Genomic DNA, 72,089 nt, shown 5'->3' with positions numbered 1-72,089 from the left:
ATAACCTCCCAGTCTCACTGGAACGTACCATTGCAGAACACCACACAAATATGCCCTGAACGTCTACCCGCTCATAAGCTCCTTGTCTCACTGGAACGTACCAACGCAGAACTCCAAACAAATATGCCCTGAACCTGTACCCTCCATAACCTCCCTGTCTCATTGGATCGTCCCACTGCAGAACTCCACACAAATATGCCATGGACCGGTACCCTCCATAACCTCCCTGTCTCACTGGAAAGTACCAAGGCCGAACTCCACTCAAATATGCCCTGATCCTGTACCGTGCATAACCTCCCTGTCTCACTGGAACGTACCATTGCAGAACACCACACAAATATGCCCTGAACCTGTACCCCTCCATAACCTCCCTGTCTCACTGGAACGTACCAATGCAGAACTCCACACAAATATGCCCTGAACCTGTACCCGTCCATAAACTCCCTGTCTCATTGGATCGTCCCACTGCAGAACTCCACACAAGAAAGCCATGGACCGGTACCCTCCATAACCTCCCTGTCTCACTGGAAAGTACCAATGCAGAACTCCACACAAATATGCCCTGAACCTGTACCCGACCATAACCTCCTTGTCTCAATGGAACGTACCACTGCAGAACTCCACACAAATATGCCCTGAACCTGTACCCTCCATAACCTCCCTGTCTCACTGGAACGTACCAATGCAGAACTCCACTCAAATATGCCCTGATCCTGTACCGTGCATAACCTCCCTGTCTCACTTGAAATTACCAATGCAGAATTCCACAGAAATATGCCCTGAACGTGTACCCGCCCATAACCTCCTTGTCTCACTGGAACGCACCAATGCAGAACTCCACACAAATATGCCCTAAACCTGTACCCTCCATAACCTCCCTGTCTCACTGGAACGTACCAATGCAGAACTCCACACAAATATGCCCTGAACCTGTACCCGTCCATAAACTCCCAGTCTCATTGGATCGTCCCACTGCAGAACTCCACACAAATATGCCATGGACCGGTACCCTCCATAACCTCCCTGTCTCACTGGAAAGTACCAATGCAGAACTCCACACAAATATGCCCTGAACCTGTACCCTCCATAACCTCCCTGTCTCACTGGAACGTACCAATGCAGAACTACACACAAATATGCCCTGAACCTGTAGCCCTCCATAACCTCCCTGTCTCACTGGAACGTACCAATGCAGAACTCCTCACAAATATGCACTGAACCTGTACCCCTCCATAACTTCCCTGACTCACTGGAACGCACCAATGCCGAATTCCACTCAAATATGCCCTGATCCTGTACCCCTCCATAACCTTCTGTCTCACTGGAAAATACCATTGCAGAACACCACACAAATATGCCCTGAAAGTGTAACCGCCCATAACCTCCTTGTCTCACTGGAACGCACCAATGCAGAACTCCACACAAATTTGCCCTGAACCTGTACCACTCCATAACCTCCCTGTCTCACTGGAACGTACCAATGCAGAACTCCACACAAATATGCCCTGAACCTGTACCCGCCCATAACCTCCTTGTCTCACTGGAACGTACCAACGCAGAACTCCACACAAATTTGCCCTGAAGCTGTAACCCTCCATAACCTCCCTGTCTCACTGGAACGTACCAATGCAGAACTACAAACAAATATGCCCTGAACCTGTACCCGCCCATAACCTCCCTGTCTCACTGGAACGTACCACTGCAGAAATCCACACAAATATTCCCTGAACCTGTAACCTCCATAACCTCCCTGTCTCACTGGAACGTACCAATGCAGAACTACAAACAAATATGCCCTGAACCTGTACCCCTCCATAACTTCCCAGTCTCACTGGAACGCAGCAATGCCGAACTCCACTCAAATATGCCCTGAACCTGTACCCGTCCATAACCTTCTGTCTCACTGGAAAGTACCATTGCAGAACACCACACAAATATGCCCTGAAAGTGTACCCGCCCATAAACTCCTTGTCTCACTGGAACGCACCAATGCAGAACTCCACACAAATTTGCCCTGAACCTGTACCCCTCCATAAACTCCCTGTCTCACTGGAACGTACCAATGCAGAACTCCACACAAATATGCCCTGAACCTGCACCCTCCATAATCTCCCTGACTCACTGGAACGTACAAATGCAGAAATACACTCAAATATGCCCTGAACCTTTACCCCTCCATAACCTCCCAGTCTCACTGGAACGTACCATTGCAGAACACCACACAAATATGCCCTGAACGTCTACCCGCTCATAAGCTCCTTGTCTCACTGGAACGTACCAACGCAGAACTCCAAACAAATATGCCCTGAACCTGTACCCTCCATAACCTCCCTGTCTCACTGGAACGTACCAATGCAGAACTACACACAAATATGCCCTGAACCTGTACCCCTCCATAACCTCCCTGTCTCACTGGAACGCACCAATGCCGAACTCCACTCAAATATGCCCTGATCCTTTACCGTGCATAACCTCCCTGTCTCACTGGAACGTACCACTGCAGAACACCACACAAATATGCCCTGAACCTGTACCCCTCCATAACCTCCCTGTCTCACTGGAACGCACCAATGCCGAACTCCACTCAAATATGCCCTGATCCTTTACCGTGCATAACCTCCCTGTCTCACTGGAACGTACCACTGCAGAACACCACACAAATATGCCCTGAACCTGTACCCCTCCATAACCTCCCTGTCTCACTGGAAGGTACCAATGCAGAACTCCACACAAATATGCCCTGAACCTGCACCCGTCCATAAACACCCTGTCTCATTGGATCGTCCCACTGCAGAACTCCACACAAATATGCCATGGACCGGTACCCTCCATAACCTCCCTGTCTCACTGGAAAGTACCAATGCAGAACTCCACACAAATATGCCCTGAACCTGTACCCGACCATAACCTCCTTGTCTCACTGGAACTTACCATTGCAGAACTCCACACAAATTTGCCCTGAACCTGTACCCCTCCATAACCTCCCTGTCTCACTGGAACGCACCAATGCCGAACTCCACTCAAATATGCCCTGATCCTGTACCGTGCATAACCTCCCTGTCTCACTGGAACGTACCATTGCAGAACACCACACAAATATGCCCTGAACGTCTACCCGCTCATAAGCTCCTTGTCTCACTGGAACGTACCAACGCAGAACTCCAAACAAATATGCCCTGAACCTGTACCCTCCATAACCTCCCTGTCTCACTGGAAAGTACCAATGCAGAACTAGACACAAATATGCCCTGAACCTGAACCCCTCCATAACCTCCCTGTCTCACTGGAACGTACCAATGCAGAACTCCACACAAATATGCCCTGATCCTGTACCCGTCCATAAACTCCCTGTCTCATTGGATCGTCCCACTGCAGAACTCCACACAAGAAAGCCATGGACCGGTACCCTCCATAACCTCCCTGTCTCACTGGAAAGTACCAATGCAGAACTCCACACAAATATGCCCTGAACCTGTACCCGACCATAACCTCCTTGTCTCAATGGAACGTACCACTGCAGAACTCCACACAAATATGCCCTGAACCTGTACCCTCCATAACCTCCCTGTCTCACTGGAACGTACCAATGCAGAACTCCACTCAAATATGCCCTGATCCTGTACCGTGCATAACCTCCCTGTCTCACTTGAAATTACCAATGCAGAATTCCACAGAAATATGCCCTGAACGTGTACCCGCCCATAACCTCCTTGTCTCACTGGAACGCACCAATGCAGAACTCCACACAAATATGCCCTAAACCTGTACCCTCCATAACCTCCCTGTCTCACTGGAACGTACCAATGCAGAACTCCACACAAATATGCCCTGAACCTGTACCCGTCCATAAACTCCCAGTCTCATTGGATCGTCCCACTGCAGAACTCCACACAAATATGCCATGGACCGGTACCCTCCATAACCTCCCTGTCTCACTGGAAAGTACCAATGCAGAACTCCACACAAATATGCCCTGAACCTGTACCCTCCATAACCTCCCTGTCTCACTGGAACGTACCAATGCAGAACTACACACAAATATGCCCTGAACCTGTAGCCCTCCATAACCTCCCTGTCTCACTGGAACGTACCAATGCAGAACTCCTCACAAATATGCACTGAACCTGTACCCCTCCATAACTTCCCTGACTCACTGGAACGCACCAATGCCGAATTCCACTCAAATATGCCCTGATCCTGTACCCCTCCATAACCTTCTGTCTCACTGGAAAATACCATTGCAGAACACCACACAAATATGCCCTGAAAGTGTAACCGCCCATAACCTCCTTGTCTCACTGGAACGCACCAATGCAGAACTCCACACAAATTTGCCCTGAACCTGTACCACTCCATAACCTCCCTGTCTCACTGGAACGTACCAATGCAGAACTCCACACAAATATGCCCTGAACCTGTACCCGCCCATAACCTCCTTGTCTCACTGGAACGTACCAACGCAGAACTCCACACAAATTTGCCCTGAAGCTGTAACCCTCCATAACCTCCCTGTCTCACTGGAACGTACCAATGCAGAACTACAAACAAATATGCCCTGAACCTGTACCCGCCCATAACCTCCCTGTCTCACTGGAACGTACCACTGCAGAAATCCACACAAATATTCCCTGAACCTGTAACCTCCATAACCTCCCTGTCTCACTGGAACGTACCAATGCAGAACTACAAACAAATATGCCCTGAACCTGTACCCCTCCATAACTTCCCAGTCTCACTGGAACGCAGCAATGCCGAACTCCACTCAAATATGCCCTGAACCTGTACCCGTCCATAACCTTCTGTCTCACTGGAAAGTACCATTGCAGAACACCACACAAATATGCCCTGAAAGTGTACCCGCCCATAAACTCCTTGTCTCACTGGAACGCACCAATGCAGAACTCCACACAAATTTGCCCTGAACCTGTACCCCTCCATAAACTCCCTGTCTCACTGGAACGTACCAATGCAGAACTCCACACAAATATGCCCTGAACCTGCACCCTCCATAATCTCCCTGACTCACTGGAACGTACAAATGCAGAAATACACTCAAATATGCCCTGAACCTGTACCCCTCCATAACCTCCCTGTCTCACTGGAACGCACCAATGCCGAACTCCACTCAAATATGCCCTGATCCTTTACCGTGCATAACCTCCCTGTCTCACTGGAACGTACCATTGCAGAACACCACACAAATATGCCCTGAACCTGTACCCCTCCATAACCTCCCTGTCTCACTGGAAGGTACCAATGCAGAACTCCACACAAATATGCCCTGAACCTGCACCCGTCCATAAACACCCTGTCTCATTGGATCGTCCCACTGCAGAACTCCACACAAATATGCCATGGACCGGTACCCTCCATAACCTCCCTGTCTCACTGGAAAGTACCAATGCAGAACTCCACACAAATATGCCCTGAACCTGTACCCGACCATAACCTCCTTGTCTCACTGGAACTTACCATTGCAGAACACCACACAAATATGCCCTGAAAGGGTACCCGCCCATAACCTCCTTGTCTCACTGCAACGCACCAATGCAGAACTCCACACAAATTTGCCCTGAACCTGTACCCCTCCATAACCTCCCTGTCTCACTGGAACGTACCATTGCAGAACACCACACAAATATGCCCTGAAAGTGTACCCGCCCATAAACTCCTTGTCTCACTGGAACGCACCAATGCAGAACTCCACACAAATTTGCCCTGAACCTGTACCCCTCCATAACCTCCCTGTCTCACTGGAACGCACCAATGCCGAACTCCACTCAAATATGCCCTGATCCTGTACCGTGCATAACCTCCCTGTCTCACTGGAACGTACCATTGCAGAACACCACACAAATATGCCCTGAACGTCTACCCGCTCATAAGCTCCTTGTCTCACTGGAACGTACCAACGCAGAACTCCAAACAAATATGCCCTGAACCTGTACCCTCCATAACCTCCCTGTCTCACTGGAAAGTACCAATGCAGAACTAGACACAAATATGCCCTGAACCTGAACCCCTCCATAACCTCCCTGTCTCACTGGAACGCACCAAGGCCGAACTCCACTCAAATATGCCCTGATCCTGTACCGTGCATAACCTCCCTGTCTCACTGGAAGGTACCATTGCAGAACACCACACAAATATGCCCTGAACCTGTACCCCTCCATAACCTCCCTGTCTCACTGGAACGTACCAATGCAGAACTCCACACAAATATGCCCTGAACCTGTACCCGTCCATAAACTCCCTGTCTCATTGGATCGTCCCACTGCAGAACTCCACACAAGAAAGCCATGGACCGGTACCCTCCATAACCTCCCTGTCTCACTGGAAAGTACCAATGCAGAACTCCACACAAATATGCCCTGAACCTGTACCCTCCATAACCTCCCTGTCTCACTGGAACGTACCAATGCTGAACTCCACTCAAATATGCCCTGATCCTGTACCGTGCATAACCTCCCTGTCTCACTTGAAATTACCAATGCAGAATTCCACAGAAATATGCCCTGAACGTGTACCCGCCCATAACCTCCTTGTCTCACTGGAACGCACCAATGCAGAACTCCACAGAAATATGCCCTAAACCTGTACCCTCCATAACCTCCCTGTCTCACTGGAACGTACCAATGCAGAACTCCACACAAATATGCCCTGAACCTGTACCCGTCCATAAACTCACAGTCTCATTGGATCGTCCCACTGCAGAACTCCACACAAATATGCCATGGACCGGTACCCTCCATAACCTCCCTGTCTCACTGGAAAGTACCAATGCAGAACTCCACACAAATATGCCCTGAACCTGTACCCTCCATAACCTCCCTGTCTCACTGGTACGTACCAATGCAGAACTACACACAAATATGCCCTAAACCTGTAGCCCTCCATAACCTCCCTGTCTCACTGGAACGTACCAATGCAGAACTCCACACAAATATGCCCTGAACCTGCACCCGTCCATAAACACCCTGTCTCATTGGATCGTCCCACTGCAGAACTCAACACAAATATGCCATGGACCGGTACCCTCCATAACCTCCCTGTCTCACTGGAAAGTACCAATGCAGAACTCCACTCAAATATGCCCTGAACCTGTACCCGACCATAACCTCCTTGTCTCACTGGAACTTACCATTGCAGAACACCACACAAATATGCCCTGAAAGGGTACCCGCCCATAACCTCCTTGTCTCACTGCAACGCACCAATGCAGAACTCCACACAAATTTGCCCTGAACCTGTACCCCTCCATAACCTCCCTGTCTCACTGGAACGTACCATTGCAGAACACCACACAAATATGCCCTGAAAGTGTACCCGCCCATAAACTCCTTGTCTCACTGGAACGCACCAATGCAGAACTCCACACAAATTTGCCCTGAACCTGTAGCCCTCCATAACCTCCCTGTCTCACTGGAACGCACCAATGCCGAACTCCACTCAAATATGCCCTGATCCTGTACCGTGCATAACCTCCCTGTCTCACTGGAACGTACCATTGCAGAACACCACACAAATATGCCCTGAACGTCTACCCGCTCATAAGCTCCTTGTCTCACTGGAACGTACCAACGCAGAACTCCAAACAAATATGCCCTGAACCTGTACCCTCCATAACCTCCCTGTCTCACTGGAACGTACCAATGCAGAACTAGACACAAATATGCCCTGAACCTGAACCCCTCCATAACCTCCCTGTCTCACTGGAACGCACCAAGGCCGAACTCCACTCAAATATGCCCTGATCCTGTGCCGTGCATAACCTCCCTGTCTCACTGGAAGGTACCATTGCAGAACACCACACAAATATGCCCTGAACCTGTACCCCTCCATAACCTCCCTGTCTCACTGGAACGTACCAATGCAGAACTCCACACAAATATGCCCTGAACCTGTACCCGTCCATAAACTCCCTGTCTCATTGGATCGTCCCACTGCAGAACTCCACACAAGAAAGCCATGGACCGGTACCCTCCATAACCTCCCTGTCTCACTGGAAAGTACCAATGCAGAACTCCACACAAATATGCCCTGAACCTGTACCCTCCATAACCTCCCTGTCTCACTGGAACGTACCAATGCAGAACTCCACTCAAATATGCCCTGATCCTGTACCGTGCATAACCTCCCTGTCTCACTTGAAATTACCAATGCAGAATTCCACAGAAATATGCCCTGAACGTGTACCCGCCCATAACCTCCTTGTCTCACTGGAACGCACCAATGCAGAACTCCACAGAAATATGCCCTAAACCTGTACCCTCCATAACCTCCCTGTCTCACTGGAAAGTACCAATGCAGAACTCCACACAAATATGCCCTGAACCTGTACCCGTCCATAAACTCACAGTCTCATTGGATCGTCCCACTGCAGAACTCCACACAAATATGCCATGGACCGGTACCCTCCATAACCTCCCTGTCTCACTGGAAAGTACCAATGCAGAACTCCACACAAATATGCCCTGAACCTGTACCCTCCATAACCTCCCTGTCTCACTGGTACGTACCAATGCAGAACTACACACAAATATGCCCTAAACCTGTAGCCCTCCATAACCTCCCTGTCTCACTGGAACGTACCAATGCAGAACTCCTCACAAATATGCACTGAACCTGTACCCCTCCATAACTTCCCTGACTCACTGGAACGCACCAATGCCGAATTCCACTCAAATATGCCCTGACCCTGTACCCCTCCATAACCTTCTGTCTCACTGGAAAATACCATTGCAGAACACCACACAAATATGCCCTGAAAGTGTAACCGCCCATAACCTCCTTGTCTGACTAGAACGCACCAATGCAGAACTCCACACAAATTTGCCCTGAACCTGTACCACTCCATAACCTCCCTATCTCACTGGAACGTACCAATGCAGAACTCCACACAAATATGCCCTGAACCTGTACCCGCCCATAACCTCCTTGTCTCACTGGAACGTACCAACGCAGAACTCCACACAAATTTGCCCTGAACCTGTAACCCTCCATAACCTCCCTGTCTCACTGGAACGTACCAATGCAGAACTACAAACAAATATGCCCTGAACCTGTACCCGCCCATAACCTCCCTGTCTCACTGGAACGTACCACTGCAGAAATCCACACAAATATTCCCTGAACCTGTAACCTCCATAACCTCCCTGTCTCACTGGAACGTACCAATGCAGAACTACAAACAAATATGCCCTGAACCTGTACCCCTCCATAACTTCCCAGTCTCACTGGAACGCAGCAATGCCGAACTCCACTCAAATATGCCCTGAACCTGTACCCGTCCATAACCTTCTGTCTCACTGGAAAGTACCATTGCAGAACACCACGCAAATATGCCCTGAAAGTGTACCCGCCCATAAACTCCTTGTCTCACTGGAACGCACCAATGCAGAACTCCACACAAATTTGCCCTGAACCTGTATCCCTCCATAAACTCCCTGTCTCACTGGAACGTACCAATGCAGAACTCCACACAAATATGCCCTGAACCTGCACCCTCCATAACCTCCCTGACTCACTGGAACGTACAAATGCAGAAATACACTCAAATATGCCCTGAACCTTTACCCCTCCATAACCTCCCAGTCTCACTGGAACGTACCATTGCAGAACACCACACAAATATGCCCTGAACGTCTACCCGCTCATATGCTCCTTGTCTCACTGGAACGTACCAACGCAGAACTCCAAACAAATATGCCCTGAACCTGTACCCTCCATAACCTCCCTGTCTCACTGGAACGTACCAATGCAGAACTACACACAAATATGCCCTGAACCTGTACCCCTCCATAACCTCCCTGTCTCACTGGAACGCACCAATGCCGAACTCCACTCAAATATGCCCTGATCCTGTACCGTGCATAACCTCCCTGTCTCACTGGAACGTACCATTGAAGAACACCACACAAATATGCCCTGAACCTGTACCCCTCCATAACCTCCCTGTCTCACTGGAAAGTACCAATGCAGAACTCCACACAAATATGCCCTGAACCTGTACCCGACCATAACCTCCTTGTCTCAATGGAACGTACCACTGCAGAACTCCACACAAATATGCCCTGAACCTGTACCCTCCATAACCTCCCTGTCTCACTGGAACGTACGAATGCAGAACTCCACTCAAATATGCCCTGATCCTGTACCGTGCATAACCTCCCTGTCTCACTTGAAATTACCAATGCAGAATTCCACAGAAATATGCCCTGAACGTGTACCCGCCCATAACCTCCTTGTCTCACTGGAACGCACCAATGCAGAACTCCACGCAAATATGCCCTAAACCTGTAACCTCCATAACCTCCCTGTCTCACTGGAACGTACCAATGCAGAACTACACACTCATATGCCATGAACCTGTACCCCTCCATAACCTCCCTGTCTCACTGGAACGTACCAACGCAGAACTACAAACAAATATGCCCTGAACCTGTACCACTCCATAACCTCCCGGACTCACTGGAACGTACCAATGCAGAAATCCACACAAATATGCCCTGAACCTGCACCCCTCCATAACTTCCCTGTCTCACTGGAACGCACCAATGCCGAACTCCACTCAAATATGCCCTGAACCTGTACCCCTCCATAACCTTCTGTCTCACTGGAACGCACCAATGCAGAACTCCACACAAATTTGCCCTGAACCTATACCCCTCCATAACCTCCCTGTCTCACTGGAACGTACCAATGCAGAACTCCAAACAAATATGCCCTGGACCTGCACCCTCCATAACCTCCCTGACTCACTGGAACGTACAAATGCAGAAATACACTCAAATATGCCCTTAACCTTTACCCCTCCATAACCTCCCAGTCTCACTGGAACGTACCATTGCAGAACACCACACAAATATGCCCTGAACGTCTACCCGCTCATAAGCTCCTTGTCTCACTGGAACGTACCAACGCAGAACTCCAAACAAATATGCCCTGAACCTGTACCCTCCATAACCTCCCTGTCTCACTGGAACGTACCAATGCAGAACTAGACACAAATATGCCCTGAACCTGAACCCCTCCATAACCTCCCAGTCTCACTGGAACGCACCAAGGCCGAACTCCACTCAAATATGCCCTGATCCTGTACCGTGCATAACCTCCCTGTCTCACTGGAACGTACCATTGCAGAACACCACACAAATATGCCCTGAACCTGTACCCCTCCATAACCTCCCTGTCTCACTGGAACGTACCAATGCAGAACTCCACACAAATATGCCCTGAACCTGTACCCGTCCATAAACTCCCTGTCTCATTGGATCGTCCCACTGCAGAACTCCACACAAGAAAGCCATGGACCGGTACCCTCCATAACCTCCCTGTCTCACTGGAAAGTACCAATGCAGAACTCCACACAAATATGCCCTGAACCTGTACCCGACCATAACCTCCTTGTCTCAATGGAACGTACCACTGCAGAACTCCACACAAATATGCCCTGAACCTGTACCCTCCATAACCTCCCTGTCTCACTGGAACGTACCAATGCAGAACTCCACTCAAATATGCCCTGATCCTGTACCGTGCATAACCTCCCTGTCTCACTTGAAATTACCAATGCAGAATTCCACAGAAATATGCCCTGAACGTGTACCCGCCCATAACCTGCTTGTCTCACTGGAACGCACCAATGCAGAACTCCACACAAATATGCCCTAAACCTGTACCCTCCATAACCTCCCTGTCTCACTGGAACGTACCAATGCAGAACTACACACACATATGCCCTGATCCTGTACCCCTCCATAACCTTCTGTCTCACTGGAAAGTACCATTGCAGAACACCACACAAATATGCCCTGAAACTGTACCCGACCATAACCTCCTTGTCTCAATGGAACGTACCACTGCAGAACTCCACACAAATATGCCCTGAACCTGTACCCTCCATAACCTCCCTGTCTCACTGGAACGTACCAATGCAGAACTCCACTCAAATATGCCCTGATCCTGTACCGTGCATAACCTCCCTGTCTCACTTGAAATTACCAATGCAGAATTCCACAGAAATATGCCCTGAACGTGTACCCGCCCATAACCTCCTTGTCTCACTGGAACGCACCAATGCAGAACTCCACGCAAATATGCCCTAAACCTGTACCCTCCATAACCTCCCTGTCTCACTGGAACGTACCAATGCAGAACTACACACTCATATGCCATGAACCTGTACCCCTCCATAACCTCCCTGTCTCACTGGAACGTACCAACGCAGAACTACAAACAAATATGCCCTGAACCTGTACCACTCCATAACCTCCCGGACTCACTGGAACGTACCAATGCAGAAATCCACACAAATATGCCCTGAACCTGCACCCCTCCATAACTTCCCTGTCTCACTGGAACGCACCAATGCCGAACTCCACACAAATATGCCCTGAAAGTGTACCCGCCCATAAACTCCTTTTCTCACTGGAACGCACCAATGCAGAACTCCACACAAATTTGCCCTGAACCTGTACCCCTCCATAACCTCCCTGTCTCACTGGAACGTACGAATGCAGAACTCCACACAAATATGCCCTGGACCTGCACCCTCCATAACCTCCCTGACTCACTGGAATGTACAAATGCAGAAATACACTCAAATATGCCCTGAACCTTTACCCCTCCATAACCTCCCAGTCTCACTGGAACGTACCATTGCTGAACACCACACAAATATGCCCTGAACGTCTACCCGCTCATAAGCTCCTTGTCTCACTGGAACGTACCAACGCAGAACTCCAAACAAATATGCCCTGAACCTGTACCCTCCATAACCTCCCTGTCTCACTGGAACGTACCAATGCAGAACTAGACACAAATATGCCCTGAACCTGAACCCCTCCATAACCTCCCTGTCTCACTGGAACGCACCAAGGCCGAACTCCACTCAAATATGCCCTGATCCTGTACCGTGCATAACCTCCCTGTCTCACTGGAACGTACCATTGCAGAACACCACACAAATATGCCCTGAACCTGTACCCCTCCATAACCTCCCTGTCTCACTGGAACGTACCAATGCAGAACCCAACACAAATATGCCCTGAACCTGTACCCGTCCATAAACTCCCTGTCTCATTGGATCGTCCCACTGCAGAACTCCACACAAGAAAGCCATGGACCGGTACCCTCCATAACCTCCCTGTCTCACTGGAAAGTACCAATGCAGAACTCCACACAAATATGCCCTGAACCTGTACCCGACCATAACCTCCTTGTCTCAATGGAACGTACCACTGCAGAACTCTACACAAATATGCCCTGAACCTGTACCCTCCATAACCTCCCTGTCTCACTGGAACGTACCAATGCAGAACTCCACTCAAATATGCCCTGATCCTGTACCGTGCATAACCTCCCTGTCTCACTTGAAATTACCAATGCAGAATTCCACAGAAATATGCCCTGAACGTGTACCCGCCCATAACCTCCTTGTCTCACTGGAACGCACCAATGCAGAACTCCACACAAATATGCCCTAAACCTGTACCCTCCATAACCTCCCTGTCTCACTGGAACGTACCAATGCAGAACTACACACACATATGCCCTGTACCTGTACCCCTCCATAACCTCCCTGTCTCACTGGAACGTACCAACGCAGAACTACAAACAAATATGCCCTGAACCTGTACCACTCCGTAACCTCCCGGACTCACTGGAACGTACCATTGCAGAAATCCACACAAATATGCCCTGAACCTGCACCCCTCCATAACTTCCCTGTCTCACTGGAACGCACCAATGCCGAACTCCACTCAAATATGCCCTGAACCTGTATCCCTCCATAACCTTCTGTCTCACTGGAACTTACCATTGCAGAACACCACACAAATATGCCCTGAAAGTGTACCCGCCCATAACCTCCTTGTCTCACTGCAACGCACCAATGCCGAACTCCACTCAAATATGCCCTGATCCAGTACCGAGCATAACCTCCCTGTCTCACTGGAACGTACCATTGCAGAACACCACACAAATATGCCCTGAACCTGTACCCCTCCATAACCTCCCTGTCTCACTGGAACGTACCAATGCAGAACTCCACACAAATATGCCCTGAACCTGTACCCGTCCATAACCTCCCTGTCGCATTGGATCGGCCCACTGCAGAACTCCACACAAATATGCCATTAACCGGTATCCTCCATAACCTCCCTGTCTCACTGGAAAGTACCAATGCAGAACACCACACAAATATGCCCTGAAAGTATAACCGCCCATAACCTCCTTGTCTCACTGGAACGCACCAATGCAGAACTCCACACAAATTTGCTCTGAACCTGTACCCCTCCATAACCTCCCTGTCTCACTGGAACGTACCAATGCAGAACTCCACACAAATATGCCCTAAACCTGTACCCTCCATAACCTTCTGTCTCACTGGAAAGTACCATTGAAGAACACCACACAAATATGCCCTGAAAGTGTACCCGCCCATAACCTCCTTGTCTCACTGGAATGCACCAATGCAGAACTCCACACAAATTTGCCCTGAACCTGTATCCCTCCATAACATCCCTGTCTCACTGGATCGTACCAATGCAGAACTCCAGACAAATGTGCCCTGAACCTGTACACCTCCATAACCTCCCTGTCTCACTGGAACGTACCAATGCAGAACTCCACACAAATATGCCCTGAACCTGTACCCCTCCATAACCTCCCAGTCTCACTGGAACGTATCATTGCAGAACACCACACAAATGTGCCCTGAACCTGTACCCCTCCATAACCTACCTGTCTCACTGGAGCGCACCAATGCCGAACTCCACTCAAATATGCCCTGATCCTGTACCGTGCATAACCTCCCTGTCTCACTGGAACGTATCATTGCAGAACACCACACAAATATGCCCTGAACCTGTACCCCTCCATAACCTCCCTGTCTCACTGGAAAGTACCATTGCAGAACACCACACAAATTTGCCCTGAACGTGTACCCGCCCATAAGCTCGTTGTCTCACTGAAACGTACCAACGCAGAACTCCACACAAATATGCCCTGAACCTGTACCCGACCATAACCTACCTGTCTCACTGGAGCGCACCAATGCCGAACTCCACTCAAATATGCCCTGATCCTGTACCGTGCATAACCTCCCTGTCTCACTGGAACGTATCATTGCAGAACACCACACAAATATGCCCTGAACCTGTACCCCTCCATAACCTCCCTGTCTCACTGGAAAGTACCAATGCAGAACTCCACACAAATATGCCCTGAACCTGCACCCGACCATAACCTCCCTGTCTCACTGGAACGTACCACTGCAGAACTCCACACAAATATGCCCTGAATATGTATCCTCCATAACCTCCCTGTCTCACTGGAACGTACCAATGCAGAACTCCAGACAAATGTGCCCTGAACCTGTACACCTCCATTACCTCCCTGTCTCACTGGAACGTACCAATGCAGAACTCCACACAAATATGCCCTGAACCTGTAACCCTCCATAACCTCCCTGTCTCACTGGAACGTACCAATGCAGAATTCCACACAAATATGCCCTGAACGTGTACCCGCCCATAACCTCCTTGTCTCACTGGAACGCACCAATGCAGAACTCCACACAAATTTGCCCTAAACCTGTACCCCTCAAAAACCTCCCTGTCTCACTGGAACGTACCAATGCAGAAATCCACACAAATATGCCCTGAACCTGTACCCTCCGTAACCTCCCTGTCTCACTGGAACGCACCAATGCCGAACTCCACTCAAATATGCCCTGAACCTGTACCCCTCCATAACCTTCTGTCGCACTGGAACGTACCATTGCAGTACACCACACAAATATGCCCTGAATGTGTACCCGCACATAACCTCCTTGTCTCACTGGAACGCACCAATGTAGAACTCCACACAAATTTGCCCTGAACCTGTACCCCTCCATAACCTCCCTGATTCACTGGACCGTACCACTGCAGAACTCCACACAAATATGCGCTGAAACTGTACCCTCCATAACCTCCCTGTCTCACTGGAACGTACCAATGCAGAATTCCACACAAATATGCCCTGAACGTGTACCCGCCCATAACCCCCTTGTTTCACTGGAACGCACCAATGCAGAACTCCACACAAATTTGCCCTAAACCTGTACCCCTCAATAAACTCCTTGTCTCACTGGAACGTACCAATGCAGAACTCCACACAAATATGCCCTGAACCTGTACCCCTCAATAATCTCCCTGTCTCACTGGAACGCACCAATGCCGAACTCCACTCAAATATGCCCTGATCCAGTACCGAGCATAACCTCCCTGTCTCACTGGAACGTACCATTGCAGAACACCACACAAATATGCCCTGAACCTGTACCCCTCCATAACCTCCCTGTCTCACTGGAACGTACCAATGCAGAACTCCACACAAATATGCCCTGAACCTGTACCCGTCCATAACATCCCTGTCGCATTGGATCGGCCCACTGCAGAACTCCACACAAATATGCCATGAACCGGTATCCTCCATAACCTCCCTGTCTCACTGGAAAGTACCAATGCAGAACACCACACAAATATGCCCTGAAAGTGTAACCGCCCATAACCTCCTTGTCTCACTGGAACGCACCAATGCAGAACTCCACACAAATTTGCTCTGAACCTGTACCCCTCCATAACCTCCCTGTCTCACTGGAACGTACCAATGCAGAACTCCACACAAATATGCCCTGAACCTGTACCCTCCATATCCTCCCTGACTCACCGGAACGTACAAATGCAGAACTACACTCAAATATGCCCTGAACCTGTACCCCTCCATAACCTCCCAGTCTCTCTGGAACGTACCACTGCAGAACACCACGTAAATATGCCCTGAACGTGTACCCGCCCATAACCTCCTTGTCTCACTGGAACGTACCAACGCAGAACTCCACACAAATATGCCCTGAACCTGCACCCGACCATAACCTCCCTGTCTCACTGGAACGTACCACTGCAGAACTCCACACAAATATGCCCTGAATATGTATCCTCCATAACCTCCCTGTCTCACTGGAACGTACCAATGCAGAACTCCAGACAAATGTGCCCTGAACCTGTACAACTCCATAACCTCCCTGTCTTACTGGAAAGTACCAATGCAGAACTCCACACAAATATGCCCTGAACCTGTAACCCTCCATAACCTCCCTGTCTCACTGGAACGTACCAATGCAGAATTCCACACAAATATGCCCTGAACGTGTACCCGCCCATAACCTCCTTGTCTCACTGGAACGCACCAATGCAGAACTCCACACAAATTTGCCCTGAACCTGTACCCCTCGATAACCTCCCTGTCTCACTGGAACGTACCAATGCAGAACTCCACTCAAATATGCCCTGATCCTGTACCGTGCATAACCACCCTGACTCACCGGAACGTACAAATGCAGAACTACACTCAAATATGCCCTGAACCTGTACCCCTCCATAACCTCCCAGTCTCTCTGGAACGTACCACTGCAGAACACCACGTAAATATGCCGTGAACGTGTACCCGCCCATAACCTCCTTGTCTCACTGGAACGTACCAACGCAGAACTCCACACAAATATGCCCTGAACCTGTACCCCTCCATAACTTCCCTGTCTCACTGGAACGCACCAATGCCGAACTCCACTCAAATATGCCCTGAACATGTACCCCTCCATAACGTTCTGTCTCAATGGAACGTACCATTGCAGAACACCACACAAATATGCCCTGAACGTGTACCCGCCCATAACCTCGCTGTCTCACTGGAACGTACCATTGCAGAACTCCACACAAATATGCCCTGAACCTGTACCCTCCATAACCTCCCTGACTCACTGGAACGTACAAATGCAGAACTACACTCAGATATGCACTGAACCTGTACCCCTCCATAACCTCCCTGTCTCACTGGAAAGTACCAATGCAGAACTCCACACAAATATGCCCTGAACCTGCACCCGACCATAACCTCCCTGTCTCACTGGAACGTACCAATGCAGAACTCCACACAAATAGGCCCTGAACCTGTAACCCTCCATAACCTCCCTGTCTCACTGGAGCGTACCAATGCAGAACTCCAAACAAATATGCCCTGAACCGGTACCCTCCATAACCTCCCTGTCTCACTGGAACGTACCAATGCCGAATTCCACACAAATATGCCCTGAACGTGTACCCGCCCATAACCTCCTTGTCTCACTGGAACGCACCAATGCAGAACTCCACACAAGTTTGCCCTGAACCTGTACCCCTCCATAACCTCCCTGTCTCACTGGAACGTACCAATGCAGAACTCCACACAAATATGCCCTGAACCTTTACCCTCCATAACCTTCTGTCTCACTGGAAAGTACCATTGAAGAACACCACACAAATATGCCCTGAAAGTGTACCCGCCCATAACCCCCTTGTCTCACTGGAATGCACCAATGCAGAACTCCAGACAAATGTGCCCTGAATCTGTACACCTCCATAACCTCCCTGTCTCACTGGAACGTACCAATGCAGAACTCCACACAAATATGCCCTGAACCTGTACCCCTCCATAACCTCTCAGTCTCACTGGAACGTACCATTGCAGAACACCACACAAATTTGCCCTGAACGTGTACCCGCCCATAAGCTCGTTGTCTCACTGAAACGTACCAACGCAGAACTCCACACAAATATGCCCTGAACCTGTACCCGACCATAACCTACCTGTCTCACTGGAACGTATCATTGCAGAACACCACACAAATATGCCCTGAACCTGTACCCCTCCATAACCTCCTTGTCTCACTGGAACGTACCAACGCAGAACTCCACACAAATATGCCCTGAACCTGTACCCCTCCATAACTTCCCTGTCTCACTGGAACGCACCAATGCCGAACTCCACTCAAATATGCCCTGAACATGTACCCCTCCATAACGTTCTGTCTCAATGGAACGTACCATTGCAGAACACCACACAAATATGCCCTGAACGTGTACCCGCCCATAACCTCGCTGTCTCACTGGAACGTACCATTGCAGAACTCCACACAAATATGCCCTGAACCTGTACCCTCCATAACCTCCCTGACTCACTGGAACGTTCAAATGCAGAACTACACTCAGATATGCACTGAACCTGTACCCCTCCATAACCTCCCTGTCTCACTGGAAAGTACCAATGCAGAACTCCACAAAAATATGCCCTGAACCTGCACCCGACCATAACCTCCCTGTCTCACTGGAACGTACCAATGCAGAACTCCACACAAATAGGCCCTGAACCTGTAACCCTCCATAACCTCCCTGTCTCACTGGAGCGTACCAATGCAGAACTCCAAACAAATATGCCCTGAACCGGTACCCTCCATAACCTCCCTGTCTCACTGGAACGTACCAATGCCGAATTCCACACAAATATGCCCTGAACGTGTACCCGCCCATAACCTCCTTGTCTCACTGGAACGCACCAATGCAGAACTCCACACAAGTTTGCCCTGAACCTGTACCCCTCCATAACCTCCCTGTCTCACTGGAACGTACCAATGCAGAACTCCACACAAATATGCCCTGAAACTGTACCCTCCATAACCTTCTGTCTCACTGGAAAGTACCATTGAAGAACACCACACAAATATGCCCTGAAAGTGTACCCGCCCATAACCCCCTTGTCTCACTGGAATGCACCAATGCAGAACTCCACACAAATTTGCCCTGAACCTGTATCCCTCCATAACCTCCCTGTCTCACTGGATCGTACCAATGCAGAACTCCAGACAAATGTGCCCTGAACCTGTACACCTCCATAACCTCCCTGTCTCACTGGAACGTACCAATGCAGAACTCCACACAAATATGCCCTGAACCTGTACCCCTCCATAACCTCCCAGTCTCACTGGAACGTACCATTGCAGAACACCACACAAATTTGCCCTGAACGTGTACCCGCCCATAAGCTCGTTGTCTCACTGAAACGTACCAACGCAGAACTCCACACAAATATGCCCTGAACCTGTACCCGACCATAACCTACCTGTCTCACTGGAGCGCACCAATGCCGAACTCCACTCAAATATGCCCTGATCCTGTACCGTGCATAACCTCCCTGTCTCACTGGAACGTATCATTGCAGAACACCACACAAATATGCCCTGAACCTGTACCCCTCCATAACCTCCCTGTCTCACTGGAAAGTACCAATGCAGAACTCCACACAAATATGCCCTGAACCTGCACCCGACCATAACCTCCCTGTCTCACTGGAACGTACCACTGCAGAACTCCACACAAATATGCCCTGAATATGTATCCTCCATAACCTCCCTTTCTCACTGGAACGTACCAATGCAGAACTCCAGACAAATGTGCCCTGAACCTGTACACCTCCATTACCTCCCTGTCTCACTGGAACGTACCAATGCAGAACTCCAAACAAATATGCCCTGAACGTGTACCCGCCCATAACCTCCTTGTCTCACTGGAACGCACCAATGCAGAACTCCACACAAGTTTGCCCTGAACCTGTACCCCTCCATAACCTCCCTGTCTCACTGGAACGTACCAATGCAGAACTCCACACAAATATGCCCTGAACCTTTACCCTCCATAACCTTCTGTCTCACTGGAAAGTACCATTGAAGAACACCACACAAATATGCCCTGAAAGTGTACCCGCCCATAACCCCCTTGTCTCACTGGAATGCACCAATGCAGAACTCCAGACAAATGTGCCCTGAACCTGTACACCTCCATAACCTCCCTGTCTCACTGGAACGTACCAATGCAGAACTCCACACAAATATGCCCTGAACCTGTACCCCTCCATAACCTCCCAGTCTCACTGGAACGTACCATTGCAGAACACCACACAAATTTGCCCTGAACGTGTACCCGCCCATAAGCTCGTTGTCTCACTGAAACGTACCAACGCAGAACTCCACACAAATATGCCCTGAACCTGTACCCGACCATAACCTACCTGTCTCACTGGAACGTATCATTGCAGAACACCACACAAATATGCCCTGAACCTGTACCCCTCCATAACCTCCTTGTCTCACTGGAACGTACCAACGCAGAACTCCACACAAATATGCCCTGAACCTGTACCCCTCCATAACTTCCCTGTCTCACTGGAACGCACCAATGCCGAACTCCACTCAAATATGCCCTGAACATGTACCCCTCCATAACGTTCTGTCTCAATGGAACGTACCATTGCAGAACACCACACAAATATGCCCTGAACGTGTACCCGCCCATAACCTCGCTGTCTCACTGGAACGTACCATTGCAGAACTCCACACAAATATGCCCTGAACCTGTACCCTCCATAACCTCCCTGACTCACTGGAACGTTCAAATGCAGAACTACACTCAGATATGCACTGAACCTGTACCCCTCCATAACCTCCCTGTCTCACTGGAAAGTACCAATGCAGAACTCCACAAAAATATGCCCTGAACCTGCACCCGACCATAACCTCCCTGTCTCACTGGAACGTACCAATGCAGAACTCCACACAAATAGGCCCTGAACCTGTAACCCTCCATAACCTCCCTGTCTCACTGGAGCGTACCAATGCAGAACTCCAAACAAATATGCCCTGAACCGGTACCCTCCATAACCTCCCTGTCTCACTGGAACGTACCAATGCCGAATTCCACACAAATATGCCCTGAACGTGTACCCGCCCATAACCTCCTTGTCTCACTGGAACGCACCAATGCAGAACTCCACACAAGTTTGCCCTGAACCTGTACCCCTCCATAACCTCCCTGTCTCACTGGAACGTACCAATGCAGAACTCCACACAAATATGCCCTGAACCTGTACCCTCCATAACCTTCTGTCTCACTGGAAAGTACCATTGAAGAACACCACACAAATATGCCCTGAAAGTGTACCCGCCCATAACCCCCTTGTCTCACTGGAATGCACCAATGCAGAACTCCACACAAATTTGCCCTGAACCTGTATCCCTCCATAACCTCCCTGTCTCACTGGATCGTACCAATGCAGAACTCCAGACAAATGTGCCCTGAACCTGTACACCTCCATAACCTCCCTGTCTCACTGGAATGTACCAATGCAGAACTCCACACAAATATGCCCTGAACCTGTACCCCTCCATAACCTCCCAGTCTCACTGGAACGTACCATTGCAGAACACCACACAAATTTGCCCTGAACGTGTACCCGCCCATAAGCTCGTTGTCTCACTGAAACGTACCAACGCAGAACTCCACACAAATATGCCCTGAACCTGTACCCGACCATAACCTACCTGTCTCACTGGAGCGCACCAATGCCGAACTCCACTCAAATATGCCCTGATCCTGTACCGTGCATAACCTCCCTGTCTCACTGGAACGTATCATTGCAGAACACCACACAAATATGCCCTGAACCTGTACCCCTCCATAACCTCCCTGTCTCACTGGAAAGTACCAATGCAGAACTCCACACAAATATGCCCTGAACCTGCACCCGACCATAACCTCCCTGTCTCACTGGAACGTACCACTGCAGAACTCCACACAAATATGCCCTGAATATGTATCCTCCATAACCTCCCTGTCTCACTGGAACGTACCAATGCAGAACTCCAGACAAATGTGCCCTGAACCTGTACACCTCCATTACCTCCCTGTCTCACTGGAACGTACCAATGCAGAACTCCACACAAATATGCCCTGAACCTGTAACCCTCCATAACCTCCCTGTCTCACTGGAACGTACCAATGCAGAATTCCACACAAATATGCCCTGAACGTGTACCCGCCCATAACCTCCTTGTCTCACTGGAACGCACCAATGCAGAACTCCACACAAATTTGCCCTGAACCTGTACCCCTCAAAAACCTCCCTGTCTCACTGGAACGTACCAATGCAGAAATCCACACAAATATGCCCTGAACCTGTACCCTCCATAACCTCCCTGTCTCACTGGAACGTACCAATGCAGAACTACACACAAATATGCCCTGAACCTGTACCCCTCCATAACCTCCCTGTCTCACTGGAACGTACCAATGCAGAACTCCTCACAAATATGCACTGAACCTGTACCCCTCCATAACTTCCCTGTCTCACTGGAACGCACCAATGCCGAACTCCACTCAAATATGCCCTGAACCTGTACCCCTCCATAACCTTCTGTCGCACTGGAACGTACCATTGCAGTACACCACACAAATATGCCCTGAATGTGTACCCGCACATAACCTCCTTGTCTCACTGGAACGCACCAATGTAGAACTCCACACAAATTTGCCCTGAACCTGTACCCCTCCATAACCTCCCTGACTCACTGGACCGTACCACTGCAGAACTCCACACAAATATGCGCTGAACCTGTACCCTCCATAACCTCCCTGTCTCACTGGAACGTACCAATGCAGAATTCCACACAAATATGCCCTGAACGTGTACCCGCCCATAACCCCCTTGTCTCACTGGAACTCACCAATGCAGAACTCCACACAAATTTGCCCTGAACCTGTACCCCTCAATAAACTCCTTGTCTCACTGGAACGTACCAATGCAGAACTCCACACAAATATGCCCTGAACCTGTACCCCTCAATAATCTCCCTGTCTCACTGGAACGCACCAATGCCGAACTCCACTCAAATATGCCCTGATCCAGTACCGAGCATAACCTCCCTGTCTCACTGGAACGTACCATTGCAGAACACCACACAAATATGCCCTGAACCTGTACCCCTCCATAACCTCCCTGTCTCACTGGATCGTACCAATGCAGAACTCCACACAAATATGCCCTGAACCTGTACCCGTCCATAACCTCCCTGTCGCATTGGATCGGCCCACTGCAGAACTCCACACAAATATGCCATGAACCGGTATCCTCCATAACATCCCTGTCTCACTGGAAAGTACCAATGCAGAACACCACACAAATATGCCCTGAAAGTGTAACCGCCCATAACCTCCTTGTCTCACTGGAACGCACCAATGCAGAACTCCACACAAATTTGCTCTGAACCTGTACCCCTCCATAACCTCCCTGTCTCACTGGAACGTACCAATGCAGAACTCCACACAAATATGCCCTGAACCTGTACCCTCCATAACCTCCCTGACTCACCGGAACGTACAAATGCAGAACTACACTCAAATATGCCCTGAACCTGTACCCCTCCATAACCTCCCAGTCTCTCTGGAACGTACCACTGCAGAACACCACGTAAATATGCCCTGAACGTGTACCCGCCCATAACCTCCTTGTCTCACTGGAACGTACCAACGCAGAACTCCTCACAAATATGCCCTGAACCTGCACCCGACCATAACCTCCCTGTCTCACTGGAACGTACCACTGCAGAACTCCACACAAATATGCCCTGAATATGTATCCTCCATAACCTCCCTGTCTCACTGGAACGTACCAATGCAGAACTCCAGACAAATGTGCCCTGAACCTGTACACCTCCATAACCTCCCTGTCTCACCGGAACGTACAAATGCAGAACTCCACACAAATATGCCCTGAACCTGTACCCCTCCATAACCTCCCAGTCTCTCTGGAACGTACCACTGCAGAACACCACGTAAATATGCCCTGAACGTGTACCCGCCCATAACCTCCTTGTCTCACTGGAACGTACCAACGCAGAACTCCACACAAATATGCCCTGAACCTGTACCCCTCCATAACTTCCCTGTCTCACTGGAACGCACCAATGCCGAACTCCACTCAAATATGCCCTGAACATGTACCCCTCCATAACGTTCTGTCTCAATGGAACGTACCATTGCAGAACACCACACAAATATGCCCTGAACGTGTACCCGCCCATAACCTCGCTGTCTCACTGGAACGTACCATTGCAGAACTCCACACAAATATGCCCTGAACCTGTACCCTCCATAACCTCCCTGACTCACTGGAACGTACAAATGCAGAACTACACTCAGATATGCACTGAACCTGTACCCCTCCATAACCTCCCTGTCTCACTGGAAAGTACCAATGCAGAACTCCACACAAATATGCCCTGAACCTGCACCCGACCATAACCTCCCTGTCTCACTGGAACGTACCAATGCAGAACTCCACACAAATAGGCCCTGAACCTGTAACCCTCCATAACCTCCCTGTCTCACTGGAGCGTACCAATGCAGAACTCCAAACAAATATGCCCTGAACCGGTACCCTCCATAACCTCCCTGTCTCACTGGAACGTACCAATGCCAAATTCCACACAAATATGCCCTGAACGTGTACCCGCCCATAACCTCCTTGTCTCACTGGAACGCACCAATGCAGAACTCCACACAAGTTTGCCCTGAACCTGTACCCCTCCATAACCTCCCTGTCTCACTGGAACGTACCAATGCAGAACTCCACACAAATATGCCCTGAACCTGTACCCTCCATAACCTTCTGTCTCACTGGAAAGTACCATTGAAGAACACCACACAAATATGCCCTGAAAGTGTACCCGCCCATAACCCCCTTGTCTCACTGGAATGCACCAATGCAGAACTCCACACAAATTTGCCCTGAACCTGTATCCCTCCATAACCTCCCTGTCTCACTGGATCGTACCAATGCAGAACTCCAGACAAATGTGCCCTGAACCTGTACACCTCCATAACCTCCCTGTCTCACTGGAACGTACCAATGCAGAACTCCACACAAATATGCCCTGAACCTGTACCCCTCCATAACCTCCCAGTCTCACTGGAACGTACCATTGCAGAACACCACACAAATTTGCCCTGAACGTGTACCCGCCCATAAGCTCGTTGTCTCAGTGAAACGTACCAACGCAGAACTCCACACAAATATGCCCTGAACCTGTACCCGACCATAACCTACCTGTCTCACTGGAACGTATCATTGCAGAACACCACACAAATATGCCCTGAACCTGTACCCCTCCATAACCTCCTTGTCTCACTGGAACGTACCAACGCAGAACTCCACACAAATATGCTCTGAACCTGTACCCCTCCATAACTTCCCTGTCTCACTGGAACGCACCAATGCCGAACTCCACTCAAATATGCCCTGAACATGTACCCCTCCATAACGTTCTGTCTCAATGGAACGTACCATTGCAGAACACCACACAAATATGCCCTGAACGTGTACCCGCCCATAACCTCGCTGTCTCACTGGAACGTACCATTGCAGAACTCCACACAAATATGCCCTGAACCTGTACCCTCCATAACCTCCCTGACTCACTGGAAAGTACAAATGCAGAACTACACTCAGATATGCACTGAACCTGTACCCCTCCATAACCTCCCTGTCTTACTGGAAAGTACCAATGCAGAACTCCACACAAATATGCCCTGAACCTGCACCCGACCATAACCTCCCTGTCTCACTGGAACGTACCAATGCAGAACTCCACACAAATTTGCCCTGAACCTGTATCCCTCCATAACCTCCCTGTCTCACTGGATCGTACCAATGCAGAACTCCAGACAAATGTGCCCTGAACCTGTACACCTCCATAACCTCCCTGTCTCACTGGAACGTACCAATGCAGAACTCCACACAAATATGCCCTGAACCTGTACCCCTCCATAACCTCCCAGTCTCACTGGAACGTACCATTGCAGAACACCACACAAATTTGCCCTGAACGTGTACCCGCCCATAAGCTCGTTGTCTCAGTGAAACGTACCAACGCAGAACTCCACACAAATATGCCCTGAACCTGTACCCGACCATAACCTACCTGTCTCACTGGAACGTATCATTGCAGAACACCACACAAATATGCCCTGAACCTGTACCCCTCCATAACCTCCTTGTCTCACTGGAACGTACCAACGCAGAACTCCACACAAATATGCTCTGAACCTGTACCCCTCCATAACTTCCCTGTCTCACTGGAACGCACCAATGCCGAACTCCACTCAAATATGCCCTGAACATGTACCCCTCCATAACGTTCTGTCTCAATGGAACGTACCATTGCAGAACACCACACAAATATGCCCTGAACGTGTACCCGCCCATAACCTCGCTGTCTCACTGGAACGTACCATTGCAGAACTCCACACAAATATGCCCTGAACCTGTACCCTCCATAACCTCCCTGACTCACTGGAAAGTACAAATGCAGAACTACACTCAGATATGCACTGAACCTGTACCCCTCCATAACCTCCCTGTCTTACTGGAAAGTACCAATGCAGAACTCCACACAAATATGCCCTGAACCTGCACCCGACCATAACCTCCCTGTCTCACTGGAACGTACCAATGCAGAACTCCACACAAATAGGCCCTGAACCTGTAACCCTCCATAACCTCCCTGTCTCACTGGATCGTACCAATGCAGAACTCCAGACAAATGTGCCCTGAACCTGTACACCTCCATAACCTCCCTGTCTCACTGGAACGTACCAATGCAGAACTCCACACAAATATGCCCTGAACCTGTACCCCTCCATAACCTCCCAGTCTCACTGGAACGTACCATTGCAGAACACCACACAAATTTGCCCTGAACGTGTACCCGCCCATAAGCTCGTTGTCTCAGTGAAACGTACCAACGCAGAACTCCACACAAATATGCCCTGAACCTGTACCCGACCATAACCTACCTGTCTCACTGGAACGTATCATTGCAGAACACCACACAAATATGCCCTGAACCTGTACCCCTCCATAACCTCCTTGTCTCACTGGAACGTACCAACGCAGAACTCCACACAAATATGCTCTGAACCTGTACCCCTCCATAACTTCCCTGTCTCACTGGAACGCACCAATGCCGAACTCCACTCAAATATGCCCTGAACATGTACCCCTCCATAACGTTCTGTCTCAATGGAACGTACCATTGCAGAACACCACACAAATATGCCCTGAACGTGTACCCGCCCATAACCTCGCTGTCTCACTGGAACGTACCATTGCAGAACTCCACACAAATATGCCCTGAACCTGTACCCTCCATAACCTCCCTGACTCACTGGAAAGTACAAATGCAGAACTACACTCAGATATGCACTGAACCTGTACCCCTCCATAACCTCCCTGTCTTACTGGAAAGTACCAATGCAGAACTCCACACAAATATGCCCTGAACCTGCACCCGACCATAACCTCCCTGTCTCACTGGAACGTACCAATGCAGAACTCCACACAAATAGGCCCTGAACCTGTAACCCTCCATAACCTCCCTGTCTCACTGGAGCGTACCAATGCAGAACTCCAAACAAATATGCCCTGAACCGGTACCCTCCATAACCTCCCTGTCTCACTGGAACGCACCAATGCAGAACTCCACACAAGTTTGCCCTGAACCTGTACCCCTCCATAACCTCCCTGTCTCACTGGAACGTACCAATGCAGAACTCCACACAAATATGCCCTGAACCTGTACCCTCCATAACCTTCTGTCTCACTGGAAAGTACCATTGAAGAACACCACACAAATATGCCCTGAAAGTGTACCCGCCCATAACCCCCTTGTCTCACTGGAATGCACCAATGCAGAACTCCACACAAATTTGCCCTGAACCTGTATCCCTCCATAACCTCCCTGTCTCACTGGATCGTACCAATGCAGAACTCCAGACAAATGTGCCCTGAACCTGTACACCTCCATAACCTCCCTGTCTCACTGGAACGTACCAATGCAGAACTCCACACAAATATGCCCTGAACCTGTACCCCTCCATAACCTCCCAGTCTCACTGGAACGTACCATTGCAGAACACCACACAAATTTGCCCTGAACGTGTACCCGCCCATAAGCTCGTTGTCTCACTGAAACGTACCAACGCAGAACTCCACACAAATATGCCCTGAACCTGCACCCGACTATAACCTCCCTGTCTCACTGGAACGTACCACTGCAGAACTCCACACAAATATGCCCTGAATATGTATCCTCCATAACCTCCCTGTCTCACTGGAACGTACCAATGCAGAACTCCAGACAAATGTGCCCTGAACCTGTACACCTCCATAACCTCCCTGTCTCACTGGAACGTACCAATGCAGAACTCCACACAAATATGCCCTGAACCTGAAACCCTCCATAACCTCCCTGTCTCACTGGAACGTACCAATGCAGAATTCCACACAAATATGCCCTCAACGTGTACCCGCCCATAACCTCCTTGTCTCACTGGAACGCACCAATGCAGAACTTCACACAAATTTGCCCTGAACCTGTACCCCTCAAAAACCTCCCTGTCTCACTGGAACGTACCAATGCAGAACTCCACACAAATATGCCCTGATCCTGTACCGTGTATAACCTCCCTGTCGCACTGGAACGTACCAAAGCAGAATTCCACAAAAATATGCCCTGAACGTGTACCCGCCCATAACCTCCTTGTCTCACTGGAACGCACCAATGCAGAACTCCACACAAATTTGCCCTGAACCTGTACCCGCCCATAAGCTCGTTGTCTCACTGAAACGTACCAACGCAGAACTCCACACAAATATGCCCTGAACCTGTACCCGACCATAACCTACCTGTCTCACTGGAGCGCACCAATGCCGAACTCCACTCAAATATGCCCTGATCCTGTACCGTGCATAACCTCCCTGTCTCACTGGAACGTACCATTGCAGAACACCACACAAATATGCCCTGAACCTGTACCCCTCCATAACCTCCCTGTCTCACTGGAAAGTACCAATGCAGAACTCCACACAAATATGCTCTGAACCTGCACCCGACCATAACCTCCCTGTCTCACTGGAACGTACTACTGCAGAACTCCACACAAATATGCCCTGAATATGTATCCTCCGTAACCTCCCTGTCTCACTGGAACGTACCAATGCAGAACTCCAGACAAATGTGCCCTGAACCTGTACACCTCCATAACCTCCCTGTCTCACTGGAACGTACCAATGCAGAACTCCACACAAATATGCCCTGAACCTGTAACCCTCCATAACCTCCCTGTCTCACTGGAACGTACCAATGCAGAACTCCACATAAATATGCCCTGAACCTGTACCCCTCAATAACCTCCCTGTCTCATTGGAACGCACCAATGCCGAACTACACTCAAATATGCCCTGATCCAGTACCGTGCATAACCTCCCTGTCTCACTGGAACGTACCATTGCAGAACACCACACAAATATGCCCTGAACCTGTACCCCTCCATAACCTCCCTTTCTCACTGGAACGTACCAATGCAGAACTCCACACAAAAATGCCCTGAACCTGTACCCTCCATAACCTCCCTGACTCACCGGAACGTACAAATGCAGAACTACACTCAAATATGCCCTGAACCTGTACCCCTCCATAACCTCCCAGTCTCTCTGGAACGTACCACTGCAGAACACCACGTAAATATGCCCTGAACGTGTACCCGCCCATAATCTCCTTGTCTCACTGGAACGTACCAACGCAGAACTCCACACAAATATGCCCTGAACCTGTACCCCTCCATAACTTCCCCGTCTCACTGGAACGCACCAATGCCGAACTCCACTCAAATATGCCCTGAACATGTACCCCTCCATAACCTTCTGTCTCAATGGAACGTACCATTGCAGAACACCACACAAATATGCCCTGAATGTGTACACGCCCATAACCTCCTTGTCTCACTGGAACGCACCAATGCAGAACTCCACACAAATTTTCCCTGAACCTGTACCCCTCCATAACCTCCCTGTCTCACTGGAACGTACCATTGCAGAACTCCACACAAATATGCCCTGAACCTGTACCCTCCATAACCTCCCTGACTCACTGGAACGCACAAATGCAGAACTACACTCAGATGTGCCCTGAACCTGTACCCCTCCATAACCTCCCAGTCTCACTGGAACGTACCATTGCAGAACACCACACAAATATGCCCTGAATGTATACCCGCCCATAAGCTCCTTGTCTCACTGGAACGTACCAACGCAGAACTCCACACAAATATGCCCTGAACCTGTACCCTCCATAACCTCCCTGTCTCACTGGAACGTACCAATGCAGAACTACACGCAAATATGCCCTGAACCTGTAGCCCTCCATAACCTCCCTGTCTCACTGGAACGTACCAATGCAGAACTCCTCACAAATATGCACTGAACCTGTACCCCTCCATAACTTCCCTGTCTCACTGGAACGCACCAATGCCGAACTCCACTCAAATATGCCCTGAACCTGTACCCCTCCATAACCTTCGTCGCACTGGAACGTACCATTGCAGAACACCACACAAATATGCCCTGAATGTGTACCCGCACATAACCTCCTTGTCTCACTGGAACGCACCAATGCAGAACTCCACACAAATAGGCCCTGAACCTGTAACCCTCCATAACCTCCCTGACGCACTGGAACGGTCCAATGCTGATCTACACACAAATATGCCCTGAACCTGTACCCGACCATAACCTCCCTGTCTCACTGGAACGCACCAATGCCGAACTCCACTCAAATATGCCCTGATCCTGTACCGTGCATAACCTCCCTGTCTCACTGGAACGTACCAATGCAGAATTCCACTCAAATATGCCCTGATCCTGTACCGTGCATAACCTCCCTGTCTCTCTGGAACGAACCAATGCAGAATTCCACACAAATATGCCCGGAACGTGTACCCGCCCATAACCTCCTTATCTCACTGGAACGCACCAATGCAGAACTCCACACAAATTTGCCTTGAACCTGTACCCCTCCATAACCTCCCTGTCTCACTGGAACGTACCAATGCAGAACTCCACACAAATATGCCCTGAACCTGTACCCTCCATAACCTTCTGTCTCACTGGAACGTACCATTGCAGAACACCACACAAATATGCCCTGAAAGTGTACCCGCCCATAACCCCCTTGTCTCACTGGAAGGCACCAATGCAGAACTCCACACAAATTTGCCCTGAACCTGTACCCCTCCATAACCTCCCTGTCTCACTGGAACGTACCAATGCAAAACTCCACACAAATATGCCCTGAACCTGTACCCTCAATGACCTCCCTGACTCACTGGAACATAGAAATGCAGAACTACACTCAAATATGCCCTGAACCTGTACCCCTCCATAACCACCCAGTCTCACTGGAACGTATCATTGCAGAACACCACACAAATTTGCCCTGAACGTTTACCCGCCCATAAGCTCGTTGTCTCACTGAAACGTATCAACGCAGAACTCCACACAATTATGCCCTGAACCTGTACCCGACCATAACCTACCGGTCTCACTGGAGCGCACCAATGCCGAACTCCACTCAAATATGCCCCGATCCTGTACCGTGCATAACCTCTCTGTCTCACTGGAACGTACCATTACAGAACACCACACAAATATGCCCTGAACCTCTACCCTTCCATAACCTCCCTGTCTCACTAGAAAGTACCAATGCAGAACTCCACACAAATATGCCCTGAACCTGCACCCGACCATAACCTCCCTGTCTCACTGGAACGTACCACTGCAGAACTCCACACAAATATGCCCTGAATATGTACCCTCCATAACCTCCCTCTCTCACTGGAACGTACCAATGCAGAACTCCAGACAAATGTGCCCTGAACCTGTACACCCCCATAACCTCCCTGTCTCACTGGAACGTACCAATGCAGAACTCCACACAAATATGCCCTGAACCTGTAACCCTCCATAACCTCCCTGTCTCACTGGAACGTACCAATGCAGAATTCCGCACAAATATGCCCTGATCCTGTACCGTGCATAACCTCCCTGTCGCACTGGAACGTACCAAAGCAGAATTCCACACAAAAATGCCCTGAACGTGTACACGCCCATAACCTCCTTGTCTCACTGGAACGCACCAATGCAGAACTCCACACAAATTTGCCCTGAACCTGTACCCCTCCATAACCTCCTTTCTCACTGAAACGTACCAATGCAGAACTCCACACAACTATGCCCTGAACCTGTACCCCTCCATAATCTCCCTGTCTCTCTGGAACGTACCAATGCAGAAATCCACACAAATATGCCCTGAACGTGTACCCGCCCATAACCTCCTTGTCTCACTGGAACGCACCAATGCAGAACTCCACACAAATTTGCCCTGAACCTGTACCCCTCCATAACCTCCCTGTCTCACTGGAACGTACCAATGCAGAACTCCACACAAATATGCCCTGAACCTGTACCCTCCATAACCTTCTGTCTAACTGGAACGTACCATTGCAGAACACCACACAAATATGCCCTGAAAGTGTACCCGCCCATAACCCCCTTGTCTCACTGGAAGGCACCAATGCAGAACGCCACACAAATTTGCCCTGAACCTGTACCCCTCCATAACCTCCCTGTCTCACTGGAACGTACCAATGCAGAACTCCACACAATTATGCCCTTAACCTGTACCCTCAATAACCTCCTTGACTCACTGGAACATAGAAATGCAGAACTACACTCAAATATGCCCTGAACCTGTACCCCGCCATAACCTCCCAGTCTCACTGGAACGTACCATTGCAGAACACCACACAAATTTGCCCTGAACGTGTAACCGCCCATAAGCTCGTTGTCTCACTGAAACGTACCAACGCAGAACACCACACAAATATGCCCTGAATGTATACCCGCCCATAAGCTCCTTGTCTCACTGGAACGTACCAACGCAGAACTCCACACAAATATGCCCTGAACCTGTACCCTCCATAACCTCCCTGTCTCACTGGAACGTACCAATGCAGAACTACACGCAAATATGCCCTGAACCTGTAGCCCTCCATAACCTCCCTGTCTCACTGGAACGTACCAATGCAGAACTCCTCACAAATATGCACTGAACCTGTACCCCTCCATAACTTCCCTGTCTCACTGGAACGCACCAATGCCGAACTCCACTCAAATATGCCCTGAACCTGTACCCCTCCATAACCTTCGTCGCACTGGAACGTACCATTGCAGAACACCACACAAATATGCCCTGAATGTGTACCCGCACATAACCTCCTTGTCTCACTGGAACGCACCAATGCAGAACTCCACACAAATAGGCCCTGAACCTGTAACCCTCCATAACCTCCCTGACGCACTGGAACGGTCCAATGCTGATCTACACACAAATATGCCCTGAACCTGTACCCGACCATAACCTCCCTGTCTCACTGGAACGCACCAATGCCGAACTCCACTCAAATATGCCCTGATCCTGTACCGTGCATAACCTCCCTGTCTCACTGGAACGTACCAATGCAGAATTCCACTCAAATATGCCCTGATCCTGTACCGTGCATAACCTCCCTGTCTCTCTGGAACGAACCAATGCAGAATTCCACACAAATATGCCCGGAACGTGTACCCGCCCATAACCTCCTTATCTCACTGGAACGCACCAATGCAGAACTCCACACAAATTTGCCTTGAACCTGTACCCCTCCATAACCTCCCTGTCTCACTGGAACGTACCAATGCAGAACTCCACACAAATATGCCCTGAACCTGTACCCTCCATAACCTTCTGTCTCACTGGAACGTACCATTGCAGAACACCACACAAATATGCCCTGAAAGTGTACCCGCCCATAACCCCCTTGTCTCACTGGAAGGCACCAATGCAGAACTCCACACAAATTTGCCCTGAACCTGTACCCCTCCATAACCTCCCTGTCTCACTGGAACGTACCAATGCAAAACTCCACACAAATATGCCCTGAACCTGTACCCTCAATGACCTCCCTGACTCACTGGAACATAGAAATGCAGAACTACACTCAAATATGCCCTGAACCTGTACCCCTCCATAACCACCCAGTCTCACTGGAACGTATCATTGCAGAACACCACACAAATTTGCCCTGAACGTTTACCCGCCCATAAGCTCGTTGTCTCACTGAAACGTATCAACGCAGAACTCCACACAATTATGCCCTGAACCTGTACCCGACCATAACCTACCGGTCTCACTGGAGCGCACCAATGCCGAACTCCACTCAAATATGCCCCGATCCTGTACCGTGCATAACCTCTCTGTCTCACTGGAACGTACCATTACAGAACACCACACAAATATGCCCTGAACCTCTACCCTTCCATAACCTCCCTGTCTCACTAGAAAGTACCAATGCAGAACTCCACACAAATATGCCCTGAACCTGCACCCGACCATAACCTCCCTGTCTCACTGGAACGTACCACTGCAGAACTCCACACAAATATGCCCTGAATATGTACCCTCCATAACCTCCCTCTCTCACTGGAACGTACCAATGCAGAACTCCAGACAAATGTGCCCTGAACCTGTACACCCCCATAACCTCCCTGTCTCACTGGAACGTACCAATGCAGAACTCCACACAAATATGCCCTGAACCTGTAACCCTCCATAACCTCCCTGTCTCACTGGAACGTACCAATGCAGAATTCCGCACAAATATGCCCTGATCCTGTACCGTGCATAACCTCCCTGTCGCACTGGAACGTACCAAAGCAGAATTCCACACAAAAATGCCCTGAACGTGTACACGCCCATAACCTCCTTGTCTCACTGGAACGCACCAATGCAGAACTCCACACAAATTTGCCCTGAACCTGTACCCCTCCATAACCTCCTTTCTCACTGAAACGTACCAATGCAGAACTCCACACAACTATGCCCTGAACCTGTACCCCTCCATAATCTCCCTGTCTCTCTGGAACGTACCAATGCAGAAATCCACACAAATATGCCCTGAACGTGTACCCGCCCATAACCTCCTTGTCTCACTGGAACGCACCAATGCAGAACTCCACACAAATTTGCCCTGAACCTGTACCCCTCCATAACCTCCCTGTCTCACTGGAACGTACCAATGCAGAACTCCACACAAATATGCCCTGAACCTGTACCCTCCATAACCTTCTGTCTAACTGGAACGTACCATTGCAGAACACCACACAAATATGCCCTGAAAGTGTACCCGCCCATAACCCCCTTGTCTCACTGGAAGGCACCAATGCAGAACGCCACACAAATTTGCCCTGAACCTGTACCCCTCCATAACCTCCCTGTCTCACTGGAACGTACCAATGCAGAACTCCACACAATTATGCCCTTAACCTGTACCCTCAATAACCTCCTTGACTCACTGGAACATAGAAATGCAGAACTACACTCAAATATGCCCTGAACCTGTACCCCGCCATAACCTCCCAGTCTCACTGGAACGTACCATTGCAGAACACCACACAAATTTGCCCTGAACGTGTAACCGCCCATAAGCTCGTTGTCTCACTGAAACGTACCAACGCAGAACTCCACACAAATAGGCCCTGAACCTGTACCCGACCATAACCTACCTGTCTCACTGGAGCGCACCAATGCCGAACTCCACTCAAATATGCCCTGATCCTGTACCGTGCATAACCTCTCTGTCTCACTGGAACGTACCATTACAGAACACCACACAAATATGCCCTGAAACTGTACCCCTCCATAACCTCCCTGTCTCACTGGAACGTACCAATGCAGAATTCCACACAAATATGCCCTGAACGTGTACCCGCCCATAACCTCCTTGTCTCACTGGAACGCACCAATGCAGAACTCCACACAAATTTGCCCTGAACCTGTAACCCTCCATAACCTCCCTGTCTCACTGGAACGTACCAATGCAGAATTCCACACAAATATGCCCTGATCCTGTACCGTGCATAACCTCCCTGTCGCACTGGAACGTACCAAAGCAGAATTCCACACAAAAATGCCCTGAACGTGTACACGCCCATAACCTCCTTGTCTCACTGGAACGCACCAATGCAGAACTCCACACAAATTTGCCCTGAACCTGTACCCCTCCATAACCTCCTTTCTCACTGAAACGTACCAATGCAGAACTCCACACAACTATGCCCTGAACCTGTACCCCTCCATAATCTCCCTGTCTCTCTGGAACGTACCAATGCAGAATTCCACACAAATATGCCCTGAACGTGTACCCGCCCATAACCTCCTTGTCTCACTGGAACGCACCAATGCAGAACTCCACACAAATTTGCCCTGAACCTGTACCCCTCCATAACCTCCCTGTCTCACTGGAACGTACCAATGCAGAACTCCACACAAATATGCCCTGAACCTGTACCCTCCATAACCTTCTGTCTAACTGGAACGTACCATTGCAGAACACCACACAAATATGCCCTGAAAGTGTACCCGCCCATAACCCCCTTGTCTCACTGGAAGGCACCAATGCAGAACGCCACACAAATTTGCCCTGAACCTGTACCCCTCCATAAACTCCCTGTCTCACTGGAACATACCAATGCAGAACTCCACACAATTATGCCCTTAACCTGTACCCTCAATAACCTCCTTGACTCACTGGAACATAGAAATGCAGAACTACACTCAAATATGCCCTGAACCTGTACCCCGCCATAACCTCCCAGTCTCACTGGAACGTACCATTGCAGAACACCACACAAATTTGCCCTGAACGTGTACCCGCCCATAAGCTCGTTGTCTCACTGAAACGTACCAACGCAGAACTCCACACAAATATGCCCTGAACCTGTACCCGACCATAACCTACCTGTCTCACTGGAGCGCACCAATGCCGAACTACACTCAAATATGCCCTGATCCTGTACCGTGCATAACCTCTCTGTCTCACTGGATCGTACCATTACAGAACACCACACAAATATGCCCTGAAACTGTACCCCTCCATAACCTCCCTGTCTCACTGGAAAGTACCAATGCAGAACTCCACACAAATATGCCCTGAACCTGCACCCGACCATAACCTCCCTGTCTCACTGGAACGTACCACTGCAGAACTCCACACAAATATGCCCTGAATATGTACCCTCCATAACCTCCCTCTCTCACTGGAACGTACCAATGCAGAACTCCAGACAAATGTGCCCTGAACCTGTACACCCCCATAACCTCCCTGTCTCACTGGAACGTACCAATGCAGAACTCCACACAAATATGCCCTGAACCTGTAACCCTCCATAACCTCCCTGTCTCACTGGAACGTACCAATGCAGAATTCCGCACAAATATGCCCTGATCCTGTACCGTGCATAACCTCCCTGTCGCACTGGAACGTACCAAAGCAGAATTCCACACAAAAATGCCCTGAACGTGTACACGCCCATAACCTCCTTGTCTCACTGGAACGCACCAATGCAGAACTCCACACAAATTTGCCCTGAACCTGTACCCCTCCATAACCTCCTTTCTCACTGAAACGTACCAATGCAGAACTCCACACAACTATGCCCTGAACCTGTACCCCTCCATAATCTCCCTGTCTCTCTGGAACGTACCAATGCAGAATTCCACACAAATATGCCCTGAACGTGTACCCGCCCATAACCTCCTTGTCTCACTGGAACGCACCAATGCAGAACTCCACACAAATTTGCCCTGAACCTGTACCACTCCATAACCTCCCTGTCTCACTGGAACGTACCAATGCAGAACTCCACACAAATATGCCCTGAACCTGTACCCTCCATAACCTTCTGTCTAACTGGAACGTACCATTGCAGAACACCACACAAATATGCCCTGAAAGTGTACCCGCCCATAACCCCCTTGTCTCACTGGAAGGCACCAATGCAGAACGCCACACAAATTTGCCCTGAACCTGTACCCCTCCATAACCTCCCTGTCTCACTGGAACGTACCAATGCAGAACTCCACACAATTATGCCCTTAACCTGTACCCTCAATAACCTCCTTGACTCACTGGAACATAGAAATGCAGAACTACACTCAAATATGCCCTGAACCTGTACCCCGCCATAACCTCCCAGTCTCACTGGAACGTACCATTGCAGAACACCACACAAATTTGCCCTGAACGTGTAACCGCCCATAAGCTCGTTGTCTCACTGAAACGTTCCAACGCAGAACTCCACACAAATAGGCCCTGAACCTGTACCCGACCATAACCTACCTGTCTCACTGGAGCGCACCAATGCCGAACTCCACTCAAATATGCCCTGATCCTGTACCGTGCATAACCTCTCTGTCTCACTGGAACGTACCATTACAGAACACCACACAAATATGCCCTGAAACTGTACCCCTCAATAACCTCCCTGTCTCACTGGAACGTACCAATGCAGAATTCCACACAAATATGCCCTGAACGTGTACCCGCCCATAACCTCCTTGTCTCACTGGAACGCACCAATGCAGAACTCCACACAAATTTGCCCTGAACCTGTAACCCTCCATAACCTCCCTGTCTCACTGGAACGTACCAATGCAGAATTCCACACAAATATGCCCTGATCCTGTACCGTGCATAACCTCCCTGTCGCACTGGAACGTACCAAAGCAGAATTCCACACAAAAATGCCCTGAACGTGTACACGCCCATAACCTCCTTGTCTCACTGGAACGCACCAATGCAGAACTCCACACAAATTTGCCCTGAACCTGTACCCCTCCATAACCTCCTTTCTCACTGAAACGTACCAATGCAGAACTCCACACAACTATGCCCTGAACCTGTACCCCTCCATAATCTCCCTGTCTCTCTGGAACGTACCAATGCAGAATTCCACACAAATATGCCCTGAACGTGTACCCGCCCATAACCTCCTTGTCTCACTGGAACGCACCAATGCAGAACTCCACACAAATTTGCCCTGAACCTGTACCCCTCCATAACCTCCCTGTCTCACTGGAACGTACCAATGCAGAACTCCACACAAATATGCCCTGAACCTGTACCCTCCATAACCTTCTGTCTAACTGGAACGTACCATTGCAGAACACCACACAAATATGCCCTGAAAGTGTACCCGCCCATAACCCCCTTGTCTCACTGGAAGGCACCAATGCAGAACGCCACACAAATTTGCCCTGAACCTGTACCCCTCCATAAACTCCCTGTCTCACTGGAACATACCAATGCAGAACTCCACACAATTATGCCCTTAACCTGTACCCTCAATAACCTCCTTGACTCACTGGAACATAGAAATGCAGAACTACACTCAAATATGCCCTGAACCTGTACCCCGCCATAACCTCCCAGTCTCACTGGAACGTACCATTGCAGAACACCACACAAATTTGCCCTGAACGTGTACCCGCCCATAAGCTCGTTGTCTCACTGAAACGTACCAACGCAGAACTCCACACAAATATGCCCTGAACCTGTACCCGACCATAACCTACCTGTCTCACTGGAGCGCACCAATGCCGAACTACACTCAAATATGCCCTGATCCTGTACCGTGCATAACCTCTCTGTCTCACTGGAACGTACCATTACAGAACACCACACAAATATGCCCTGAAACTGTACCCCTCCATAACCTCCCTGTCTCACTGGAAAGTACCAATGCAGAACTCCACACAAATATGCCCTGAACCTGCACCCGACCATAACTTCCCTGTCTCACTGCAACGTACCACTGCAGAACTCCACACAAATATGCCCTGAATATGTACCCTCCATAACCTCCCTGTCTCACTGGAACGTACCAATGCAGAACTCCAGACAAATGTGCCCTGAACCTGTACACCTCCATAACCTCCCTGTCTCACTGGAACGTACCAAAGCAGAATTCCTCACAAAAATGCCCTGAACGTGTACACGCCCATAACCTCCTTGTCTCACTGGAACGCACCAATGCAGAACTCCACACAAATTTGCCCTGAACCTGTACCCCTCCATAACCTCCTGTCTCACTGGAACGTACCAATGCAGAACTCCACACAAGTATGCCCTGAACCTGTACCCCTCCATAATCTCCCTGTGTCACTGGAACGCACCAATGCCGAACTCCACTCAAATATGCCCTGATCCTGTACCGTGCATAATCTCCCTGTCTCACTGGAACGTACCATTGCAGAACACCACACAAATATGCCCTGAACCTATACCTCTCCATAACCTCCCTGTCTCACTGGAACGTACCAGTGCAGAACTCCACACAAATATGCCCTGAACCTGTACTGGTCCATAACCTCCCTGTCTCATTGGATCGTCCCACTGCAGAACTCCACACAAATATGCCATGAACCGGTACCCTCCTTAACCTCCCTGTCTCACTGGAAAGTACCAATGCAGAACTCTACACAAATTTGAACTGAACCTGTACCCCTCAATAACCTCCCTGTCTCACTGGAACGTACCAATGCAGAATTCCACTCAAATATGCCCTGATCCTGTACCGTGCATAACCTCCCTGTCTCACTGGAACGTACCATTGCAGAACACCACACAAATATGCCCGGAACCTGTACCCCTCCATAACCTCCCTGTCTCACTGGAAAGTACCAATGCAGAACTCCACACAAATATGCCCTGAACCTGCACCCGACCATAACCTCCCTGTCTCACTGGAACGTACCAATGTAGAACTACACACAAATAGGCCCTGAAACTGTAACCCTCCATAACCTCCCTGTCTCACTGGAACGTACCAATGCAGAACTCCACACAAATTTGCCCTGAACCGATTCCTTTCATAACCTCCCTGTCTCTCTGGAACGTACCAACGCAGAACTCCACACAAATATGCCGTGAACCTGTACCCTCCATAACCTCCCTGACGCACTGGAACGGTCCAATGCTGATCTACACACAAATATGCCCTGAACCTGTACCCGACCATAACCTCCCTGTCTCACTGGAACGCACCAATGCCGAACTCCACTCAAATATGCCCTGATCCTGTACCGTGCATAAACCTCCCTGTCTCACTGGAACGTACCATTGCAGAACTCCACACAAATATGCCCTGAACCTGCACCTGACCGTAACCTCCCTGTCTCACTGGAATGTACCAATGCAGAACTCCACACAAATATACCCTGAACCTGTAACCCTCCATAACCTCCCTGTCTCACTGGAACGTACCAATGCAGAACTCCACACAAATATGCCCTGATCCTGTACCGTGCATAAACCTCCCTGTCTCACTGGAACGTACCAATGGTGAATTCCACACAAATATGCCCTGAACCGGTACCCTCCATAACCTCCCTGTCTCTCTGGAACGTACCAATGCAGAATTCCACACAAATATGCCCTGAACGTGTACCCGCCCATAACCTCCTTGTCTCACTGGAACGCACCAATGCAGAACTCCACTCAAATATGCCCTGATCCTGTACCGTGCATAACCTCTCTGTCTCACTGGAACGTACCATTACAAACACCACACAAATATGCCCTGAACCGGTTCCTTTCATAACCTCCTTGTCTCACTGGAACGCACCAATGCAGAACTCCACTCAAATATGCCCTGATCCTGTACCGTGCATAACCTCTCTGTCTCACTGGAACGTACCATTACAGAACACCACACAAATATGCCCTGAACCTGTACCCCTCCATAATCTCCCTGTGTCACTGGAACGCACCAATGCCGAACTCCACTCAAATATGCCCTGATCCTGTACCGTGCATAATCTCCCTGTCTCACTGGAACGTACCATTGCAGAACACCACACAAATATGCCCTGAACCTATACCTCTCCATAACCTCCCTGTCTCACTGGAACGTACCAGTGCAGAACTCCACACAAATATGCCCTGAACCTGTACTGGTCCATAACCTCCCTGTCTCATTGGATCGTCCCATGGCAGAACTCCACACAAATATGCCATGAACCGGTACCCTCCATAACCTCCCTGTCTCACTGGAAAGTACCAATGCAGAACTCAACACAAATTTGAACTGAACCTGTACCCCTCAATAACCTCCCTGTCTCACTGGAACGTACCAATGCAGAATTCCACTCAAATATGCCCTGATCCTGTACCGTGCATAACCTCCCTGTCTCACTGGAACGTACCATTGCAGAACACCACACAAATATGCCCTGAACCTGTACCCCTCCATAACCTCCCTGTCTCACTGGAAAGTACCAATGCAGAACTCCACACAAATATGCCCTGAACCTGCACCAGACCATAACCTCCCTGTCTCACTGGAACGTACCAATGCAGAACTACACACAAATAGGCCCTGAAACTGTAACCCTCCATAACCTCCCTGTCTCACTGGAACGTACCAATGCAGAACTCCACACAAATTTGCCCTGAACCGGTTCCTTTCATAACCTCCCTGTCTCTCTGGAACGTACCAACGCAGAACTCCACACAAATATGCCGTGAACCTGTACCCTCCATAACCTCCCTGACGCACTGGAACGATCCAATGCTGATCTACACACAAATATGCCCTGAACCTGTACCCGACCATAACCTCCCTGTCTCACTGGAACGCACCAATGCCGAACTCCACTCAAATATGCCCTGATCCTGTACCGTGCATAAACCTCCCTGTCTCACTGGAACGTACCATTGCAGAACTCCACACAAATATGCCCTGAACCTGCACCTGACCATAACCTCCCTGTCTCACTGGAATGTACCAATGCAGAACTCCACACAAATATGCCCTGAACCTGTAACCCTCCATAACCTCCCTGTCTCACTGGAACGTACCAATGCAGAATTCCACACAAATATGCCCTGATCCTGTACCGTGCATAAACCTCCCTGTCTCACTGGAACGTACCAATGCAGAATTCCACTCAAATATGCCCTGATCCTGTACCGTGCATAACCTCCCTGTCTCACTGGAACGTATCAATGAATAACTCCACACAAATAGGCCCTGAACCTGTAACCCTCCATAACCTCCCTGTCTCACTGGAACATACCAATGCAGAACTCCACACAAATATGCATTGAACCGGTACCCTCCATAACCTCCCTGTCTCTCTGGAACGTACCAATGCAGAATTCCACACAAATATGCCCTGAACGTGTACCCGCCCATAACCTCCTTGTCTCACTGGAACGCACCAATGCAGAACTCCACTCAAATATGCCCTGATCCTGTACCGTGCATAACCTCTCTGTCTCACTGGAACGTACCATTACAAACACCACACAAATATGCCCTGAACCGGTTACTTTCATAACCTCCTTGTCTCACTGGAACGCACCAATGCAGAACTCCACTCAAATATGCCCTGATCCTGTACCGTGCATAACCTCTCTGTCTCACTGGAACGTACCATTACAGAACACCACACAAATATGCCCTGAACCTGTACCCTTCCATAACCTCCCTGTCTCACTGGAAAGTACCAATGCAGAACTCCACACAAATATGCCCTGAACCTGCACCCGACCATAACCTCCCTGTCTCACTGGAACGTACCACTGCAGAACTCCACACAAATATGCCCTGAATATGTACCCTCCATAACCTCCCTGTCTCACTGGAACGTACCAATGCAGAACTCCAGACAAATGTGCCCTGAACCTGTACACCTCCATAACCTCCCTGTCTCACTGGAACGTACCAATGCAGAATTCCACACAAATATGCCCTGAACGTGTACCCGCCCATAACCTCCTTGTCTCACTGGAACGCACCAATGCAGAATTCCTCACAAAAATGCCCTGAACGTGTACACGCCCATAACCTCCTTGTCTCACTGGAACGCACCAATGCAAAACTCCACACAAATTTGCCCTGAACCTGTACCCCTCCATAACCTCCTGTCTCACTGGAACGTACCAATGCAGAACTCCACACAAGTATGCCCTGAACCTGTACCCCTCCATAATCTCCCTGTGTCACTGGAACGCACCAATGCCAAACTCCACTCAAATATGCCCTGATCCTGTACCGTGCATAATCTCCCTGTCTCACTGGAACGTACCATTGCAGAGCACCACACAAATATGCCCTGAACCTATACCTCTCCATAACCTCCCTGTCTCACTGGAACGTACCAGTGCAGAACTCCACACAAATATGCCCTGAACCTGTACTGGTCCATAACCTCCCTGTCTCATTGGATCGTCCCACTGCAGAACTCCACACAAATATGCCATGAACCGGTACCCTCCATAACCTCCCTGTCTCACTGGAAAGTACCAATGCAGAACTCTACACAAATTTGAACTGAACCTGTACCCCTCAATAACCTCCCTGTCTCACTGGAACGTACCAATGCAGAATTCCACTCAAATATGCCCTGATCCTGTACCGTGCATAACCTCCCTGTCTCACTGGAACGTACCATTGCAGAACACCACACAAATATGCCCTGAACCTGTACCCCTCCATAACCTCCCTGTCTCACTGGAAAGTACCAAAGCAGAACTCCACACAAATATGCCCTGATCCTGTACCGTGCATAAACCTCCCTGTCTCACTAGAACGTACCAATGCAGAATTCCACTCAAATATGCCCTGATCCTGTACCGTGCATAACCTCCCTGTCTCACTGGAACGTATCAATGCATAACTCCACACAAATAGGCCCTGAACCTGTAACCCTCCATAACCTCCCTGTCTCACTGGAACATACCAATGCAGAACTCCACACAAATATGCCCTGAACCGGTACCCTCCATAACCTCCCTGTCTCTCTGGAACGTACCAATGCAGAATTCCACACAAATATGCCCTGAACGTGTACCCGCCCATAACCTCCTTGTCTCACTGGAACGCACCAATGCAGAACTCCACTCAAATATGCCCTGATCCTGTACCGTGCATAACCTCTCTGTCTCACTGGAACGTACCATTACAGAACACCACACAAATATGCCCTGAACCGGTTCCTTTCATAACCTCCTTGTCTCACTGGAACGCACCAATGCAGAACTCCACTCAAATATGCCCTGATCCTGTACCGTGCATAACCTCTCTGTCTCACTGGAACGTACCATTACAGAACACCGCACAAATATGCCCTGAGCCTGGACCCTTCCATAACCTCCCTGTCTCACTGGAAAGTACCAATGCAGAACTCCACACAAATATGCCCTGAACCTGCACCCGACCATAACCTCCCTGTCACACTGGAACGTACCACTGCAGAACTCCACACAAATATGCCCTGAATATGTACCCTCCATAACCTCCCTGTCTCACTGGAACGTACCAATGCAGAACTCCAGACAAATGTGCCCTGAACCTGTACACCCCCAGAACCTCCCTGTCTCACTGGAACGTACCAATGCAGAACTCCACACAAATATGCCCTGAACCTGTAACCCTCCATAACCTCCCTGTCTCACTGGAACGTACCAATGCAGAATTCCACACAAATATGCCCTGATCCTGTACCGTGCATAACCTCCCTGTCGCACTGGAACGTACCAAAGCAGAATTCCACACAAAAATGCCCTGAACGTGTACACGCCCATAACCTCCTTGTCTCACTGGAACGCACCAATGCAGAACTCCACACAAATGTGCCCTGAACCTGTACACCCCCATAACCTCCCTGTCTCACTGGAACGTACCATTGCAGAACACCACACAAATATGCCCTGAACCTGTACCCCTCCATAACCTCCCTGTCTCACTGGAAAGTACCAATGCAGAACTCCACACAAATATGCCCTGAACCTGCACCGGACCATAACCTCCCTGTCTCACTGGAACGTACCAATGCAGAACTACACACAAATAGGCCCTGAAACTGTAACCCTCCATAACCTCCCTGTCTCACTGGAACGTACCAATGCAGAACTCCACACAAATATGCCCTGAACCGGTTCCTTTCATAACCTCCCTTTCTCTCTGGAACGTACCAACGCAGAACTCCACACAAATATGCCGTGAACCTGTACCCTCCATAACCTCCCTGACGCACTGGAACGGTCCAATGCTGATCTACACACAAATATGCCCTGAACCTGTACCCGACCATAACCTCCCTGTCTCACTGGAACGCACCAATGCCGAACTCCACTCAAATATGCCCTGATCCTGTACCGTGCATAAACCTCCCTGTCTCACTGGAACGTACCATTGCAGAACTCCACACAAATATGCCCTGAACCTGCACCTGACCATAACCTCCCTGTCTCACTGGAATGTACCAATGCAGAACTCCACACAAATATGCCCTGAACCTGTAACCCTCCATAACCTCCCTGTCTCACTGGAACGTACCAATGCAGAACTCCACACAAATATGCCCTGATCCTGTACCGTGCATAAACCTCCCTGTCTCACTGGAACGTACCAATGCAGAATTCCACACAAATATGCCCTGATCCTGTACCGTGCATAAACCTCCCTGTCTCACTGGAACGTATCAATGCATAACTCCACACAAATAGGCCCTGAACCTGTAACCCTCCATAACCTCCCTGTCTCACTGGAACATACCAATGCAGAACTCCACACAAATATGCCCTGAACCGGTACCCTCCATAACCTCCCTGTCTCTCTGGAACGTACCAATGCAGAATTCCACACAAATATGCCCTGAACGTGTACCCGCCCATAACCTCCTTGTCTCACTGGAACGCACCAATGCAGAACTCCACTCAAATATGCCCTGATCCTGTACCGTGCATAACCTCTCTGTCTCACTGGAACGTACCATTACAGAACACCACACAAATATGCCCTGAACCTGTACCCTTCCATAACCTCCCTGTCTCACTGGAAAGTACCAATGCAGAACTCCACACAAATATGCCCTGAACCTGCACCCGACCATAACCTCCCTGTCTCACTGGAACGTACCACTGCAGAACTCCACACAAATATGCCCTTAATATGTACCCTCCATAACCTCCCTGTCTCACTGGAACGTACCAATGCAGAACTCCAGACAAATGTGCCCTGAACCTGTACACCCCCATAACCTCCCTGTCTCACTGGAACGTACCAATGCAGAACTCCACACAAATATGCCCTGAACCTGTAACCCACCATAACCTCCCTGTCTCACTGGAACGTACCAATGCAGAATTCCACACAAATATGCCCTGATCCTGTACCGTGCATAACCTCCCTGTCGCACTGGAACGTACCAAAGCAGAATTCCACACAAATTTGCCCTGACCCTGTAACCCTCCATAACCTCCTTTCTCACTGGAACGTACCAATGCAGAACTACACACAAGTATGCCCTGAACCTGTACCCCTCCATAATCTCCCTGTCTCTCTGGAACGTACCAATGCAGAATTCCACACAAATATGCCCTGAACGTGTACCCGCCCATAACCTCCTTGTCTCACTGGAACGCACCAATGCAGAACTCCACACAAATTTGCCCTGAACCTGTACCCCTCCATAACCTCCCTGTCTCACTGGAACGTACCAATGCAGAACTCCACACAAATATGCCCTGAACCTGTACCCTCCATAACTTTCTGTCTAACTGGAACTTACCATTGCAGAACACCACACAAATATGCCCTGAATGTGTACCCGCCCATAACCCCCTTGTCTCACTGGAAGGCACCAATGCAGAACTCCAAACAAATTTGCCCTGAACCTATACCCCCCCATAACCTCCCTGTCTCACTGGAACGTACCAATGCAGAACTCCACACAATTATGCCCTTAACCTGTACCCTCAATAACCTCCTTGACTCACTGGAACATAGAAATGCAGAACTACACTCAAATATGCCCTGAACCTGTACCCCGCCATAACCTCCCAGTCTCACTGGAACGTACCATTGCAGAACACCACACAAATTTGCCCTGAACGTGTACCCGCCCATAAGCTCGTTGTCTCACTGAAACGTACCAACGCAGAACTCCACACAAATATGCCCTGAACCTGTACCCGACCATAACCTACCTGTCTCACTGGAGCGCACCAATGCCGAACTCCACTCAAATATGCCCTGATCCTGTACCGTGCATGACCTCTCTGTCTCACTGGAACGTACCATTACAGAACACCACACAAATATGCCCTGAAACTGTACCCCTCCATAACCTCCCTGTCTCACTGGAAAGTACCAATGCAGAACTCCACACAAATATGCCCTGATCCTGTACCGTGCATAATCTCCCTGTCTCACTGGAACGTACCATTGCAGAACACCACACAAATATGCCCTGAACCTATACCTCTCCATAACCTCCCTGTCTCACTGGAAGGTACCAGTGCAGAACTCCACACAAATATGCCCTGAGCCTGTACTGGTCCATAACCTCCCTGTCTCATTGGATCGTCCCACTGCAGAACTCCACACAAATATGCCATGAACCGGTACCCTCCATAACCTCCCTGTCTCACTGGAAAGTACCAATGCAGAACTCTACACAAACTTGAACTGAACCTGTACCCCTCAATAACCTCCCTGTCTCACTGGAACGTACCAATGCAGAATTCCACTCAAATATGCCCTGATCCTGTACCGTGCATAACCTCCCTGTCTCACTGGAACGTACCATTGCAGAACACCACACAAATATGCCCTGAACCTGTACCCCTCCATAACCTCCCTGTCTCACTGGAAAGTACCAATGCAGAACTCCACACAAATATGCCCTGAACCTGCACCCGACCATAACCTCCCTGTCTCACTGGAACGTACCAATGCAGAACTACACACAAATAGGCCCTGAACCTGTAACCCTCCATAACCTCCCTGTCTCTCTGGAACGTACCAACGCAGAACTCCACACAAATATGCCGTGAACCTGTACCCTCCATAACCTCCCTGACGCACTAGAACGGTCCAATGCTGATCTACACACAAATATGCCCTGAACCTGTACCCGACCATAACCTCCCTGTCTCACTGGAACTCACCAATGCCGAACTCCACTCAAATATGCCCTGATCCTGTACCGTGCATAAACCTCCCTGTCTCACTGGAACGTACCATTGCAGAACTCCACACAAATATGCCCTGAACCTGCACCTGACCATAACCTCCCTGTCTCACTGGAATGTACCAATGCAGAACTCCACACAAATATGCCCTGAACCTGTAACCCTCCATATCCTCCCTGTCTCACTGGAACGTACCAATGCAGAACTCCACACAAATTTGCCCTGATCCTGTACCGTGCATAAACCTCCCTGTCTCACTGGAACGTACCAATGCAGAATACCACTCAAATATGCCCTGACCCTGTACCGTGCATAACCTTCCTGTCTCACTGGAACGTATCAATGCATAACTCCACACAAATAGGCCCTGAACCTGTAACCCTCCATAACCTCCCTGTCTCACTGGAACATACCAATGCAGAACTCCACACAAATATGCCCTGAACCGGTACCCTCCATAACCTCCCTGTCTCACTGGAACGCACCAATGCAGAACTCCACACAAATTTGCCCTGAACCTGTACCCCTCCATAACCTCCCTGTCTCACTGGAACGTACCAATGCAGAACTCCACACAAATTTGCCCTGAACCTGTACCCCTCCATAACCTCCCTGTCTCACTGGAACGTACCAATGCAGAACTCCACACAAATATGCCCTGAACCTGTACCCTCAATAACCTCCCTGACTCACTGGAACATAGAAATGCAGATCTACACTCAAATATGCCCTGCACCTGTACCCCTCCATAACCTCCCAGTCTCACTGGAACGTACCATTGCAGAACACCACACAAATATGCCCTGAACCTGTACCCGACCATAACCTACCTGTCTCACTGGGGCGCACCAATGCCGATCTCCACTCAAATATGCCCTGAACCTGCACCCGACCATAACCTCCCTGTCTCTCTGGAACGTACCACTGCAGAACTCCACACAAATATGCCCTGAATATGTACCCTCCATAAACTCCCTGTCTCACTGGAACGTACCAATGCAGAACTCCAGACAAATGTGCCCTGAACCTGTACACCTCCATAACCTCCCTGTCTCACTGGAACGTACCAATGCAGAACTCCACACAAATATGCCCTGAACCTGTAACCCTCCATAACCTCCCTGTCTCACTGGAACGTACCAATGCAGAATTCCACACAAATATGCCCTGAACGTGTACCCGCCCATAACCTCCTTGTCTCACTGGAACGCACCAATGCAGAACTCCACACAAATTTGCCCTGAACCTGTACCCCTCAATAACCTCCCTGTCTCACTGGAACGTACCAATGCCGATCTCCACTCAAATATGCCCTGATCCTATACCGTGCAAAACCTCTCTGTCTCACTGGAACGTACCATTACAGAACACCACACAAATATGCCCTGAACCTGTACCCCTCCATAACCTCCCTGTCTCACTGGAAAGTACCAATGCAGAACTCCACACAAATATGCCCTGAACCTGCACCCGACCATAACCTCCCTGTCTCACTGGAACATACCACTGCAGAACTCCACACAAATATGCCCTGAATATGTACCCTCCATAACCTCCCTGTCTCACTGGAACGTACCAATGCAGAACTCCAGACAAATGTGCCCTGAACCTGTACACCTCCATATCCTCCCTGTCTCACTGGAACGTACCAATGCAGAACTCCACTCAAATATGCCCTGATCCTGTAACCCTCCATAACCTCCCTGTCTCACTGGAACGTACCAATGCAGAATTCCACACAAATATGCCCTGAACGTGTACCCGCCCATAACCTCCTTGTCTCACTGGAACGCACCAATGCAGAACTCCACACAAATTTGCCCTGAACCTGTACCCCTCAATAACCTCCCTGTCTCACTGGAACGTACCAATGCAGAACTCCACTCAAATATGCCCTGATCCTGAACCGTGCATAATCTCCCTGTCTCACTGGAACGTACCATTGCAGAACACCACACAAATATGCCCTGAACCTGTACCCCTCCATAACCTCCCTGTCTCACTGGAACGTACCAGTGCAGATCTCCACACAAATATGCCCTGAACCTGTACTGGTCCATAACCTCCCTGTCTCATTGGATCGTCCCACTGCAGAACTCCACACAAATATGCCATGAACCTGTACCCTCCATAACCTCCCTGTCTCACTGGAAAGTACCAATGCAGAACTCCACACAAATATGCCCTGAACCTGTACCCGACCATAACCTCCCTGTCTCACTGGAACGTACCACTGCAGAACTCCACACAAATATGCCCTGAACCTGTAGCCTCCATAACCTCCCTGTCTCACTGGAACGTACCAATGCAGAACTACACACAAACATTTCCTGAACCTGTACCCCTCCATAACCTCCCTGTCTCACTGGAACGTACCAATGCAGAACTCCACACAAATATGCCCTGAACCGGTTCCTTTCATAACCTCCCTGTCTCTCTGGAACGTACCAACGCAGAACTCCACACAAATATGCCGTGAACCTGTACCCTTCATAACCTCCCTGACGCACTGGAACGGTCCAATGCTGATCTACACACAAATATGCCCTGAACCTGTACCCGACCATAACCTCCCTGTCTCACTGGAACGCACCAATGCCGAACTCCACTCAAATATGCCCTGATCCTGTACCGTGCATAAACCTCCCTGTCTCACTGGAACGTACCAATGCAGAATTCCACTCAAATATGCCCTGATCCTGTACCGTGCATAACCTCCCTGTCTCACTGGAACGTATCAATGCATAACTCCACACAAATAGGCCCTGTACCTGTAACCCTCCATAACCTCCCTGTCTCACTGGAACGTACCAATGCAGAACTCCACACAAATATGCCCTGAACCGGTACCCTCCATAACCTCCCTGTCTCTCTGGAACGTACCAATGCAGAATTCCACACAAATATGCCCTGAACGTGTACCCGCCCATAACCTCCTTGTCTCACTGGAACGCACCAATGCAGAACTCCACACAAATTTGCCCTGAACCTGTACCCCTCCATAACCTCCCTGTCTCACTGGAACGTACCAATGCAGAACTCCACACAAATATGCCCTGAACCTGTACCCTCCATAACCTTCTGTCTAACTGGAACGTACCATTGCAGAACACCACACAATTATGCCCTGAAAGTGTACCCGCCCATAACACCATTGTCTCACTGGAAAGCACCAATGCAGAACTCCACACAAATTTGCCCTGAACCTGTACCCCTCCATAACCTCCTGTCTCACTGGAACGTACCAATGCAGAACTCCACACAAGTATGCCCTGAACCTGTACCCCTCCATAATCTCCCTGTGTCACTGGAACGCACCAATGCCGAACTCCACTCAAATATGCCCTGATCCTGTACCGTGCGTAATCTCCCTGTCTCACTGGAACGTACCATTGCAGAACACCAGACAAATATGCCCTGAACCTATACCCCTCCATAACCTCCCTGTCTCACTGGAACGTACCAGTGCAGAACTCCACACAAATATGCCCTGAACCTGTACTGGTCCATAACCTCCCTGTCTCATTGGATCGTCCCACTGCAGAACTCCACACAAATATGCCATGAACCGGTACCCTCCATAACCTCCCTGTCTCACTGGAAAGTACCAATGCAGAACTCTACACAAATTTGAACTGAACCTGTACCCCTCAATAACCTCCCTGTCTCACTGGAACGTACCAGTGCAGAATACCACTCAAATATGCCCTGACCCTGTACCGTGCATAACCTTCCTGTCTCACTGGAACGTATCAATGCATAACTCCACACAAATAGGCCCTGAACCTGTAACCCTCCATAACCTCCCTGTCTCACTGGAACATACCAATGCAGAACTCCACACAAATATGCCCTGAACCGGTACCCTCCATAACCTCCCTGTCTCTCTGGAACGTACCAATGCAGAATTCCACACAAATATGCCCTGAACGTGTACCCGCCCATAACCTCCTTGTCTCACTGGAACGCACCAATGCAGAACTCCACACAAATTTGCCCTGAACCTGTACCCCTCCATAACCTCCCTGTCTCACTGGAACGTACCAATGCAGAACTCCACACAAATTTGCCCTGAACCTGTACCCCTCCATAACCTCCCTGTCTCACTGGAACGTACCAATGCAGAACTCCACACAAATATGCCCTGAACCTGTACCCTCAATAACCTCCCTGACTCACTGGAACATAGAAATGCAGATCTACACTCAAATATGCCCTGCACCTGTACCCCTCCATAACCTCCCAGTCTCACTGGAACGTACCATTGCAGAACACCACACAAATATGCCCTGAACCTGTACCCGACCATAACCTACCTGTCTCACTGGGGCGCACCAATGCCGATCTCCACTCAAATATGCCCTGAACCTGCACCCGACCATAACCTCCCTGTCTCTCTGGAACGTACCACTGCAGAACTCCACACAAATATGCCCTGAATATGTACCCTCCATAAACTCCCTGTCTCACTGGAACGTACCAATGCAGAACTCCAGACAAATGTGCCCTGAACCTGTACACCTCCATAACCTCCCTGTCTCACTGGAACGTACCAATGCAGAACTCCACACAAATATGCCCTGAACCTGTAACCCTCCATAACCTCCCTGTCTCACTGGAACGTACCAATGCAGAATTCCACACAAATATGCCCTGAACGTGTACCCGCCCATAACCTCCTTGTCTCACTGGAACGCACCAATGCAGAACTCCACACAAATTTGCCCTGAACCTGTACCCCTCAATAACCTCCCTGTCTCACTGGAACGTACCAATGCCGATCTCCACTCAAATATGCCCTGATCCTATACCGTGCAAAACCTCTCTGTCTCACTGGAACGTACCATTACAGAACACCACACAAATATGCCCTGAACCTGTACCCCTCCATAACCTCCCTGTCTCACTGGAAAGTACCAATGCAGAACTCCACACAAATATGCCCTGAACCTGCACCCGACCATAACCTCCCTGTCTCACTGGAACATACCACTGCAGAACTCCACACAAATATGCCCTGAATATGTACCCTCCATAACCTCCCTGTCTCACTGGAACGTACCAATGCAGAACTCCAGACAAATGTGCCCTGAACCTGTACACCTCCATATCCTCCCTGTCTCACTGGAACGTACCAATGCAGAACTCCACACAAATATGCCCTGATCCTGTAACCCTCCATAACATCCCTGTCTCACTGGAACGTACCAATGCAGAATTCCACACAAATATGCCCTGAACGTGTACCCGCCCATAACCTCCTTGTCTCACTGGAACGCACCAATGCAGAACTCCACACAAATTTGCCCTGAACCTGTACCCCTCAATAACCTCCCTGTCTCACTGGAACGTACCAATGCAGAACTCCACTCAAATATGCCCTGATCCTGAACCGTGCATAATCTCCCTGTCTCACTGGAACGTACCATTGCAGAACACCACACAAATATGCCCTGAACCTGTACCCCTCCATAACCTCCCTGTCTCACTGGAACGTACCAGTGCAGAACTCCACACAAATATGCCCTGAACCTGTACTGGTCCATAACCTCCCTGTCTCATTGGATCGTCCCACTGCAGAACTCCACACAAATATGCCATGAACCTGTACCCTCCATAACCTCCCTGTCTCACTGGAAAGTACCAATGCAGAACTCCACACAAATATGCCCTGAACCTGTACCCGACCATAACCTCCCTGTCTCACTGGAACGTACCACTGCAGAACTCCACACAAATATGCCCTGAACCTGTAGCCTCCATAACCTCCCTGTCTCACTGGAACGTACCAATGCAGAACTACACACAAACATTTCCTGAACCTGTACCCCTCCATAACCTCCCTGTCTCACTGGAACGTACCAATGCAGAACTCCACACAAATATGCCCTGAACCGGTTCCTTTCATAACCTCCCTGTCTCTCTGGAACGTACCAACGCAGAACTCCACACAAATATGCCGTGAACCTGTACCCTTCATAACCTCCCTGACGCACTGGAACGGTCCAATGCTGATCTACACACAAATATGCCCTGAACCTGTACCCGACCATAACCTCCCTGTCTCACTGGAACGCACCAATGCCGAACTCCACTCAAATATGCCCTGATCCTGTACCGTGCATAAACCTCCCTGTCTCACTGGAACGTACCAATGCAGAATTCCACTCAAATATGCCCTGATCCTGTACCGTGCATAACCTCCCTGTCTCACTGGAACGTATCAATGCATAACTCCACACAAATAGGCCCTGTACCTGTAACCCTCCATAACCTCCCTGTCTCACTGGAACGTACCAATGCAGAACTCCACACAAATATGCCCGGAACCGGTACTCTCCATAACCTCCCTGTCTCTCTGGAACGTACCAATGCAGAATTCCACACAAATATGCCCTGAACGTGTACCCGCCCATAACCTCCTTGTCTCACTGGAACGCACCAATGCAGAACTCCACACAAATTTGCCCTGAACCTGTACCCCTCCATAACCTCCCTGTCTCACTGGAACGTACCAATGCAGAACTCCACACAAATATGCCCTGAACCTGTACCCTCCATAACCTTCTGTCTAACTGGAACGTACCATTGCAGAACACCACACAATTATGCCCTGAAAGTGTACCCGCCCATAACACCATTGTCTCACTGGAAAGCACCAATGCAGAACTCCACACAAATTTGCCCTGAACCTGTACCCCTCCATAACCTCCTGTCTCACTGGAACGTACCAATGCAGAACTCCACACAAGTATGCCCTGAACCTGTACCCCTCCATAATCTCCCTGTGTCACTGGAACGCACCAATGCCGAACTCCACTCAAATATGCCCTGATCCTGTACCGTGCATAATCTCCCTGTCTCACTGGAACGTACCATTGCAGAACACCAGACAAATATGCCCTGAACCTATACCCCTCCATAACCTCCCTGTCTCACTGGAACGTACCAGTGCAGAACTCCACACAAATATGCCCTGAACCTGTACTGGTCCATAACCTCCCTGTCTCATTGGATCGTCCCACTGCAGAACTCCACACAAATATGCCATGAACCGGTACCATCCATAACCTCCCTGTCTCACTGGAAAGTACCAATGCAGAACTCTACACAAATTTGAACTGAACCTGTACCCCTCAATAACCTCCCTGTCTCACTGGAACGTACCAGTGCAGAACTCCACAAAAATATGCCCTGAACCTGTACTTGTCCATAACCTCCCTGTCTCATTGGATCGTCCCAATGCAGAACTCCACACAAATATGCCCTGAACGTGTACCCGCCCATAACCTCCTTGTCTCACTGGAACGCACCAATGCAGAACTCCACACAAATTTGCCCTGAACCTGTACCCCTCAATAACCTCCCTGTCTCACTGGAACGTACCAATGCAGAACTCCACTCAAATATGCCCTGATCCTGAACCGTGCATAATCTCCCTGTCTCACTGGAACGTACCATTGCAGAACACCACACAAATATGCCCTGAACCTGTACCCCTCCATAACCTCCCTGTCTCACTGGAACGTACCAGTGCAGAACTCCACACAAATATGCCCTGAACCTGTACTGGTCCATAACCTCCCTGTCTCATTGGATCGTCCCACTGCAGAACTCCACACAAATATGCCATGAACCTGTACCCTCCATAACCTCCCTGTCTCACTGGAAAGTACCAATGCAGAACTCCACACAAATATGCCGTGAACCTGTACCCTTCATAACCTCCCTGACGCACTGGAACGGTCCAATGCTGATCTACACACAAATATGCCCTGATCCTGTACCGTGCATAAACCTCCCTGTCTCACTGGAACGTACCAATGCAGAATTCCACTCAAATATGCCCTGATCCTGTACCGTGCATAACCTCCCTGTCTCACTGGAACGTATCAATGCATAACTCCACACAAATAGGCCCTGTACCTGTAACCCTCCATAACCTCCCTGTCTCACTGGAACGTACCAATGCAGAACTCCACACAAATATGCCCTGAACCGGTACCCTCCATAACCTCCCTGTCTCTCTGGAACGTACCAATGCAGAATTCCACACAAATATGCCCTGAACGTGTACCCGCCCATAACCTCCTTGTCTCACTGGAACGCACCAATGCAGAACTCCACACAAATTTGCCCTGAACCTGTACCCCTCAATAACCTCCCTGTCTCACTGGAACGTACCAATGCAGAACTCCACTCAAATATGCCCTGATCCTGAACCGTGCATAATCTCCCTGTCTCACTGGAACGTACCATTGCAGAACACCACACAAATATGCCCTGAACCTGTACCCCTCCATAACCTCCCTGTCTCACTGGAACGTACCAGTGCAGAACTCCACACAAATATGCCCTGAACCTGTACTGGTCCATAACCTCCCTGTCTCATTGGATCGTCCCACTGCAGAACTCCACACAAATATGCCATGAACCTGTACCCTCCATAACCTCCCTGTCTCACTGGAAAGTACCAATGCAGAACTCCACACAAATATGCCGTGAACCTGTACCCTTCATAACCTCCCTGACGCACTGGAACGGTCCAATGCTGATCTACACACAAATATGCCCTGATCCTGTACCGTGCATAAACCTCCCTGTCTCACTGGAACGTACCAATGCAGAATTCCACTCAAATATGCCCTGATCCTGTACCGTGCATAACCTCCCTGTCTCACTGGAACGTATCAATGCATAACTCCACACAAATAGGCCCTGTACCTGTAACCCTCCATAACCTCCCTGTCTCACTGGAACGTACCAATGCAGAACTCCACACAAATATGCCCTGAACCGGTACCCTCCATAACCTCCCTGTCTCTCTGGAACGTACCAATGCAGAACTCCAGACAAATGTGCCCTGAACCTGTACACCTCCATATCCTCCCTGTCTCACTGGAACGTACCAATGCAGAACTCCACACAAATATGCCCTGATCCTGTAACCCTCCATAACCTCCCTGTCTCACTGGAACGTACCAATGCAGAATTCCACACAAATATGCCCTGAACGTGTACCCGCCCATAACCTCCTTGTCTCACTGGAACGCACCAATGCAGAACTCCACACAAATATGCCCTGAACCGGTACCCTCCATAACCTCCCTGTCTCTCTGGAACGTACCAATGCAGAACTCCAGACAAATGTGCCCTGAACCTGTACACCTCCATATCCTCCCTGTCTCACTGGAACGTACCAATGCAGAACTCCACACAAATATGCCCTGATCCTGTAACCCTCCATAACCTCCCTGTCTCACTGGAACGTACCAATGCAGAATTCCACACAAATATGCCCTGAACGTGTACCCGCCCATAACCTCCTTGTCTCACTGGAACGCACCAATGCAGAACTCCACACAAATAGGCCCTGTACCTGTAACCCTCCATAACCTCCCTGTCTCACTGGAACGTATCAATGCATAACTCCACACAAATAGGCCCTGTACCTGTAACCCTCCATAACCTCCCTGTCTCACTGGAACGTACCAATGCAGAACTCCACACAAATATGCCCTGAACCGGTACCCTCCATAACCTCCCTGTCTCTCTGGAACGTACCAATGCAGAATTCCACACAAATATGCCCTGAACGTGTACCCGCCCATAACCTCCTTGTCTCACTGGAACGCACCAATGCAGAACGCCACACAAATTTGCCCTGAACCTGTACCCCTCAATAACCTCCCTGTCGCACTGGAACGTACCAATGCAGAACTCCACTCAAATATGCCCTGATCCTGAACCGTGCATAATCTCCCTGTCTCACTGGAACGTACCATTGCAGAACACCACACAAATATGCCCTGAACCTGTACCCCTCCATAACCTCCCTGTCTCACTGGAACGTACCAGTGCAGAACTCCACACAAATATGCCCTGAACCTGTACTGGTCCATAACCTCCCTGTCTCATTGGATCGTCCCACTGCAGAACTCCACACAAATATGCCATGAACCTGTACCCTCCATAACCTCCCTGTCTCACTGGAAAGTACCAATGCAGAACTCCACACAAATATGCCCTGAACCTGTACCCGACCATAACCTCCCTGTCTCACTGGAACGTACCACTGCAGAACTCCACACAAATATGCCCTGAACCTGTAGCCTCCATAACCTCCCTGTCTCACTGGAACGTACCAATGCAGAACTACACACAAACATTTCCGGAACCTGTACCCCTCCATAACCTCCCTGTCTCACTGGAACGTACCAATGCAGAACTCCACACAAATATGCCCTGAACCGGTTCCTTTCATAACCTCCCTGTCTCTCTGGAACGTACCAACGCAGAACTCCACACAAATATGCCGTGAACCTGTACCCTTCATAACCTCCCTGACGCACTGGAACGGTCCAATGCTGATCTACACACAAATATGCCCTGAACCTGTACCCGACCATAACCTCCCTGTCTCACTGGTACGCACCAATGCAGAACTCCACTCAAATATGCCCTGAACCGGTACCCTCCATAACCTCCCTGTCTCTCTGGAACGTACCAATGCAGAATTCCACACAGATATGCCCTGAACGTGTACCCGCCCATAACCTCCTTGTCTCACTGGAACGCACCAATGCAGAACTCCACACAAATTTGCCCTGAACCTGTACCCCTCCATAACCTCCCTGTCTCACTGGAACGTACCAATGCAGAACTCCACACAAATATGCCCTGAACCTGTACCCTCCATAACCTTCTGTCTAACTGGAACGTACCATTGCAGAACACCACACAATTATGCCCTGAAAGTGTACCCGCCCATAACACCCTTGTCTCACTGGAAGGCACCAATGCAGAACTCCACACAAATTTGCCCTGAACCTGTACCCCTCCATAACCTCCCTGTCTCACTGGAAAGTACCAATGCAGAACTCCACACAAATATGCCCTGAACCTGCACCCGACCATAACCTCCCTGTCTCACTGGAACGTACCAATGCAGAACTACACACAAATAGGCCCTGAACCTGTAACCCTCCATAACCTCCCTGTCTCACTGGAACGTACCAATGCAGAACTCCACACAAATATGCCGTGAACCTGTACCCTCCATAACCTCCCTGACGCACTGGAACGGTCCAATGCTGATCTACACACAAATATGCCCTGAACCTGTACCCGACCATAACCTCCCTGTCTCACTGGAACGCACGAATGCCGAACTCCACTCAAATATGCCCTGATCCTGTACCGTGCATAAACCTCCCTGTCTCACTGGAACGTACCATTGCAGAACTCCATACAAATATGCCCTGAACCTGCACCTGACCATAACCTCCCTGTCTCACTGGAATGTACCAATGCAGAACTCCACACAAATATGCCCTGAACCTGTAACCCTCCATAACCTCCCTGTCTCACTTGAACGTACCAATGTAGAACTCCACACAAATATGCCCTGATCCTGTACCGTGCATAAACCTCCTTGTCTCACTGGAACGTACCAATGCAGAATTCCACTCAAATATGCCCTGATCCTGTACCGTGCATAACCTCCCTGTCTCACTGGAACGTATCAATGCATAACTCCACACAAATAGGCCCTGAACCTGTAACCCTCCATAACCTCCCTGTCTCACTGGAACGTACCAATACAGAACTCCACACAAATATGCCCTGAACCGGTACCCTCCATAACCTCCCTGTCTCTCTGGAACGTACCAATGCAGAATTCCACACAAATATGCCCTGAACGTGTACCCGCCCATAACCTCCTTGTCTCACTGGGACGCACCAATGCAGAACTCCACACAAATTTGCCCTGAACCTGTACACCTCCATAACCTCCCTGTCTCACTGGAACGTACCAATTCAGAACTCCACACAAATATGCCCTGAACCTGTACCCTCCATAAACCTCTGTCTAACTGGAACGTACCATTGCAGAACACCACACAAATATGCCCTGAAAGTGTACCCGCCCATAACCCCCTTGTCTCACTGGAAGGCACCAATGCAGAACTCCACACAAATTTGCCCTGAACCTGTACCCCTCCATAACCTCCCTGTCTCACTGGAACGTACCAATGCAGAACTCCACACAAATATGCCCTGAACCTGTACCCTCAATAACCTCCCTGACTCACTGGAACATAGAAATGCAGAACTACACTCAAATATGCCCTGAACCTGTACCCCTCCATAACCTCCCAGTCTCACTGGAACGTACCATTGCAGAACACCACACAAATATGCCATGAACCTGTACCCGACCATAACCTACCTGTCTCACTGGAACGCACCAATGCCGATCTCCACTCAAATATGCCCTGATCCTATACCGTGCAAAACCTCTCTGTCTCACTGGAACGTACCTTTACAGAACACCACACAAATATGCCCTGAACCTGTACCCCTCCATAACCTCCCTGTCTCACTGGAAAGTACCAATGCAGAACTCCACACAAATATGCCCTGAACCTGCACCCGACCATAACCTCCCTGTCTCACTGGAACATACCACTGCAGAACTCCACACAAATATGCCCTGAATATGTACCCTCCATAACCTCCCTGTCTCACTGGAACGTACCAATGCAGAACTCCAGACAAATGTGCCCTGAACCTGTACACCTCCATAACCTCCCTGTCTCACTGGAACGTACCAATGCAGAACTCCACACAAATATGCCCTGATCCTGTAACCCTCCATAACCTCCCTGTCTCACTGGAACGTACCAATGCAGAATTCCACACAAATATGCCCTGAACGTGTACCCGCCCATAACCTCCTTGTCTCACTGGAACGCACCAATGCAGAACTCCACACAAATTTGCCCTGAACCTGTACCCCTCAATAACATCCCTGTCTCACTGGAACGTACCAATGCAGAACTCCACTCAAATATGCCCTGATCCTGTACCGTGCATAATCTCCCTGTCTCACTGGAACGTACCATTGCAGAACACCACACAAATATGCCCTGAACCTGTACCCCTCCATAACCTCCCTGTCTCACTGGAACGTACCAGTGCAGAACTCCACAAAAATATGCCCTGAACCTGTACTGGTCCATAACCTCCCTGTCTCATTGGATCGTCCCACTGCAGAACTCCACACAAATATGCCATGAACCTGTACCCTCCATAACCTCCCTGTCTCACTGGAAAGTACCAATGCAGAACTCCACACAAATATGCCCTGAACCTGTACCCGACCATAACCTCCCTGTCTCACTGGAACGTACCACTGCAGAACTCCACACAAATATGCCCTGAACCTGTAGCCTCCATAACCTCCCTGTCTCACTGGAACATACCAATGCAGAACTACACACAAACATTTCCTGAACCTGTACCCCTCCATAACCTCCCTGTCTCACTGGAACGTACCAATGCAGAACTCCACACAAATATGCCCTGAACCGGTTCCTTTCATAACCTCCCTGTCTCTCTGGAACGTACCAACGCAGAACTCCACACAAATATGCCGTGAACCTGTACCCTTCATAACCTCCCTGACGCACTGGAACGGTCCAATGCTGATCTACACACAAATATGCCCTGAACCTGTACCCGACCATAACCTCCCTGTCTAACTGGAACGCACCAATGCCGAACTCCACTCAAATATGCCCTGATCCTGTACCGTGCATAAACCTCCCTGTCTCACTGGAACGTACCAATGCAGAATTCCACTCAAATATGCCCTGATCCTGTACCGTGCATAACCTCCCTGTCTCACTGGAACGTATCAATGCATAACTCCACACAAATAGGCCCTGAACCTGTAACCCTCCATAACCTCCCTGTCTCACTGGAACGTACCAATGCAGAACTCCACACAAATACGCCCTGAACCGGTACCCTCCATAACCTCCCTGTCTCTCTGGAACGTACCAATGCAGAATTCCACACAAATATGCCCTGAACGTGTACCCGCCCATAACCTCCTTGTCTCACTGGAACGCACCAATGCAGAACTCCACACAAATTTGCCCTGAACCTGTACCCCTCCATAACCTCCCTGTCTCACTGGAACGTACCAATGCAGAACTCCACACAAATATGCCCTGAACCTGTACCCTCCATAACTTTCTGTCTAACTGGAACGTACCATTGCAGAACACCACACAAATATGCCCTGAAAGTGTACCCGCCCATAACCCCCTTGTCTCACTGGAAGGCTCCAATGCAGAACTCCACACAAATTTGCCCTGAACCTGTACCCCTCCATAACCTCCCTGTCTCACTGGAACGTACCAATGCAGAACTCCACACAAATATGCCCTGAACCTGTACCCTCAATAACCCCCCTGACTCACTGGAACATAGAAATGCAGATCTCCACTCAAATATGCCCTGATCCTATACCGTGCAAAACCTCTCTGTCTCACTGGAACGTACCATTACAGAACACCACACAAATATGCCGTGAACCTGTACCCGACCATAACCTCCCTGTCTCACTGGAACGTACCACTGCAGAACTCCACACAAATATGCCCTGAATATCTACCCTCCATAACCTCCCTGTCTCACTGGAACGTACCAATGCAGAACTCCAGACAAATGTGCCCTGAACCTGTACACCCCCATAACCTCCCTGTCTCACTGGAACGTACCAATGCAGAACTCCACACAAATATGCCCTGAACCTGTAACCCTCCATAACCTCCCTGTCTCACTGCAACGTACCAATGCAGAATTCCACACAAATAGGCCCTGAACCTGTAACCCTCCATAACCTCACTGTCTCACTGGAACGTACCAATGCAGAACTCCACACAAATATGCCCTGAACCGGTTCCTTTCATAACCTCCCTGTCTCTCTGGAACGTACCAACGCAGAACTCCACACAAATATGCCGTGAACCTGTACCCTCCATAACCTCCCTGACGCACTGGAACGGTCCAATGCTGATCTACACACAAATATGCCCTGAACCTGTACCCGACCATAACCTCCCTGTCTCACTGGAACGCACCAATGCCGAACTCCACTCAAATATGCCCTGATCCTGTACCGTGCATAAACCTCCCTGTCTCACTGGAACGTACCATTGCAGAACTCCACACAAATATGCCCTGAACCTGCACCTTACCATAACCTCCCTGTCTCACTGGAATGTACCAATGCAGAACTCCACACAAATATGCCCTGAACCTGTAACCCTCCATAACCTCCCTGTCTCACTGGAACGTACCAATGCAGAACTCCACACAAATATGCCCTGATCCTGTACCGTGTATAAACCTCCCTGTCTCACTGGAACGTACCAATGCAGAATTCCACTCTAATATGCCCTGATCCTATACCGTGCATAACCTCCCTGTCGCACTGGAACGTACCAAAGCAGAATTCCTCACAAAAATGCCCTGAACGTGTACACGCCCATAACCTCCTTGTCTCACTGGAACGCACCAATGCAGAACTCCACACAAATTTGCCCTGAACCTGTACCCCTCCATAACCTCCTGTCTCACTGGAACGTACCAATGCAGAACTCCGCACAAGTATGCCCTGAACCTGTACCCCTCCATAATCTCCCTGTCTCACTGGAACGCACCAATGCCGAACTCCACTCAAATATGCCCTGATCCTGTACCGTGCATAATCTCCCTGTCTCACTGGAACGTACCAATGCAGAACTCCACACAAATAGGCCCTGAACCTGTAACCCTCCATAACCTCCCTGTCTCACTGGAACGTACCAGTGCAGAACTCCACACAAATATGCCCTGAACCTGTACTGGTCCATAACCTCCCTGTCTCATTGGATCGTCCCACTGCAGAACTCCACACAAATATGCCCTGAACCTGCACCTGACCATAACCTCCCTGTCACACTGGAATGTACCAATGCAGAACTCCAGACAAATATGCCCTGAACCTGTAACCCTCCATAACCTCCCTGTCTCACTGGAACGTACCAATGCAGAACTCCACACAAATATGCCCTGATCCTGTACCGTGCATAAACCTCCCTGTCTCACTGGAACGTACCAATGCAGAATTCCACTCAAATATGCCCTGATCCTGTACCGTGCATAACCACCCTGTCGCACTGGAACGTACCAAAGCAGAATTCCTCACAAAAATGCCCTGAACGCGTACACGCCCATAACCTCCTTGTCTCACTGGAACGCACCAATGCAGAACTCCACACAAATTTGCCGTGAACCTGTACCCCTCCATAACCTCCTGTCTCACTGGAACGTACCAATGCAGAACTCCACACAAGTATGCCCTGAACCTGTACCCCTCCATAATCTCCCTGTTTCACTGGAACGCACCAATGCCGAACTCCACTCAAATATGCCCTGATCCTGTACCGTGCATAATCTCCCTGTCTCACTGGAACGTACCAATGCAGAACTCCACACAAATAGGCACTGAACCTGTAACCCTCCATAACCTCCCTGTCTCACTGGAACGTACCAGTGCAGAACTCCACACAAATATGCCCTGAACCTGTACTGGTCCATAAACTCCCTGTCTCATTGGATCGTCCCACTGCAGAACTCCACACAAATATGCCATGAACCTGTACCCTCCATAACCTCCCTGTCTCACTGGAAAGTACCAATGCAGAACTCCACACAAATATGCCCTGAACCTGTACCCGACCATAACCCCCCTGTCTCACTGGAACGTACCACTGCAGAACTCCACACAAATATGCCCTGAACCTGTAGCCTCCATAACCTCCCTGTCTCACTGGAACGTACCAATGCAGAACTACACACAAACATTTCCTGAACCTGTACCCCTCCATAACCTCCCTGTCTCACTGGAACGTACCAATGCAGAACTCCACACAAATATGCCCTGAACCGGTTCCTTTCATAACCTCCCTGTCTCTCTGGAACGTACCAACGCAGAACTCCACACAAATATGCCGTGAACCTGTACCCTTCATAACCTCCCTGACGCACTGGAACGGTCCAATGCTGATCTACACACAAATATGCCCTGAACCTGTACCCGACCATAACCTCCCTGTCTCACTGGAACGCACCAATGCCGAACTCCACTCAAATATGCCCTGATCCTGTACCGTGCATAAACCTCCCTGTCTCACTGGAACGTACCAATGCAGAATTCCACTCAAATATGCCCTGATCCTGTACCGTGCATAACCTCCATGTCTCACTGGAACGTATCAATGCATAACTCCACACAAATAGGCCCTGTACCTGTAACCCTCCATAACCTCCCTGTCTCACTGGAACGTACCAATGCAGAACTCCACACAAATATGCCCTGATCCTGTACCGTGCATAAACCTCCCTGTCTCACTGGAACGTACCAATGCAGAATTCCACTCAAATATGCCCTGATCCTGTACCGTGCATAACCTCCCTGTCGCACTGGAACGTACCAAAGCAGAATTCCTCACAAAAATGCCCTGAACGTGTACACGCCCATAACCTCCTTGTCTCACTGGAACGCACCAATGCAGAACTCCACACAAATTTGCCCTGAACCTGTACCCCTCCATAACCTCCTGTCTCACTGGAACGTACCAATGCAGAACTCCGCACAAGTATGCCCTGAACCTGTACCCCTCCATAATCTCCCTGTCTCACTGGAACGCACCAATGCCGAACTCCACTCAAATATGCCCTGATCCTGTACCGTGCATAATCTCCCTGTCTCACTGGAACGTACCAATGCAGAACTCCACACAAATAGGCCCTGAACCTGTAACCCTCCATAACCTCCCTGTCTCACTGGAACGTACCAGTGCAGAACTCCACACAAATATGCCCTGAACCTGTACTGGTCCATAACCTCCCTGTCTCATTGGATCGTCCCACTGCAGAACTCCACACAAATATGCCCTGAACCTGCACCTGACCATAACCTCCCTGTCACACTGGAATGTACCAATGCAGAACTCCAGACAAATATGCCCTGAACCTGTAACCCTCCATAACCTCCCTGTCTCACTGGAACGTACCAATGCAGAACTCCACACAAATATGCCCTGATCCTGTACCGTGCATAAACCTCCCTGTCTCACTGGAACGTACCAATGCAGAATTCCACTCAAATATGCCCTGATCCTGTACCGTGCATAACCACCCTGTCGCACTGGAACGTACCAAAGCAGAATTCCTCACAAAAATGCCCTGAACGCGTACACGCGCATAACCTCCTTGTCTCACTGGAACGCACCAATGCAGAACTCCACACAAATTTGCCGTGAACCTGTACCCCTCCATAACCTCCTGTCTCACTGGAACGTACCAATGCAGAACTCCACACAAGTATGCCCTGAACCTGTACCCCTCCATAATCTCCCTGTTTCACTGGAACGCACCAATGCCGAACTCCACTCAAATATGCCCTGATCCTGTACCGTGCATAATCTCCCTGTCTCACTGGAACGTACCAATGCAGAACTCCACACAAATAGGCCCTGAACCTGTAACCCTCCATAACCTCCCTGTCTCACTGGAACGTACCAGTGCAGAACTCCACACAAATATGCCCTGAACCTGTACTGGTCCATAAACTCCCTGTCTCATTGGATCGTCCCACTGCAGAACTCCACACAAATATGCCATGAACCTGTACCCTCCATAACCTCCCTGTCTCACTGGAAAGTACCAATGCAGAACTCCACACAAATATGCCCTGAACCTGTACCCGACCATAACCCCCCTGTCTCACTGGAACGTACCACTGCAGAACTCCACACAAATATGCCCTGAACCTGTAGCCTCCATAACCACCCTGTCTCACTGGAACGTACCAATGCAGAACTACACACAAACATTTCCTGAACCTGTACCCCTCCATAACCTCCCTGTCTCACTGGAACGTACCAATGCAGAACTCCACACAAATATGCCCTGAACCGGTTCCTTTCATAACCTCCCTGTCTCTCTGGAACGTACCAACGCAGAACTCCACACAAATATGCCGTGAACCTGTACCCTTCATAACCTCCCTGACGCACTGGAACGGTCCAATGCTGATCTACACACAAATATGCCCTGAACCTGTACCCGACCATAACCTCCCTGTCTCACTGGAACGCACCAATGCCGAACTCCACTCAAATATGCCCTGATCCTGTACCGTGCATAAACCTCCCTGTCTCACTGGAACGTACCAATGCAGAATTCCACTCAAATATGCCCTGATCCTGTACCGTGCATAACCTCCCTGTCTCACTGGAACGTATCAATGCATAACTCCACACAAATAGGCCCTGTACCTGTAACCCTCCATAACCTCCCTGTCTCACTGGAACGTACCAATGCAGAACTCCACACAAATATGCCCTGAACGTGTACCCGCCCATAACCTCCTTGTCTCACTGGAAAGCACCAATGCAGAATTCCACACAAATATGCCCTGAACGTGTACCCGCCCATAACCTCCTTGTCTCACTGGAAAGCACCAATGCAGAACTCCACACAAATTTGCCCTGAACCTGTACCCCTCCATAACCTCCCTGTCTCACTGGAACGTACCATTGCAGAACACCACACAATTATGCCCTGAAAGTGTACCCGCCCATAACACCCTTGTCTCACTGGAAGGCACCAATGCAGAACTCCACACAAATTTGCCCTGAACCTGTACCCCTCCATAACCTCCTGTCTCACTGGAACGTACCAATGCAGAACTCCACACAAGTATGCCCTGAACCTGTACCCCTCCATAATCTCCCTGTGTCACTGGAACGCACCAATGCCGAACTCCACTCAAATATGCCCTGATCCTGTACCGTGCATAATCTCCCTGTCTCACTGGAACGTACCATTGCAGAACACCACACAAATATGCCCTGAACCTATACACCTCCATAACCTCCCTGTCTCACTGGAACGTACCAGTGCAGAACTCCACACAAATATGCCCTGAACCTGTACTGGTCCATAACCTCCCTGTCTCATTGGATCGTCCCACTGCAGAACTCCACACAAATATGACATGAACCGGTACCCTCCATAACCTCCCTGTCTCACTGGAAAGTACCAATGCAGAACTCTACACAAATTTGAACTGAACCTGTACCCTTCAATAACCTCCCTGTCTCACTGGAACGTACCAATGCAGAATTCCACTCAAATATGCCCTGATCCTCTACCGTGCATAACCTCCCTGTCTCACTGGAACGTACCATTGCAGAACACCACACAAATATGCCCTGAACCTGTACCCCTCCATAACCTCCCTGTCTCACTGGAAAGTACCAATGCAGAACTCCACACAAATATGCCCTGAACCTGCACCCGACCATAACCTCCCTGTCTCACTGGAACGTACCAATGCAGAACTACACACAAATAGGCCCTGAACCTGTAACCCTCCATAACCTCCCTGTCTCACTGGAACGTACCAATGCAGAACTCCACACAAATATGCCGTTAACCTGTACCCTCCATAACCTCCCTGACGCACTGGAACGGTCCAATGCTGATCTACACACAAATATGCCCTGAACCTGTACCCGACCATAACCTCCCTGTCTCACTGGAACGCACGAATGCCGAACTCCACTCAAATATGCCCTGATCCTGTACCGTGCATAAACCTCCCTGTCTCACTGGAACGTACCATTGCAGAACTCCATACAAATATGCCCTGAACCTGCACCTGACCATAACCTCCCTGTCTCACTGGAATGTACCAATGCAGAACTCCACACAAATATGCCCTGAACCTGTAACCCTCCATAACCTCCCTGTCTCACTGGAACGTACCAATGTAGAACTCCACACAAATATGCCCTGATCCTGTACCGTGCATAAACCTCCTTGTCTCACTGGAACGTACCAATGCAGAATTCCACTCAAATATGCCCTGATCCTGTACCGTGCATAACCGCCCTGTCTCACTGGAACGTATCAATGCATAACTCCACACAAATAGGCCCTGAAACTGTAACCCTCCATTAACTCCCTTTCTCACTGGAACGTACCAATACAGAACTCCACACAAATATGCCCTGAACCGGTACCCTCCATAACCTCCCTGTCTCTCTGGAACGTACCAATGCAGAATTCCACACAAATATGCCCTGAACGTGTACCCGCCCATAACCTCCTTGTCTCACTGGAACGCACCAATGCAGAACTCCACACAAATTTGCCCTGAACCTGTACCCCTCCATAACCTCCCTGTCTCACTGGAACGTACCAATGCAGAACTCCACACAAATATGCCCTGAACCTGTACCCTCCATAAACCTCTGTCTAACTGGAACGTACCATTGCAGAACACCACACAAATATGCCCTGAAAGTGTACCCGCCCATAACCCCCTTGTCTCACTGGAAGGCACCAATGCAGAACTCCACACAAATTTGCCCTGAACCTGTACCCCTCCATAACCTCCCTGTCTCACTGGAACGTACCAATGCAGAACTCCACATAAATATGCCCTGAACCTGTACCCTCAATAACCTCCCTGACTCACTGGAACATAGAAATGCAGAACTACACTCAAATATGCCCTGAACCTGTACCCCTCCATAACCTCCCAGTCTCACTGGAACGTACCATTGCAGAACACCACACAAATATGCCCTGAACCTGTACCCGACCATAACCTACCTGTCTCACTGGAACGCACCAATGCCGATCTCCACTCAAATATGCCCTGATCCTATACCGTGCAAAACCTCTCTGTCTCACTGGAACGTACCATTACAGAACACCACACAAATATGCCCTGAACCTGTACCCCTCCATAACCTCCCTGTCTCACTGGAAAGTACCAATGCAGAACTCCACACAAATATGCCCTGAACCTGCACCCGACCATAACCTCCCTGTCTCACTGGAACATACCACTGCAGAACTCCACACAAATATGCCCTGAATATGTACCCTCCATAACCTCCCTGTCTCACTGGAACGTACCAATGCAGAACTCCAGACAAATGTGCCCTGAACCTGTACACCTCCATAACCTCCCTGTCTCACTGGAACGTACCAATGCAGAACTCCACACAAATATGCCCTGATCCTGTAACCCTCCATAACCTCCCTGTCTCACTGGAACGTACCAATGCAGAATTCCACACAAATATGCCCTGAACGTGTACCCGCCCATAACCTCCTTGTCTCACTGGAACGCACCAATGCAGAACTCCACACAAATTTGCCCTGAACCTGTACCCCTCAATAACCTCCCTGTCTCACTGGAACGTACCAATGCAGAACTCCACTCAAATATGCCCTGATTCTGTACCGTGCATAATCTCCCTGTCTCACTGGAACGTACCATTGCAGAACACCACACAAATATGCCCTGAACCTGTACCCCTCCATAACCTCCCTGTCTCACTGGAACGTACCAGTGCAGAACTCCACACAAATATGCCCTGAACCTGTACTGGTCCATAACCTCCCTGTCTCATTGGATCGTCCCACTGCAGAACTCCACACAAATATGCCATGAACCTGTACCCTCCATAACCTCCCTGTCTCACTGGAAAGTACCAATGCAGAACTCCACACAAATATGCCCTGAACCTGTACCCGACCATAACCTCCCTGTCTCACTGGAACGTACCACTGCAGAACTCCACACAAATATGCCCTGAACCTGTAGCCTCCATAACCTCCCTGTCTCACTGGAACGTACCAGTGCAGAACTACACAAAAACATTTCCTGAACCTGTACCCCTCCATAACCTCCCTGTCTCACTGGAACGTACCAAT

Source organism: Hemitrygon akajei, unplaced genomic scaffold, assembly GCF_048418815.1.
Source record: "Hemitrygon akajei unplaced genomic scaffold, sHemAka1.3 Scf000066, whole genome shotgun sequence".
NCBI lineage: Eukaryota > Metazoa > Chordata > Chondrichthyes > Myliobatiformes > Dasyatidae > Hemitrygon > Hemitrygon akajei.
Note: the sequence above shows the minus strand (reverse complement) of the source record.